General features: G+C 32.4%; 7 protein-coding genes across 10 annotated transcripts; 6 read left to right on the plus strand and 1 right to left on the minus strand.

Annotated features, from left to right (window-relative positions):
- The first annotated feature begins 6,359 nt into the window (after nucleotides 1-6,359).
- LOC146930391 (uncharacterized) lies at nucleotides 6,360-14,677 on the plus strand. Its single transcript, XM_085701940.1, has 7 exons — nucleotides 6,360-7,087; nucleotides 7,220-7,288; nucleotides 10,222-12,553; nucleotides 12,642-12,956; nucleotides 13,038-13,137; nucleotides 13,214-14,041; nucleotides 14,631-14,677. Exons 3-6 carry the CDS (start codon nucleotides 10,257-10,259, stop codon nucleotides 13,991-13,993), a joined length of 3,492 nt encoding a protein of 1,163 aa, XP_085558066.1. The 5' UTR covers nucleotides 6,360-7,087; nucleotides 7,220-7,288; nucleotides 10,222-10,256; the 3' UTR covers nucleotides 13,994-14,041; nucleotides 14,631-14,677.
- An 8,092-nt stretch (nucleotides 14,678-22,769) lies between these two features.
- LOC146930392 (uncharacterized) lies at nucleotides 22,770-23,678 on the plus strand. The gene has a single exon (XM_085707551.1). The coding sequence runs from the start codon at nucleotides 22,770-22,772 to the stop codon at nucleotides 23,676-23,678; it is 909 nt and encodes a 302-aa protein (XP_085563677.1).
- A 2,900-nt stretch (nucleotides 23,679-26,578) lies between these two features.
- Nucleotides 26,579-27,064, plus strand: LOC146930393 (secreted RxLR effector protein 161-like). Its single transcript, XM_085707552.1, has 2 exons — nucleotides 26,579-26,780; nucleotides 26,922-27,064. Exons 1-2 carry the CDS (start codon nucleotides 26,579-26,581, stop codon nucleotides 27,062-27,064), a joined length of 345 nt encoding a protein of 114 aa, XP_085563678.1.
- A 1,616-nt stretch (nucleotides 27,065-28,680) lies between these two features.
- LOC146930394 (uncharacterized) lies at nucleotides 28,681-29,310 on the minus strand. The gene is made up of 3 exons (XM_085707553.1): nucleotides 29,304-29,310; nucleotides 29,008-29,203; nucleotides 28,681-28,888 (listed from the first exon to the last, which is right to left on the minus strand). The coding sequence occupies exons 1-3, from the start codon at nucleotides 29,308-29,310 to the stop codon at nucleotides 28,681-28,683; spliced, it is 411 nt and encodes a 136-aa protein (XP_085563679.1).
- Nucleotides 29,311-36,478: 7,168 nt separating this feature from the next.
- Nucleotides 36,479-39,848, plus strand: LOC146930395 (UDP-xylose transporter 1-like). 4 transcript variants are annotated; one of them, XM_085701941.1, is made up of 8 exons: nucleotides 36,479-36,727; nucleotides 37,065-37,218; nucleotides 37,317-37,501; nucleotides 37,975-38,042; nucleotides 38,148-38,280; nucleotides 38,572-38,733; nucleotides 39,106-39,378; nucleotides 39,459-39,848. In XM_085701941.1, exons 2-8 carry the CDS (start codon nucleotides 37,098-37,100, stop codon nucleotides 39,561-39,563), a joined length of 1,047 nt encoding a protein of 348 aa, XP_085558067.1. In that variant the 5' UTR covers nucleotides 36,479-36,727; nucleotides 37,065-37,097; the 3' UTR covers nucleotides 39,564-39,848. The 4 variants fall into 4 exon arrangements, with proteins under 4 accessions (XP_085558067.1, XP_085558070.1, XP_085558068.1 ...); XM_085701944.1 differs by having other exon boundaries at nucleotides 37,068-37,218; XM_085701942.1 differs by having other exon boundaries at nucleotides 36,479-36,687.
- A 3,299-nt stretch (nucleotides 39,849-43,147) lies between these two features.
- Nucleotides 43,148-49,574, plus strand: TPST (tyrosylprotein sulfotransferase). Its single transcript, XM_085701948.1, has 13 exons — nucleotides 43,148-43,345; nucleotides 43,434-43,501; nucleotides 43,595-43,763; nucleotides 44,350-44,421; nucleotides 45,205-45,493; nucleotides 45,882-46,022; nucleotides 46,467-46,571; nucleotides 46,700-46,841; nucleotides 47,140-47,186; nucleotides 47,274-47,342; nucleotides 47,446-47,562; nucleotides 48,468-48,596; nucleotides 49,067-49,574. Exons 2-13 carry the CDS (start codon nucleotides 43,453-43,455, stop codon nucleotides 49,208-49,210), a joined length of 1,473 nt encoding a protein of 490 aa, XP_085558074.1. The 5' UTR covers nucleotides 43,148-43,345; nucleotides 43,434-43,452; the 3' UTR covers nucleotides 49,211-49,574.
- Nucleotides 49,575-55,154: 5,580 nt separating this feature from the next.
- LOC146930397 (GATA transcription factor 11-like) lies at nucleotides 55,155-58,877 on the plus strand. Its single transcript, XM_085701946.1, has 4 exons — nucleotides 55,155-55,352; nucleotides 56,227-56,484; nucleotides 56,836-56,898; nucleotides 58,101-58,877. The coding sequence occupies exons 1-4, from the start codon at nucleotides 55,170-55,172 to the stop codon at nucleotides 58,752-58,754; spliced, it is 1,158 nt and encodes a 385-aa protein (XP_085558072.1). The 5' UTR covers nucleotides 55,155-55,169; the 3' UTR covers nucleotides 58,755-58,877.
- The last annotated feature ends 13,212 nt before the right edge of the window (nucleotides 58,878-72,089 follow it).

The raw sequence follows: 72,089 nt of genomic DNA on the forward strand, positions 1-72,089 counted from the left end.
GATGTATTCACCTATTAGTAGATCATTAGAATTTGTCACAAAATTCCCCGATAAGATCGTCGACAAAACTCAATTACAAAGATTTTTGGGATGTCTTAATTATGTGTCTGATTTCATACCCAATCTTAGAATTATTTGCGGCCCCTTATTTAAAAGACTTAAGAAAAATCCTCCAGCTTGGGATGATACCATGACCACTAGTATTATTAATCTTAAGAAAATTGTTAAAAGATTACCTTGTCTAGGGATTCCCTGTCCTAATGCTAGTCTAATAGTAGAAACCGATGCTTCAGATTTAGGATTTGGGGGTATATTAAAGCAAGTCTTACCCAGTTCAGAAAAGGAACAAGTTGTTAGATTTTATTCCGGAACTTGGACTGGACCTCAATTGAATTATAGTACTATTAAAAAAGAAATCTTAGCTATTGTTTTATGTATTATGAAATTTCAAGATGATCTATTTTCAAAACCGTTTGTATTAAAAACTGATTGTAAATCAGCAAAAAGTGTTTTGCAAAAGGATGTTAAAAATTTAGTTTCTAAACATATTTTTGCCAGATGGCAAGCATTACTTGCATGTTTTGATTTTGAAATTATGCATATTGAAGGTACTAAAAACGCTTTACCAGATTTTTTAACAAGAGAATTCTTGCAGGGAAAAACATGAGTTCAAAAGATAAAACCTCCAGAAAAGATTCTTATGGCCCTCCATTACCCTCCGCAGATAAACAGATTGTAGTAGGATCATCTCCTACCTACATATCAAAAATTTCTTCTCCTAGTTCCTCCTCCGGAACTGGAGCCCAAACTGTGCTGGTCGCACCATCACAGTTTAATCAGAGAATTACGACTTCACAAAAGTCATCTGGGTCACCATTAGCTTATTATTCTCCTCCTCCTTTGGAGAGGACTAATTTTATTACAAAAGATATTGCTCTGCCAATTATTCCTTTGGAATCTCATTACTGCCCTGAAGGGTCATCATTATTACAAATTACTTCAAAAATTTTTCCACCAGGCTTTTGGTTTCTACCAAAAGATTTATCAAAAACTAGAGAATATTATGAATTCATTTTAGTTGATTCAGACTCTATTATTCTGACTCATCAAAAAGAGAATTCATCTATAAAATTTTCTAAATTCAAAATTAATAAAGTCTTATCTCCATCAGATTGGGGAATGGCTCCTTACACTAAAAAATCCTTTTCTAGGGTTTTTTCTCCACAACATTACAATTACTTTGATTATATGGATGCTTGGAGTTCCTTCTTACACTTGCTACCATTTGAACATACCTGGTTTATTTGGTTTAACAAGAATATCTCATTATCCTTCCCCAATTGGTTCGTACAATGGTTTGAGGTTTATGGTCTTAACAAAACCATATTACCTGATTATGCCCTATCAGCTTATGAGCGATTCTCACAAGCAACTACTTGCCCCAAACATAAAAGTCTTTTGGCTTTTTGTGCTGTTTTTGGAATTACCTGGATTACCGCGTGGTCCTTTGCCACCCAGCAAATTTGGCCCGAATGTACTGGACAAGAGTTAGTAAAGAAAATTAGAATTAAATGGTGGGTTAAGTTCAATCCAGCCCTTTTAAACACCAAGGTATTAGATGAATGGTTTAAAGCTAACCCCAACAAATGTAGAGGAGTATCTGTCCCAGAAGAATCTGCATTTCTAGCTACTAAATCAAAATTAATTGCTTCACTATCATCTACTTCTGATCCTAATAAATTCTTAGAAAAATTACATGAAGCGATGTCTACTGTGTCTGGAAGTGACAGTGAATCAGCCACAGAAGAACAATTACAAGAAAATGAAGACGATTGCTATGGAATTATTGATTAAAGCTGGTCATAATTATTGTTGCGAATATTACTTTTGCTTTATTAAAAGTTAGTTGTCGTTTTGTATTGATTACAGGTCATGTCGACCATTATGTTTTACTATTTAGCCAAATAACTTTGTCGGCCACGTTATTTGTTTTACCAGTGTCGGCCATGTATTATATTTTCAAATCCGGTGTATAATTTTGAAGTCCGGACTTCACTCTAGCCTATATATTAGGAAAGTCTTTCAGTTGCAAAGGCATTCGAAGTTTGCAAGCATAATCCTCTGCAAGCATTCTTAGATCCCTGAGCTCTGAATCTCTTGTAAGTTTAAGTTTTTTAAGTTCCAAGTTTTAAAGTTTGTAAAACTTTCTATTATTGTAAGTTTTAAGTTTATCATAAATGAAATCATGTTTATAAGTTTTAGTATTTATATCATTAATTTTGTACCTAGAAATTATTTCAGTTTCGAAATTGAAACTAACTCTTTAATTACAAGTATAACTCGCATGCATTTAACTGTATTAGTTTTCCCAGAAGAGCAAAGAGCTGTATTAAGAGTTTCCGCATCGTAACTTATATATATATATATATATATATATATATATATATATATATATATATATATATATATATATATATATATATATGATCTAGTTGACAATGTGCATTATTGAACTAATATATTTTGATTATATTTTTCTACTAATTCGTCTTGATGAATATTTTTCAGATATTAAATTTTCATTTTTTTTCTTCTAATAAATAATTAAAGATATTAAATATAAAAAAATATGCATTAATATCACTTAACATGGGACGGAGGGAGTAACATATCAGAATTTTTTTGAACCCTAAAACGAAATGAAATTACCTGTTCGACCTAGTATGAGATTTATTTATTCAAGTGATCCATTTTTAGATATTTTTTTTGTCTTGTAATGGTATAATTGCCACCTACAATGAAAATACTGTCAAAAAAGTGACATGTGGCACCCATTGCCATTGGTCGGTCTCAGTTGCTACTATCGATCGCCATTTGGATTTTTTTTTTGGCTTGTTGTGGTATACCGCCACTGCCACTTGCAGTGGCAGGACTACCAGAAAGTGCCACGTGGCCAAATCACACGATGCCATGTGTCCATATATGCTGGAAAATCTTAAAATTGCATGAAATATCCAAATTACTCCTCCAGGGAATCAAACCACCCCCATGTCACACATAAATCATACTACTTTACCGATGTGCCACCTTTCTTATTATTATTGTTGAAAACAATTTCACACACAATATCTTAATTAGGTTTTTTTTTTGTCTTCCTTTTTATTAATGGGTGTGCAACATGAACCATCCATATTTTTTATTTTTTTAATATTATTTTTATCAAAATAATTAAAATAGGAGATTTGACACAAACTTCCCCTTCCGTTAGAAACATTAAGTTCTCGTAAGTTGAAAAAAAAAACGCATGTGCTTCTCATTCCTTTCACTCTACTTATAAATTGCATACACACCTTTTCAGTTTCTCTTCTCATTGTTGTTGTAACGTGTTCTCATTTTTTCCATCATCGATGCTTTTCCTCTATGGAAGCATTGGACAACAGCTAGATCATTGGGTATAGTTGCTTTCATATTCATCCTTGTTCGTTGCATTGGGTATCGTTTCTTACATCGTCATTCTCATCCTTGCTCGCCATATTTTTCATCTTACCGTCATTTTCTGCAAATTCGCGGTGTTCTGTTCAATATTTTGTTATGCTCGTCGTTGTTTTGGACTCATGTTTTCGTCTCGCTGCTATTTTCGTCTCGCCATTGTTTTCGTCTAGTTCGTTCTCATTGTGAGTGGCGTTACTGATGACAGAGCATCATATGACATTTTGGCTATCTTTTTAGTACTTTTGCATTGCATTTGAAGACAAATAAGATGAGAGTTGGAGGAGTTGTCAATGGTTTGAGGAACATATTGTATTGTTTTTACTCGAGTCTTTGTCATTCAGTTTTATCCTAGATCATGCAACTCCATAGGTGTTTTGAGTGTTTTATAGTGAGGAATCATGTAAATCATCAAATCAAGACATCATGTGAAGGATCAAGAATGAAGAACTGGAGATCAAGGGTTCTTAAAAGGTTGTTGAAATCTCAATTGAGGGGCTATCTCATGCGCCCCTGCGCCTAGGACAAGATTACATGCTTCCTCAGGCGCCCTTGCGCCTGGTACTGGGTAAGAAACCCTTTTTACTTGTTTTCCAAGCTAGATCGGCAAATAAAGCCCAGTTTTCATTAGAAGTTAAGGTTTGAGTTGTCTCCGTCATTACTATGTTCTTTAGAAAAATGTAGTACACTACTCTGGTGGGTCCTATACGAGTTATCTAAAGAACCTAGTGTGGATTTTACCGTCATGACACATTAAATCAATGATTCACCACATAAGTTGTTTTATTTCTTAAAAGATAATTCCAATAAAAATTAAGGGGGGATTCAAGGAAACCCTAATTGTTGTTAATCATCTGAATAAAAACACTTAATCTTACATTGGGCAGGGCAATTTAACCCTACAATTCTAATCGCTTTATTTACTTTTTTCTTTTGAAATAAGTTTTACTAATTATTAAGTTGAACGATAATCCCTGTGCAGAACGATAATCTTACTACTTTACTACTTGTTGCGATTTGGTGCACTTGTCAATTTCGTCCATCAGTTACCTTCAATGTTCATTCTATACATATAGATTATATGTTTGTTTGATTAATTTTAATAGATTATTAAGATCATCCTCTGTTTTAAATTCAGATTGTAATTAGATGACTTTCTCCGACGATGACCGTGACAGCGACTACCTCCCACCCGGCTGCAGCAACAGGTACTCCGACAACACAAACCCCAACAACGACGCTTCAAACGATCCCAACGCAAACCCGTGGGAAGTCATGACTCATGATCCCCACACCGCAAATATTTGTACGCAGGTACTTTTCCATTTTTGTTGCATTTGTTTTTTTTACCGTTTATTTGTTCTTAAAGGCTAATCTTTTATTTACCATTCTTTGTTGCACCTATTGTTATTGACTACATTCTTCTGTTTCAGAACCTATACTGTGCAAACCGTATATTTAGCTTGTTAGGTTAAACAATGAATATATCGAATTTTTAACTAATTTAATGTGCACACTTATTTTGGATGGACCTGCATGTCGATTTACATGGTTAACAGATTAATTGACTTTGTCTTACACAAAATCATTGACCATGTGTATATTTCATTGTTTTAGACGTGAGACAAGAGGATTCTACCCTAAACCAATCAATTATTTCTATACGGTCATCTTACCAAAAAAGGTAACAAATCATTTTTTTAAGCTCTTCTAGTTTTATTCTTATTATTATCTGTAGACTTTTTTGTCAACTAGTTGCTTATTGATTGTTGCATAAGGCAACTGGTCTAAGATTAGACTTTTTTGTAAACTAGTTGCTTATTGATTGTTGCATAAGAAAACTGGTCTAAGATTAATGTAACTTTATAGTCCATTTATAATCTATTTTTCCCCTTACAGAACACAATCAAAGTGCCATTAGATTTTGCCAATAATTGGGCGAAAGAGCTAAGGGTTCAGAACCAATATAGTGTCATCCTCCCTAGGGGGCAAATCCTTGATGTTGAAATGATATGGGATCACACACTTGTGTACATGCAATCCGATAGATGTGTGGCGGAAGAATGTGGTTTTAATGAGCCGACATGGGTGGAACTGAAATATGTGATTGAAGGTAATAGGTTTGTCATGACTGTCTTAACTGATGCCGACAAGGTGTTAGGTTGTTCAAACAAGTATCCATCTCTATTAGAATTTGAAGTCGAAGATGACAAAAATGCCGTAGAACCATATGTTCCTGATGACGATTGTGTTATCCTTAAACATCCTCCTGATGGTTACGGACCTTTGTTGATTGAACTACAGGATGCTGATTATGACAATGAGGATTTGAGTGAAGACTACGAAAACCAACATGGTGATGGAGATGTTGGAACTGAAGGTGGTATTCTGATGACTGAAATGGAAGATGCTGATTATGATAATGAGAATGAGGATGAGGAATTGGTTGATTACTATGCTTTTGCTGAAGATCATGGCCAAGGTGGTGGTAATGATGTAGATGGCCAAGGTGATGGTAATGATGTTGAGAATGTGTTTGGAAATCATCGTGGTGATGGTGGCACTGAAGAATGTGGTGGTCATTATGTTACTCGTGAAGATGATGGTGGTAATTATGCTGATGGTGATGAAGACTCTGACCAGGAAGATGAAGAAGATTGATGAGTCTTCATCACCATCAGCATAATTACCACCATCATCTTCACGAGTAACATAATGACCACCACATTCTTCAGTGCCACCATCACCACGATGATTTCCAAACACATTCTCAACATCATTACCATCACCTTGGCCATCTACATCATTACCACCACCTTGGTCATGATCTTCAGCAAAAGCATAGTAATCAACCAATCACTACTAAAAAAACGCGAATTAGAGACGGATTTTAGGGAGGGACAAAATTCCCTAACTAATTGTGACGGAATTAGGGACGGATTTTAGTATTAAATACAAATATTTAATTGCCAATTATTAGTGAGGGAATGGTTTAAACATCCCTCACAAAATATCCCTCACAAAACATCCGTCACTAAATCCCTTGCAAAATTGATGAGTTAAATGTTTGTTAAGGAATTTGTCATGGAACTGAGCCCTCTCTAACGATTCCCTCACTAAAATCGTCACTAATGTCAATTATATAGTTGGTGAGGCAATTAATCCCTCACAAACAATTAATGAGAAAAGTGAATTATTCCCCCCAATTGTTTCACGTTTTGGCTTTCCCTCTCTTATACTAAAATATTCCCCCTCTTTTTTTTTTCACAAACCCTAAAATAACATTTTTCCCCAAAATTTGGCTCCAAGTTTTGAACCCAAAATTAGAATGTTCTCTCAAATTCATTGAACCCACAAAGATGAAATCAGTACCAAAATCACTTAATACTCCCTCTCGTTCCAAAATTTTCCCCCAAATTCATTGAATCTTCACTTAATCTCAGAATCCTTCCTTCGTTTGTTCTCCCAGAATCGTAATCTTCACCAAAAATCTCTCAAATCTTCACTTAATCTCGCTGAATCTCTCCGAATCTCACCGAATCTCTCAGAATTTCTTTCTCTGAAATCTTTCCTTCTCATCGATGAACTCACACTCATGGTAACATCTCTCTCTCTCTCTCTCTCTCTCTCTCTCTCTCTCTCTCTCTCTCTCTATCAATCAAAGAATTTAATTTATTTTTTTATTTTTTATATTTTATTGCAATTTGTTTTGGGTTTTGTGGTGTAACAGTGAACTCACTCTCCTTTCTGAATCCAAAAGTGAATCAGTGAACTTGCTCACACACATTCTCTGAAACAGGTGAATCCAAACCCTTACCTATGTTTGTTATTAATTTTGATTTTTAATTTTGTATTTTGAATGATTGTTGTTGAAGACTGAGATTATTTAACTTTTGATTTTGTTGAAGATTGGTAGTATAAGACTTGTTTTTCAATGAATTCGTGTTGGACTTTCTGTTTTTCAGCTATCCTTCAGTTCCTAGGCTTGTGCTAGAATTGGTTTTGTAAGCTGTTAGGTTGCAATTTAAAAAAATAACGGTTTTGCAGCTAAACTGCTACTTCAATTTTACATGGTATATATTGCAAGGTTAGAACATTAAAAAAGGATGATATTGTAAAACAAATGCAAACAGAAATGAAAAAAATTGTAAACAAAGTTAGTTAGCAAGATTTTCAATCAATCGAGTTTTGGCTAGAAGAATTTACATTGATGAAATATGTGTCCTTAAACTACCACACAATAGAAAGTTTTAAATAATTTTTAGAAATGTTAACTTAACTACATCATATATGGTTTTAAATAATTTTCCTAGGCTGCACTATGGTTTTTTTTGAAACAGCACGTATATTAATTGTCTTGCACAAGAAGTACGACAGGCTGAGAATGATACAAAAGAGAAGGCATGGCATAACTTCACTACTCAACCGTAGGAAGTTAGTGCACATCCTGAAGGCCAAAAACAAAGGCTGAGATGCCACAACCTAAACCAAACTGATAACAGCCAAACAAACACGAAACAGCCGGCCAGAACCTCTCAGCAACCAAAACTGTCACGCCACAGCCTGCACACAGACTCCTAGTGCTAACAACCTATGTCAAGTTATTGAAGTATTATTAAATGAATAACCAAAAAATATATTAATACATGAACGGTCTTAAAATATAATTTCAGGTGTCTAAAACAATTATTAACATATGTACATGAAGTAAACATGTCATCAGAAATTGAAAGAGGATAAGTGATAATCACAGATTCAGCCCAACGTATAACCTTTATCGCCAGTCAGTTTTGTGTCTCAACCATTATAATTTGGAAATTATATTTAAATGCCAAACAAGGCGGTTGAACGCAACTGAGTTTGAATGGATCAAACTCAATCCACTGAAGAACCTTCACCAAAGGAAATCAGCCAATTTTACCTGCTACTGTCCAGAGTTTCCCAAAAGTCGCTCAACCGCTGCATGATCATTCCCTGATGTAGCAATAAGAGTCGGCTGCACTATGGTTGTATGACAGTTAGCAGGTTTTTTTGAGTTTGTTTAGCTTTCCCTGATTTGTATTGTTGCGTTTTGATGTTGGTGAATGTTGTGTCTTTATGGTTACTGTTACGTGTCTTGTTGGAGTTTTGCCTCTGCTAGTATGTTGGTGAATTTAACTTTTTGTTTTGTTCTTATAATACTTTACAAAACATAAAGTTAAATTCAAGCTCTGTCAAGTTATTATATGAACATGACCGACAGTCCAATATATTGTCTATTTGTGATAGATTAAACCCATTTTCAGTTATAAATAATAATGTGATCCAAATGTTCTTCATATTTCACCAAAAATTATAACAAGACATGTAGGCTTGTAGCAAAAAAATATATAGATGTAAGCAGGTCTAGTAAATGAAAATTGAGTAGGTTTTGCTTCCTGCTTGTTTACATGCTCTGTTGCAGTCCTATTTTATTCATTTATTGGTTTTCCCATAATACATTTGTATTGCATAAGCTAATGGACATTATAGAGCATGTAAACAAGTGAGGGTGTTTGGGACTGTTGTAACAGTGCTGCTGTTGTGGCTGTTTTGGTACTGTCTTTTCTTGAATTAGACAGCTTGGTGCCTGTAGAAACTGTTAATGGGGTGCTGTTTTGATTGCCTGGGCATTAGGGGCTGTTTTTACTTTATGCAGCTAGCGTTTTTGTGCTGCTATTTTTTCTGTTTGCTCCTGCCCTGTATGCTTATGCGTTGGGGTGTATTTTGTTTGTTTTTCGTACCGACTCTTGTCTTGAGAGTTTTGGTGCCTATTAATAATATTGGCTTTTCAACAAAAAAAAAAGTACTTTCTAGTTGTGTGCAGGGATGTCTTTTTAGCATTACCTCCCAACTAGTTATGTGACGGATCTTCACTTTCAAACATAATGTTTAGCAAGATAGCCAGCTGACATATCATATATTGCACCGTCAAATCGAAATTAATATGTATGCCTATCTCTCTTATTTGCACTGTGCATACTTCATGCATTTGAGTGGAGCTAATACTGATGTTGCATTAGTTCTTTCTTGTGACACTCAACCAAGCTTAGTAGTTACTTCTTCAAAAGTTGTTAGGTATATTATACAGGTTTTAAAAAAAGAAGAAAAAACATGTTAAATTGAATTTGGACTAAACTTTGTGTTGGTATATTATACAGGTAACTTTATAAGATTAACTAATGTCTCTCTGTAATTAAATACTAGCAAAAGGATGGTAGTTAATATTAAAGGTACCTCTCTATATGAGCCTTAATAGTATTTACCTGTTTAGCTGCCGCAGCTGCAAAATGTGCTGCTGTTGTCGTTGTTTTTTTGTTGCGTGATCAGCGCCTGGTGTTTTTTGTTGTGTTTGATATAATTTTTGAAAGAAATTAAAAGTTTTTTTACCTACTGTAGTAATAATGCAAAATGAGCCTACTGGTAGTATAATGTTCCACTTATATACTTCATAATCTTCTACTTTTTCAGGTAAACAAATGCTTCTTCTAGATGTTTTTAAAAATAATTTGGTGTTGTTTACATGCTCTGTTGATGTGCTATTCCATGTTGTTTACATGCTCTGTTGTTGTGTTTGGAACAAGATTTGGTGTTGTTTACATGTTTTTAATGTTATATTTGATTATTAATAATTTGGTGATGTTTACATGTTTTTAATGTTATATTTGATTATTAATTTGGATTTTGATTGAATGGATGTTTTCTCACTCGCAGTTCTTGAACCATTCGTTTTAAATAATACATCACCAATGGAAGTACCTGAAAATAGAAAGTGGATGTATAACAGAGTTGATTGTTACAAGAACATTACTGCAGAATTTAATACTGGAGTTCTGGAGTTTATTAAGTTTGCTTTGGAACAAGATAAAGATAACATTGGAGGAGGGGATATCAGATGCCCATGTAATACATGCAAGTGTTTGAAACATGAAAGTCCAGCAACTGTGAGGGCACATCTATGTTTGAAGGGATTCATGAGTAATTATTATCATTGGACGAACCATGGTGAGGAAATTCCCCCGATTCCGCAAGTGGCTGTTAATCACTCTTATTATGCAAGTAGAGGTCAAAGGGAAATGTTTGACAATTATGAGCAATTAGTAATGGATGCCGCGGGACCAGACATTGGCAACTATCTGGATCAACAAGGTGAAGACGAAGGAGACCTAATGGAAGAATCTCCTAACGTAGAAGCTCAAGGATTCTTTGAATTGTTGAAGGCCGCACAATCTCCTTTATGGGATGGTTGTGATAGATATTCCGTGTTGTCAGCTTCTTTAACAGCATTAAATTTGAAAGCAGACTATGGTTTTTCCGAGGGTTGTTTTAATTCATTGATGCAATTTATGGGAAATGCATTGCCAGATAATAACCGCATGCCAAAAAAATTTTATCAAGCAAAGAAGACGGTTGCTGAACTAGGGTTGTCAAGTATGAAGATTGAATGTTGCCCGAAAGGATGTATGTTGTATTATAAGGAGAATGCTGCGCTCCAAAGTTGTAAAATCTGTGGAGAGGAGCGGTATAGGCATATTAAAAAGCAGGGAAAGGATAAATTAGTACAAAAAAAACATATGTGGTACTTTCCGCTTGTTCCGCGACTACAAAGATTGTATTCCTCCATACAAACAGCTGGTGAAATGACATGGCATCGTGATAAACCTCGGGAGAACGGTTCTTTGTCTCATCCTTCAGATGCAGAGGCCTGGAAACACTTTGATGAAAAATGGCCTGACTTTGCTCGAGATCCTCGAAATGTTAGATTAAGTTTGTGTTCAGATGGCTTTGCTCCATTTGACATATCGGGCCGAAAGTATTCTTGTTGGCCCGTGATTGTTACCCCTTATAATTTGCCCCCATGGATGTGTATGAGAAGGGAATTTATGTACTTGACCATTATAATTCCTGGCCCGGACGACCCAAAGAGAAACATTGATGTGTATTTGCGTCCCTTAATAGATGAATTGAAAATGTTATGGGAGGATGGGGTTATGACTTATGACGTGTCCTTGAAGCAAAACTTTTTGATGAAGGCTGCTGTAATGTGGACAATTAATGACTTCCCAGCCTATGGGATGTTAAGTGGTTGGATGACAAAGGGAAAACTAGCTTGCCCAATTTGCATGAAGCAGCACTCTAAGGCATTTACCCTAGATACTAGTAAAAAGACCTCGTGGTTTGATTGTAGTAGACAATTCTTAGCACAAAATCATCCATTTAGAAGGAATAAGACTGCATTTACAAAAGATAAAGTTGAGACGTCAATTCCTCCGCGAAGGCTGGGTGGTGAAGAAGTTTGGGAAAGTGTTAGAAATATACCAAGTGCAGAGGAATCCCAAGAATGTAAACCACCAGGCTATGGGAAAGAGCATCATTGGACAAAACGGAGTATATTTTGGGAACTTCCATATTGGAAAACTCATCTTCTCCCACATAATCTTGATGTAATGCACATCGAGAGAAATGTATTTCTTAATATTTTGTTCACAGTAATGGATACCAAAGGCAAGACAAAAGATACTTACAAATCTAGGAAGGACTTAGAAGCACATTGTAAGCGTAAGGGCCTGGAGCTTAAACCTGGTAGGAATGGTAACTTTGTAAAACCAAAGGCACAATATACATTAACCAAACAACAAAGAACAACTGTATGTGAATGGGTTACAAAACTTAGACTTCCAGATGGTTATGTTTCGAATTTGAGTCGATGTGTTGACTTCAAGGAAGCAAAGTTGTCTGGCATGAAGAGTCATGACTGCCATGTATTCATGCAGCGTTTGATACCATTAGCATTTAAAGCCTTACCCAAACCTATTTTGAACACACTTACCGAATTCAGCCAATTCTTTAGAGAAATCACATCATCAGTGTTGAGTGAAGATAAATTGCGTAGTTTGGAGGAAAACATTGCAATCATTATGTGCAAATTAGAACAAATATTTCCTCCAAGCTTTTTCGACTCAATGGAACATCTTCCTATTCATTTACCTTACGAAGCAAGAGTTGGTGGTCCCGTGCAGTATAGATGGATGTATCCATTTGAAAGGTAAATTTTTCTACCTTATATACTCTCTTGGTTAGTTATCTTAGTTATTTCTTCATTTATCTAAGCTTAATCTTAATTTTGTCTGTAGGTTCATACGAACTTTAAAACAAAAGGTAACAAATCAAGCTTATGTGGAAGGTTCGATTGCCAAAGAATATTTACTAGAGGAGATGTCTACATTAGGTTCCTATTATCATCCCGCTGATGTTCCGTCGAGGAGAACACGAGTGCCTCGGAACGATGATGGAGGAGAAGATTTTTCAGTTAATCCTACATTGTCAATCTTTAACTATCCGGGTCGTCCTTTTGGAAAACGTACGAATTCTAATTTTACTGATAGGGAAATGAAAGCTGCACATCTTTATGTGCTTTTAAATTGTCCTGAGGTGGTGCCTTACCTGAAGTAAGTATTCCAAAGTTTAAATTTGCACACATGTATTGATTGTTTATGAAGTCAAATTTAATGGATATTTTACATGTGCAGCATGTACTCCGGTTTGTTACGAGAACTAGACCCCGAGTTGAGTGAACCAGATTTGGACAAACAAATTTCTGCAACATTTCCAACTTGGTTCAAAACACATGTACGTGAATCTCCATAGTTTCAAATTATAGTACTTAATTTATTAGGTTGAATTTACAATATTTTGCCTAATATAGGTGCTTGATTCAAGGAATGAGATAAATGATGTGCTGTTAACAAGTTTGGCATGGGGCCCTCTTAGAAATGTTATCAAGTGGCATAGTTATGTTATTAATGGCTACAAGTTTGTGACAAAATCTCGAAATGAAGGGATGAGTACAACCAATTGCAATTTATGTGTTCGGGGAGGGCAATTAGATTCTTTAGAAAATGATTACTATGGTGTTTTGACTGACATTGTCGAATTAGAGTACACCGGTCACCCTACAAAGAAGGTGGTTTTGTTTCAATGTGATTGGTTTGATCCGAGCTCTCAAGGGACCAAGACGGATAACTATGGCAATGTTGAAATAAAAAAATCTAGGAAATATCAAAATTATGATCCTTTTATATTAGCCCAACAAGCAGATCAAGTTTACTTTACATCTTTTCCTGAAGGGCAACAAGGTTGGCTAGGTGTCATAAAAACCAAGGCCCGCAGTAACATTCAAACTGTGGAAAAAAAACAGCAAACAACAGATGCATATCAAGATGATGATGCTAATACACTACCTATAGTTGTTTCAAATGATGATTTTCAGCAATGTCTTGTTGACGTTAATGGTGTAGCCGAAGAAGTGCCAAACTCTTTGTTGAGGAGAAGTGCCAAACCCATTGTTGAGGATGATGATGATGATGAGGAGGAGGAGGAGGAGGAGGAGGAGGAGGAGGAAGATGAATATGAAGGGGAGGAGGAGGAAGATGAATATGAGAGGGAGGAAGATGAAGATATGTATGAAGATATAGATTCAAACTAAGTCATTGATCCAAGCAAGTGGGTTTCCTCAAAATCAAAGGATATTGCTGTAAGTTACTACTTCATGACCTTATTGAACTTGATGAATATTTAGTCTATTTTTAAAGTAGTTGAACTATGATATGGAGGTTCTGCACTGATGCTAATTGTTAAGAACTGATGCTATTTTTAATTGTTTTAATAGTTCTGCACTGAAATAATTGTTCACTGATGATATTTTATGGAGGTTATGCACTGATGCTAATTGTTAAGCACATATTAAGAAATAATATAAATGTACCTATGACGTAGATTGAGCACTACCATTTCAATTTTCTTTTTTTTTTCTTCCATACCAATCCTAACTCCACTTGATTATTTTTTTGACATAAAGAACTCCATATGAAACTATGTCCATATTTAAGAAGCAGATTGAGAAAAATAATGAATTGTCTTGATAGGACGATATATTAGAATGTTAGTTTGTTTGATGCTTCTGGAAAACTGATATAGGCAAGCAGTGAACACATCATAAGTTTTTAGGACAACATACCGGGTAAAAATCAACAACATTGTTTTTAGATAAGGTTTTAGGCGGTGGATTTTGTTTGTTTGTTTGTTGCTGTTATTCATCTGTTATTCACTCTGCTATTTTGCAGCTTGTTTTTCTGTCATGGGGTTTGCTGTTCTGCTTTTTCCCTCCCTCTCCTTTCTGTTGAGCGGCTGTTGGTGTGTTTAGTTTGGTGTTTTATGGCCTGTTCATAGGTGAGGCAGGGGTATGCTTGGTACTCGTAGGTATTCTACTACCTCAGCGATTGATGCCACCTTATTTTTGGTTTTTTGGGTTGTTGGTAGTTCCATATATTTGCGGCTACAATTGTATTTTTCCCTTGTATCCGCGAGTTTTTTTGCTTCTTGCAATGGCTCGACGTGAATAAATTTCCTTGTGACTCTTTATGTATTTTTGAGAGTTTCCTTGTGTCTCTTTATGTATTTTGAGAGTTGAACAATGGTTGTAAACTTATTGAGAGTTTCCTTATGACTTTTATGGTGACAAATGTATGTGTTGGCTATGAAGACAATTTATGAAGTGGTTTTTGTTGTATATTTATAATTTCCAACAAGTTCAATATGGTTTAATATAGTAAATGCATATACAATATTAATATAATCAATTAATGAAATCTGGTTTGAAATGGAACATTAATCCGCTGATGCAAATTTCTGTTTGAATTAGTGAGGGAAATAAATTTCTCACTAAACTTGTAGTTTGTGAGGGAATTCAATTTCATCACAATTTATGCCTTCAAAATTTGAGAGGGAAAACCAATCCGTCACTAATTACTGACGGAAATATTGGTAAAAATTGATGGAATAGTCCCTCACTATTAGAGAGGGAACAAGAATCCCTCACTAATTACTGACGGATTTGTCCAAGGTTTAGCACATTTCTGGTTCATATTTAGTGACGGATTTATATGATTAGGGACGGAATGTATCCGTGTCAATTAGGGACGGAAACCAAAATCCCTCACAAAAATTTAGCAAGGCCAATATTCTTAAGGGATTACCGGTCGTCACTAAATCCCTCACTAAATTCGTTAGTGAGGGAATTATGGTAGTTTAGTGACGGATTTCTACCCTCTCTAAAATTGATTTTTCTAGTAGTGAATTCCTTATCCTCATTCTCATTGTCATAATCAGCATCTTCCATTTCAGTCATCAGAATACCACCTTCAGTTCCAACATCTCTATCACCATGTTGGTTTTCGTAGTCTTCACTCAAATCCTCATTGTCATAATCAGCAACATGTAGTTCAATCAACAAAGGTTCGTAACCATCAGGAGGATGTTCAAGGACAACACAATCGTCATCAGGAACATATGGTTCTACGACATTTTTGTCATCTTCAACTTCAAATTCTAATAGAGATGGATACTTGTTTGAACAACCTAACACCTTGTCGGCATCGGTTAAGACAGTCATGACAAACCTATTACCTTCAGTCACATATTTCAGTTCACCCATGTCGGCTCATTAAAACCACATTCTTCTGCCACACATCTATCGGATTGCAAGTACACAAGTGTGTGATCCCATATCATTTCAACATCAAGGATTTGCCCCCTAGGGAGGATGACACTAAAATGGTTATGAACCCTTAGCTCTTTCGCCTAATTATGGGCAAAATCTAATGGCACTTTGATTGTGTTCTATAAGGGAAAAAATAGATTATAAATAGACTATAAAGTTACATTAATCTTAGACCAGTTTCCTTATGCAACAATCAATAAGCAACTAGTCTACAAAAAAGTCTAATCTTAGACCAGTTGCCTTATGCAACAATCAATAAGCAACTAGTTGACAAAAAAATCTACAGATAATAATAAGAATAAAACTAGAAGAGCTTAAAAAATGATTTGTTACCTTTTTTGGTAAGATGACCGTATAGAAATAATTGATTGGTTTAGGGTAGAATCCTCTTGTCTCACGTCTAAAACAATGAAATATGCACATGGTCAATGATTTTGTGTAAGACAAAGTCAATTAATCTGTTAACCATGTAAATCGACATGCAGGTCCATCAAAAATAAGTGTGCACATTAAATTAGTTAAAAATTCGATATATTCATTGTTTAACCTAACAAGCTAAATATACGGTTTGCACAGTATAGATTCTGAAACAAAGAAAAATGTAGTCAATAACAACAGGTGCAACAAAGAATGGTAAATAAAAGATTAGCCTTTAAGAACAAATAAACGGTAAAAAACAACAAATGCAACAAAAATGGCAAAGTACCTGCGTACAAATATTTGTGGTGTGGGGATCATGACTTCCCATGGGTTTGCGTTGGGATCGTTTGGAGTGTCGTTGTTGGGGTTTGTGTTGTCGGAGTAACTGTTGTTGTAGCCGAGTGGGAGGTAGTCGTTGTCGCTGTCACGATCATCCTCCGTTTCAACTTTATCGTGCAAGAAAAAAGGTTATACAAGACATTAAAGGGGTTCACGCACTTTCATTTAATGACTTTTCAATTTAGGTCGGTCTTGCTTTAGAGGCAAATCCTGGATTTGAAGTAAGAGTTGGAACTAAAAATCACCAAAAATCAACTCTAGATCAATATAATCAAGGTAAGAGTGTTGATAAGGATCAATATTCGAAATTGGTATACTCACTTCTCCATAAAAGTGTACCAGTAAATGCACAAATCCTGAGTTAGGTTTATCACCAAAACCTAAAACATCGTGTAAATAGAAAAGGTGAGTAAATAAGAGGCATCAACCTAGTCATGACAAGTGACAACAAAATAAACACACCAGATGAGTATTGCATTGATTTAGGAAGAGATACATAATATGATATAGTTAGTGAAAGAATCTCTATAATCTAAATTACAATAGAAACTTATTACTACAACTAATAACAATAAGAATTTATTAGGTCATCTAATTACAATCTGAATTTGAAACGAAGGATGACCGTAATAATCTATTAAAATTAATCAAACAAACATATAATCTATATGTATAGAATGAAGATCGAAGGTAACCTAAATCACAAAGAGAACGAATTGGATGAAAACAACAGTGAGACAAAAATAGCGGCGAGGCAAAAACGTGAGTCCAAAACAACGACGAGCAGAACATAATATTGAACAGGACAACCACGACTTTGCAGAAAATGACGGTAAGATGAAAACGGCGGCGAGCAAGGATGACAACGATGATGGAAGAAACGATACCCAATGCAACGAACAGGGATAAGTATGAAAGCAACTATACCCAATGATTTAGTTGTTGTCCAATGCTTCCATAGAGGAAAAACATCGATGATGAAAAAAATGAGAACACGTTACAACAACAATGAGAAGACAAACTGAAAAGGTATGTATGCAGTTTATAACCAGAAAGAAAGGAATGAAAAGCGTGTGCGTTTCTATTTTTCAACTGACGCCAACTTAACTTTTCTAACAGGAAGGGAGGTTTGTATCATGTGATAAAATAGAGGGTGAGTCTCTATCATTTAAAGAAACCTAAGGGGAGGTGAGTTTATTTTTCCCTTTTATCTATTTACGTTTTTTATATAGGATATTTAATATTACTCTTTCTATATATTAATATATTTTATCGTTTAGCTCATTTATTCTAATGAATTTTTGGAACAGGTGCAATTTATGAATCAGACAAATATAGCTAATTACAGCAATTTAACACTTTGTAGTACTTTTGATAATCTATGACATTGACTACTCTAAGTTTTTCATACTTAGCCTTACTATTCATGAAAACTTTCTGTTCAAAAGATGAGATTTTGGCTTGTGGTTCTGATTGAGAGGTATGAGGTGGTGTAGGGTTTAGGGTTAAATAAGTAAATGGTCTCCCTAAAAATATCAACATTTGATTTTAGTCCCCCTAAAATATTTCTTAGGCTACATTTGATTTTAGTCCCCCTAAAATATTTCTTAGGCTTTTGGTCCTTCCAAATTTTCCATCCATGAAATTAGTCCCTACTTTTTAGTCAACTTATGTCTAACCTTTATATTATTTAATGAAATTTTCCAGAAGTAGGTAGAATATTATGAAAATATTTTCCAAAAAAAATTAGAACTTTTTAACAAAACATGAATTAAATATGAATTTTTATGTTTTTGGTGCTAAAAAATTCATATTAAATTCATGTTTTGTTAAAAAAAACATAATTTTTTCTTTGGAAAATATTTTCATAACATTCTACCCATTTCCGAAAAATTTCATTAAAAAATATAAAGGTTAGACATGAGTTGACTAAAAAGTAGGAATTAATTTCATAAATTGAAAATTATGAAGGGACCAAAAGCATAAAAAAAAATTAGGGAGACTAAAATCAATGGTTGGTATATTTAGATGAAATATTTACTTATTTAATCCTATATATAATTATAGTAATTATAAAAATTAAAAGTTGGGAAAATTACACTAACCTTTGCTAAGATCTTCTCAAATTGACAAACACTTTCTTTCCACTTTAACTTTAACGCCATTTAATCTCCAATAACTCTCACAAAGCATTTTTCTTCCACTACTTTACACCAAATTAAAAAAAATTAAAAAAAACTGCAATTCCATTATATTTTTTTTCAAATCTCTTATTTTCCTCTCTTATTTTCCAAGATGATTTGATGCTATGTACATTTTGAAATTCCAATCAGCCATGAAATTAAACTTTATATATTTATTTCATATCATAGTTTACTCTTTACCTCCAGTCATTTTCTGGCTCTACCACAGGCTAGTTATTGACTCTTTATATGATGATCATCTGCCATGGAAAAAGTCTTTAAAGAAATAAATTTGTATATATGAACAAAAATGATATTTTGTCTCGTAAGAATGACTTAGTTGACAGTTACAAGGACAATATTATATGTACAGAATGAGAAAAAGTTTCATGATTTATTTTCCACATATAATGAGAAATTATAACCACTGAAACTTTTCTTTTATTAATTCCTTAACCATAGCAAAATTCATTTTCAATAACTATTAATAATTTAATGATCATATTTAAGAGAAACACAACGCAAATCAATTTATATGTTACTTAAAAATAAATTAATGATGGAGATTTATCTTTTTATTATAATTTAACGATCATATTTATGAAAAACACAACGCATATCATTTTAAAGAGATTCCTTACAAATTAGAAGAATTGATCGAGTGTCTTGATTTGAATATAACCATACTTCTTTTATGGGTTAATAGGCTTTTACCCCCTGCCAAATATGCTTTTGGTTTACCCCCTGTAAAAAAAAGTTTGGAGATCCCCCCTTGTAATTTAAAGATTCTTTGGTTTTAGACCCTCGATGCATATGACTGTGCATTTTAGCTTATGTGGCAGGGGGTAAACCAAATTTTGCCTATATGGCAGGGGGTAAAAGCCTATTAACCCATTAATTTATGCACAATCATATGCACTGAGGCTCGAAAACCAAACAATTTTTAAATTACAAGGGGGTCTCCAATCTTTTTTTTATACGGGGATAAACCAAATTTCGCCTATATGGCAGGGGGTAAAAGCCTATTAACCCTTCTTTTATTTAGTAATAAAAATCATCATGTAACTTTTCTAAAAAAAAAAAAAATCAAAAATCATCATGTAACTCTCTTATACAAGTACAAAACCTAATTAAAGGCTCAAGCTTTTTCTAAATTGCAAGCATCAACAATGTCATAGACAAATTGATAAATACCCTTTTCAGAAGAACCACCTTTCCTCTAATGTTTCTTTTCAACCTCTTTCACTTTTGTTGCCTTCTTCTTATCTCTTTTGGTTTTTGCCCCTCCATTACTTCCTTAATACACCTCTCAATCTCTTCAATGCTAGCTAGGCACCTCATTTACCTCATATTTAATATCACCCCATTTTGGTAATTGACCCAATTTTTAGTTTTTAATTTGTTGCAATAATAAAAGTAGTTAAAACAGTTAGTTGATTAGTTAGTTAGCTACTTTGTTGGAAGTTAGTTTTGGTTGATTACGTGTATAGCAAGTAACTCATATATGTAAATGTATATAAACTTGTAACCTCACAACTTTCATTGCTAATGAGAATACATAGTTACAATTGCATAGAACTCTCTCACTCTCAATTCTCCTTAATTCTCTCTCAAAATTTGATTGCTTGCAAAGCAAGCTCTCTCTGTTGTGCTAGCACAAACAATCAATAACTTGCACACCAGTAGTCACACTTACAACCATTGAATTCCAACACAATGTGTCAAAAAACAAGCCGATGCGGGTTGACTTAAAACCTTCTCTTGATCACATCATGTTACAATCAAGCTCCTCCCTTTTGTTTCTTCCAAAACCCTTTTGGAAATTCAATAGTATCATTTCTAGAACCTTTTTTGTTGCTATTTTTCAAAGCATTAGCTATATTATCCCCTTCTTTTTGTGTCAACACAATTATGCTACCAAAAGCAAAATATAACTGGAGAATTTTACTTACTGTCAAGACAATCTCATACATGAATCTTCAACAATACACATATTAAAGATATTATTGTTATTATTAACACTAGTGTTCAGACACACACTCTCATGCTCGTCTGTGCGCTTTTTCTACTGTGCTAAAGTATTCATATACTTGACTGTGTTTTTTTATTTTTATAAATAATAATAATAATAATAATAATAATAATAATAATAATTGTTATAATAAATTATATAAACATAATGATTATAGTTTTTACTATTTAGGTTGAAATATCTATCCAAATTGTCAACTTACAATAGTAAGTGATAATTACCTATTACCTAGGTAAATGCCAAATTAGAATAGTAAAACAAATAATTTCACACATGTAATAGTGGTAAATTTAGTAGTATAAATACCACACTTTGATTCATGTAAAAACACACAATTTTGAGAGATCAAAATATATCATCCTAGTGTTATATATTATTTGAAGCATTATAAATAAAGTAGTATTTTATATCATCTTATTAGTTCACTAATATCATAAAATAAGTATTTAAATATCTAAATCTTTAACACGTTATCAGCACGATCGTTTCTATCGGAAGTTCATACTACTACTAAGGTATGTTATCTATACTTATCATTTTAATATCATTACTTAATATTGCTATGTATATATTTTATCTTTATCATTTTTTTAATAAAATTTCTTTGAGTTTGGCGGCAGAGGATGGTGGTGTCTCGGGGTGCCAACCTAATTGGGATGTCGACGATGTCTCCTGATGCCTGTCCTTTCTCCTTGCTTATCAAAAAAAAATCTTTATATTATTATTATCTGCCCTGGTTATAGAAAACTAGCAATCCGTCAAGTGATTTATAACTAAGAGTGGCTATTATTGTTATTATTACTTTACCACTTATTATAGAAAACTGACAACCCGTCAAGTGATCTATAATAAGTATGGATATTATTATATTAATTTTAAGTGGTGGTCTAAAACCCCATATATACTATATTATCACGAAAGATAATTTCGAGTAGTGATACTAACTTTTATACTTAATGGAGGTTTAAAACCCCATCTAACTTTTACAATTAATGGAGGTCTAAAACTCCATTTATAATATTGATTCATGAGATATTATTAAAAATAAATAAAATTTAATGTTATTATCATATGTATTCATTCACCATACATATTATCTTATAATTTTCTCTACTGTTTGTGTGTCCTAACAGTTAGATGATATTAACACTTAAAATATTTTTCTCATTATCCAATGTTAAAGAATAGTAAAATCAACGGTAACAGTAACGGTCATTTTTACAAAATGCACTCTATAAATACCTCACCTTCATTCATAATTTTCACATCTCAAAATATTTACGCATACTTTCAAAATGACTAAAATCTTTCTTCTATGCATCACTCTACTTGTCGTTATTTTGTTCTTTATCAGTTTCACCCATATTGAAGAATTAGGAAAAGATTTTGTAGGATTAATTATAATTAGCGTTTTACCATTACTACGCTTAGCTTGTATGGTTACTTTTTGTTTTGGTAGAGACTTAGATTAAAATATTATCATATTTTTGTAATCGTTGCTATTAAATAAAATGATATTTTTATTATATATATATATATATATATATATATATATATTAAATGTTGATTATGCTCTTCTGTATTCTAGATATAATCATGTCGAATGTTAAGCACCAATTTAAAATTTTAAACATAACTGGCGACAACTACATAACTTGGAACAACAACTTAATTGAGTATCTTGCATGTGAGCGACTCGACAAAATTCTTGAAGGAGACGATTTGGGAGATGTCCCAGAGGAATTGGCAAAGAAAAAGTCGAAAAGTAAATCGAATAATCAAGCACCACCTTGATGATGGATTACAAACAGAGTACTCGAATGCAAAGGATCCTAAGATCTTGTGGGACAAGCTTAAGGCAAGATTTGCCCATCATAGGAAAGTCTTACTACCCTCGTTGATGGATCAATGGAACAAATTAAGGTTCCAAGATTATAAAAGTGTTGTTACATATAACTCTGCCATGCACCAAATTATAGCACAATTAGAATTTTGTGGCATAATTATAACCGAAGAGGAAAAGTTGGAGAAAACATTCTCAACTTTCCATGCATCTCAGGTATTGTTGCAACAACAATATAGACTGAGGGGATTTACTGAGTACTCTGATTTGGTTGCAGCCCTTCTAGTGGCAGAACAAAATAACAAGCTTCTCATAAAAAAAAACCATCAGTTGCGTCCTACAGGAACAATGGCGTATCCTAAAATAAATGCCACAACTTTTAATCAAGGGCAGGGTGGTTATAGTCGCCAAAAAGGACGTGGTGGTCATGCTCGTTTTGGTGATCGTGATCGAGGCAGAAATCATGGTCGAAACCATTTTCGTGGTGGAGGTCGTGGACAAGGTTATATGAATTATAGGCCTTTCCAAAATGACCAAACCAACAAGAATCATCAAGGTAAGGGTAAATACATCCAAGAAGGCCCCTCTAGAAATAATGATGATCTTTGTTATAGATGCCGAAAGAAAGGTCATTGGTCTAAAGCATGTGGGACACCGGAGTATCTGTGTAAAAGATACAAGGCATCTGTAGATGGAAAGGAAAAGGAAGTAAATTTTAATGAAATTGAACCCAAGAATGATACTACCTGCCTTGAGGCTGCTGATTTCGTTGGAGGAGAAATTAATATAGATTAAATAATTACTTAAAAATATATATGTATTTGAATAATGTGTGTTGTTCTTGAATTACTTTTATATTTCTAATATGTACTTAATTAAGAATTTGTATGTTGCGTGACTTGTGTAATACGTAATGTTTTCGTTGTCTATATAAAATAACATTGTTAAATATGTTGTGTTGATTTACTCTATCTTTCTTTAAACTTATTTTTATTTTATGAAGGTTAGAAATGGATCATGTCAAAGACATTTGCATTCCAGACAGTGGAACTACCCATACGATCCTCAAAAGTAAGAAATATTTCACCAAAATATTTCTTACTAAAGGTTTAATAAACACAATCTCATGTCCTGCAAATTTAATTGAAGGAACAAGTAATGTTATGTTCATGTTACCAAATGGGACAAAGTTTGTCATTAAAAATGCTATATACTATCCAAAATCAAAGAGAAATTTATTGAGTTTTAATGACATATATATTCAAGGATCTGATACTGAGACTACAACCGAAGGTAATATGAAATAAATTAATATTACTACTAATATTTTGGGAAAGAAGAAAATTTTAGAAAAACTAGCAAAATTGCCTTCTGGGTTACACTATACATATATACATGAAATTGAATGTAATTTAGTAGTAAAAAAAGATCCCAAAACTATGACTTTATGGCATGACCGTTTAGGTCACCTTGGTTCAACAATGATGCGTAAAATAGTTGAAGGTACCCATGGTCATCCATTGAAAGGTTTAAAGCTTACAAGAGAAGATAGACCATGTGAAGCTTGTTCTCTTGGCAAATTAATAACAAAATATTCACCAGGCAAGATTCAGACAGAATCACCTGCATTTCTTGAAAGAATCCAAGGAGATATATGTGGACCTATCCATCCACCTTCAGGACCATTCAGATACTTTATGGTATTAATTGATGCATCTAGTAGATGGTCATATGTCTGTTTACTGTCAAGTCGTGATATGACATTTGCAACATTTCTTGCACAAATAATAAAACTAAGGGCGCAATTTCCTGATTATACTATAAAGAAAATTAGACTTGACAATGCCGGTGAATTTTCATCTGAATCACTTAATAATTATTGCATGTCAATTGGAATTACTGTTGAACATCTTGTTCCTCATGTACATACACAAAATGGTTTAGCTGAGTCATTAATCAAACGTCTTCAATATATTGCTAGACCTTTAATACTGATAACTAAGCTACCAGTTACAGATTGGGGTCATGCAATTTTACTTGCTGCAGCACTCATACGTCTAAGGCCAAGTGTTGATCATAAACATACCCCTTATTAACCTGCAATTGGTAAGGAACCAAATATCTCTCATTTAAGAATTTTTGGTTGTGCAGTATATGTACCAATAGACCCACCACAAAGAACAAAAATGGGACCACAAAGAAGGTTAGAAATATATGTGGGGTATGAATCACCATCAATTATTAGATATCTTGAACCTTTAACAAGTGATGTTTTTCAGGCAAGATTTGCTGATTGTCATTTTGACGAAACAAAATTTCCAACACTAGGGGGAGAAAATAAACCATTGGAAAATGAAATAACATGGCATGTACCACATTTATTACATTTGAACCCATATAATAAATCATGGGAAGAAAATGTAAACAAAATAGTACACTTACAAGATTTAGCAAATCAACTGCCAGATTCATTTTCTGATTTGAAAAAGGTGACAAAGTCACATGTACCAGCTATAAATGTCCCAGCTCGGATTGAGATTTTGAAAATAAATGATGTAGCAAGTACATCTAAGGCACGCTTAAAGCGTGACCGACCTATAGGTTCCAAAGACAAAAATCCCCGAAAAAGAAAAGGAACAGAAAAGGTGAATATGATTGAAAGTGATCTTGAAAAGACACTAGATAATGATAAATCTGAAAATAAAAAGTGTGCTCTCGAAAAAGCACAAGATGATGATAATGAGATCATTGACAATGAAACTGAAAACAAGAATGATCTCGAGATTTCAATTAATTATGTTAATGCAGGAAATTTGTGGAGCCGAAAAGACATAAATATTGATGAAATATTTTCATTCTTCATTGCATGTGAAATTACAAATGAAAATGATGATCCTGAACCAAGAACTGTTAATGAATGTCAAAATAGACATGATTGGAAAAATTGGAAAGACGCAATAGATACTGAATTAAATTCTCTTAAAAATCGAAAAGTATTTGGACCTATTGTGGTTATACCTGAAGGTGTGAAACATGTTGGTTATAAGTGGGTTTTTGTAAGAAAACAAAATGAGAAAAATGAAATTGTAAGATACAAGGCCCGTCTTGTTGCACAAGGTTTTTCCCAACGACCAGGAATTGATTATGAGGAAACATATTCTCCTGTTATGGATACCATTACTTTTCGTTATTTAATTGGTTTATCAATATGTAATAATCTTGATATGTATCTTATGGATGTTGTTACTGCTTATTTTTATGGATCACTTGATAATGATATATACATGAAAATACCGGAGGGACTTAAGATGCATGATACATCAAAACCAAGAGAAATGTATGCAATTAAGTTGCAAAGATCATTATATGGATTAAAATAATCCGGACGCATGTGGTACAATAGGCTAAATGAATATTTGCTTAAAGAAGGCTACGAGAATAATCCAATTTGCCCTTGTGTTTTTATAAGAAAAACAATATCCGGTTTTGTAATAATTGTTGTTTATGTTGATGATTTAAATATCATTGGAACTACTAAAGAAATTAAAGAAGCAAGAGAGTACTTAAAGAAAGAATTTGAAATGAAAGATATGGGGAAAACTAGGTTCTGCCTTAGTTTACAAATTGAGTATACTAAAAATGGTATATTGGTACATCAATCAAATTATACAGAGAGAGTGTTAAAAATGTTTAACATGGACAAGGCAAACCCTTTGAGTACTCCAATGATGGGAAGAACACTTAACGTTGAAAAGGATCCCTTTAGACCTAAGGAAGATAATGAAAAGGATCTTGGCTCTGTAATGCCATATCTAAGTGCCATTGGGACACTCATGTACCTTGCTAACTGTACAAGACCTGATATAGCTTTTGCAGTGAATTTACTAGCAAGATTCAGTTTATGTCCTACAAATAGACATTGAAAAGGAATAAAACATATATTTCGATATATACGAGGCACATCTGATCTTGGTTTGTTTTATTCTAACAATACAAAACCAGTTTTGCTTGGCTATGCAGATGCATGATATTTGTCAGATCCACATAATGCTAAATCACAAACTGGATATGTATTTACATATGGTGGCACTGCAATATCATGGAGATCTCAAAAGCAAACGCTTGTAGCAACTTCTTCAAATCATGCTGAAGTAATAGCCCTTTATGAAGCAAGCAAATAGTGTAGATGGTTACGTTCGGTTTTTCGACATATCCAAGGAGCGTCTGATTTAACAGTTGATAAGAATCCAACAATCTTGTATGAAGACAATGTTGCATGTGTTACTCAAATGAAAGAAGGTTACATCAAAAGTGATAGAACCAAACATATCCCCCCTAAGTTTTTCTCATTCACACAAGAACTTGAAAGAAACAAAGAAGTGGATATTCAATATATTCGTTCGAATGATAATGTGGCAGACCTCTTCACAAAGGCACTCCCTACATCAATTTTCAAGAAGCACATACAAAACATTGGAATGCGTCAGCTTCGAGATCTTTAAAGAAGAACAAGTGTTTGGTTGAGTGGGAGCATAATGTTGTACTCTTTTTCCCTTATTAAGGTTTTTATCCCAATGAGTTTTTCCTAATAAGGTTTTTAACGAGGCAACATATGTTCCAATCAAATTATCCTCAACAAAACTTCAATGGAGCACCATGATAGATATTTCAAAGGGGGAGTGTTATAATAAATTATATAAACATTTTTTCGATCCACATAAATTATATATACATAATGATTATAGTTTTTACTATTTAGGTTGAAATATCTATCCAAATTGCCAACTTACAATAATAAGTGATAATTACCTATTACCTAGATAAATGCCAAATTAGAATAGTAAAACAAATAATTTCACACATGTAATAGTGGTAAATTTAGTAGTATAAATACCACATTTTGGTTCATGTAAAAACACACCATTTTGAGAGATCAAAATATATCATCCCACTTCCTTCTCTCTTAATTTCCTTAGTTTGATAAATCCTGGTGTTATATATTATTTGAAGCATTATAAAATAAAGTAGTATTTTATATCATCTTATTAGTTCACTAATATCATAAAATAAGTATTTAAATATCTAAATCTTTAACAACAACAACAATATCATCTTGGCCTTATCCCTCATATATAAACATATATATAAACATGGTTACTTTTATTTCAAAACAAAAAACAGTTACTTTTGACATTGTTCCCATATTACTTGATCATTCATATCATTATCCTATGACTTCTAGGCCTTTATCCCCGGACATGTATTTTTTCTCCTTTTTTTGAGAATGTTTGTTTTCATGTTATATGCACCTTATCTTAAATTTTTAATTACCTAATGTCTCCTTTATTAAATTTGTGACACTAACATCACAAAGAGAAATGATAATCTACAATTCTTTCGACAACTTTTGACTACTCTCTCATACTCATATTATATTTTTGTTCTCTCTCTTACTTTTTCTCTATCTATTGTTTTTTACAATAAAAAAAATGTCATAAAAGTTGCCACAAATGATTGTGCAAATATCAATACTCCATCACAAATATCACTACTTGGGTGTCTATTGATTATTTTCCTTGAAGAAATTATAAACATACGACGAATACCATAAAGTTGTACTCTGCAACCAAGCATTGTATCTCTGTCTTGTCACCTCTTATAGACTTTCGCCATCTAGCACGTGCATTGTACATTTGTTTTATATTCGTCAAGCTTTCTTGATTTTTTTCTTCAAATCCATGAGAATATTCCTAGGCAACGCCAAACTCTTTGTCATGCCAACAACTTTTTTCTTCTCCTACTCTCTTAGTCTACCCGTAAGAAGATGACCGTCTAACCTTGGCTCCAACTCATTGTTGTGAACTCTATTAAGAATGGTCAACCGCCATTCATTTGTCTTCTTCTCAAAGTAACCACGCATCCTAAACGGACAATCATATTTCCTTGAGCACGTGTCTTCAAACTTCAATTTCTTTTTCATCTTTGGTGGTTTGTATACACCACTCCTTTCACATTGCAACATCAACATTGAATTTTTTATATTGGATTTATCTATATATATATAGTAAATCTCGCCTTTGCCGTTTGTCGACGAGCCCAGCCAAGCAAATCATCTCGCTCTTGCCATCTATCCTTTTTGAAGATAAAAAATGACGCGATGTTTACTTCATTATCACGAAGCTTGGAAACACCGGTAGGTTTCGCTTCATTTGAAGGTTTGACATCAACCGAAGCTTCAATGGAAGATTTGACATCAGCAGAAGCTTCAATGATGGCCGGTCTCTGCTTAACATCATCATCCCCCACATTTTCAACAATCACTATATATACCGAATAATAAATAACAAGAAAAAATTATAAATAAATTATGTAACAAGCCTAAGGAAACAACAAAATTGCTGCCGAAACTCAAACACTGACCCCCCATGCAAGTTAAGTCACGCTGGACACTCAGCGTGAGTTAACTCGCGTTGGCACCTCAGCGGGAGTAAACTCACGTTACGTCTAGGGCTCTAGAAATGTTGAACCACACAACAAAACCCACAAAAAGTAAAGGGGTTAGATGATACATTACATGATTTTTGATGTTTGATGAGCATAGAAATTTGCTTCCTGACGTTTTCCAATGATGTGAGTTCAAGCTTTTTCACCAAAAAATCACACTTTTGGGTGTTTTGGAGGTGAAGAGGGAAAAAAAGTGTATTTGAAGTGTGAAGCTGGTAGTGTTGGCCTAAAAATAGGAATGGATCGCGACGTCAGTTAACTCACGCTAGAGTTATTTTTGGAAGTTTGGGGTTGGGATGAGCAAAATTGTTTGGAAGAAGAGCAATTTTCTTTGGTTTTGGTAGAATTACACTTAACTACGGACAGTTCATGTCCACCATATGCTTTTGGCCCGAATCTTTAAAACGTCCCAATTCGCTGGAATAAGTTTGTTGGCGCACCTCCACACACCCAAGCAAATCTCAGTTTGTTACTTGTCTTTACTTTCAAACCATTGCTTGTTCATTCTTTAAAATGAGTTTACATGTGTATTGTTTAGTGTCTGTTTTGTTCAACAAAACAGATGAGATAGGAGAAATTTTAAAGGAGGGGAGGGGAGGGAAAGGAAGGGAAACATATATATTTTTGGAATAAGAAAGATAAAGGGAGGAGGCATTTTAATTAAAAGTATGTTTGGGTCAAGGGAGGTGGGAGGATTTTAAGTTGTTTTTATCTCCACCTAAACCCTCCAAATCGCCCCAAAATGGACGGAGAGTAAAATGATAGGTACTCAATTCTATTTTAGGGCAATAAATAACTTAGAGCAAGAGAAATTTTAATGGTTTCCAATAAATATTTTTCCTGCATCTATATAGATCCCGTTGGCTTTTCATCAAGATTCTAGAAAGCGCGTTGTTTTATATGCATTAAGAATTGGATTGCGGTTCTACGATATATCGATTTGAAGAAATTTCAGTTGTAAGTCATCCAATTCTTATAATTAGCCTGGAGTGTAGCTAAGACGCCCCCTTCCCATTCATTTTCGCTTAGGATGGTAAAATGAATCTTTCTTCTATTTTAAAGCACTTTTATCTTATCTGACACTCACAACTAACTACTCCCCTATACATATAGTGAAGACCACTATCGAGGTTGGAACTCAAAGGGTTAGGAGTGATTTTGCTCTCATCCCTTCCTAAAAAATTAATCAAACACATAAAACTAAAAGTATCCCCTTTATTCCCCTCCCCTTCATCTACTTCCAACCAAATAGACCCTATAAACTAGGAGTGTTCGCAAGGCGGTTTGATTAGATTTTGAGGTTAAAAGTAATCTAAACCACAAGATAAAAAAAAAACATGTGGTATGGTTTGGTTCAACTGACTTTTAAAATATAAACCAAACTAATGTGGTTCGGGTTGGTTCGGCTGTTGCGGTTTTTTGCGAGGCAATGCAATTTTTTGTTACAACACTAAAATCAAGTTAAAGGCAACTTATTTCAACAATGTTTTCTACAATGTTAGAAATTTCATCCAACATTACAATTTTCCAACCAAAATTGAACCAACTATAATATAGTGATGATTCGTTCAATAAATGATAAGATTGGAGCAATGACACACCATTCAATAAAAAAAAAAACCTAGAAAAGAAGCACTGAAATAGAAAATCTCCAATTCAAATGATTTCGGAAACCCTAGAAACAAAAGCATTATAGTTTTCTTCAACAAAGCAAATATGGAAATCAAATTAAATAAACACATAATTGAATCACACAACCGGCATAATCAATTGAAATGAACGGCCGAATCGAAAGAAGCAAGCAGATTGGAAGGGCATGATATATATACTTATAGTTTTAATCAAATCAAAATTTTATAAAACTACTTTTCATAATTTATACATATTAACATAATAAAGAGAGTGGACAGACGACACAGAGCTCCGTCATGATTGGTGGAAACACCCGCTCCTTTGTATGGGTGTTCACTTGTAATTTTGCTTTTGGTTTTGGCGGTGCTCTCTGTGTGTATTGCACCCTGAGTTTGTAAATACTTTTGTGTGGTTTTCTTTTGCACTCCTTGTGCGGGGTAAATCACAGTTGTTTATATATCATTTTAGTTTGTTCAAAAAAATTTTTTTTTTAAAGAATCAGTTTTAAATAATTTAATAACAAATTATTTGTTCAAATGTCAACTCTACTCAAGTTTTCATTAATTAATAAGTATGTGAGTCAAAAAATTAAATATTTTGATTTTCCGTTTTGTTGCGGTGCTCTTTTTTTTTCCTATTGAAATATTAGTTATTCAATCAATGATTTGGGCTTCAACGTTGTGGATCCGGAGACTTGAGTATTTTGATCACTTTAATTTTATAATATTATTTGTAAGCATTTTGTTGTGGTAAGTTACTAACTTGGATGATTTGAGTTTGTTTACATATTCATCCTTTATAATTTTAACAATTTTGATTTTTTTTAAGGAGCAATGTAATATGAATGAATGAATATCATTTTGTTTTTATAAAAAAAACATACTACCTCCGTTTCAAAATACATGTCCATTTTGAAGAAATTGCAGTAACCAAGAAACTAAATAAATTTTGTTACTTTTGATGAAATTATATATGTATTTTCTATAATACCCTTAACCATTTATTATTTCATTATATTTTTTCTCTCTCTGCAATAAATATGCAAGGGTATTATTGAAAATACACTAATTAATGTTGCATTGAAACTTGAAAGAGACAAGTATTGTGAAACAAAATTATTCTTCAAAATGGACAAGTATTATGAAACGGAGGGAGTATATTTTATACTATCATTTTTTTTAGGTTAAATTGCAAAAATCTCCCTTGAGGTTTGCTAAAATGTCACTTACATCCCTTCTATTTTTTAATGAGACATAAACCTCCCCTACTTAATTTTCAATGTGATAAACACCTTTATAAGTTAACACTGTTGGCCTCAGTTACATTTCAATTGTGGCTGGTTCCTCCATTTTTTAAGTGGCTGGTTCCTCCATTTCTGCAATTATTCTTAGATTTCTTCCATTCAAAGTTTCCTTCCATTTCCTATTTATTTCTCCTTTTTTTTCAAGTATTTCAAATTAATAAATGGCAATATTCAATCAGAAATTGGTATTTTATCTATACAGGCGGTGATGCATTTTAATCCGATGTGACAGAACCACACGATGTAGCCCTAAAACTATATTAATGTATTCCAATATGATATGATATGATGGTTCTTATTCCCTCAAATTTGATGGTTTGATTCTTAAATTACCATCAAGTTACACAAACTAAGATAACTTGTTATTAAAATGACCGATGAGATTGAGTTGAAAGGTTTCATTTGTGCCATTAATTTTAGAGGCAAAATGGTTAAAGTAATTTTAGAGGCAAAATGGTTCAAAGAATTGAAAGGAAAATAATAGAACCTCTTTCAAAGAATTTATGAAAATGTGCAAAAAGATAGGCCCGAGTTACAAGAACTTGAGAGCTAAAGTGTATAACTGCGTTTTTCTTACTAACGATGTTAACTCAAGGAAGGTCAATGTAATTTTCCCTTTTTTTAAAAGAGATATTTTATATATCCTTATTTATTAATTTTGTTACGTCTGCAGCAATTTAACCTAATTTTTTTCCCGCTCATTTGCTTTATTAGGTTTTCAATTATTTAACCTAACCAATTCCATCTAAAAAAATGCATCGCACCAATTTCATTCTATCCTCTTGCCTTTTTTTTTCCTACACTTATCCTTATTTATTAATTTTGTTACGTCTGCAGCAATTTAACCTAATTTTCCCTTATTTATTAATTTTGTCAGGTCTGCAGCTATTTAACCTAATTTTTTCCCGCTCATTTGTTTTATTAGGTTTGCAATTATTTAACCTAACAAATTCCCTCTAAAAAAATGCATCCTTATTTATTAATTTTGTTACGTCTGCATCAACTTAACCTAATTTTTTCCCGCTCATTTGCTTTATTAGGTTTGCAATTATTTAACCTAACAAATTCCATCTAAAAATCCTTATTTATTAATTTTGTTACGTCTGCAGCAATTTAACCTAATTTTTTCCCGCTCATTTGCTTTATTAGGTTTGCAATTATTTAACCTATCAAATTCCATCTAAAAAATGCATCGCACCAATTTCATTCTATCATCTTGCCTTTTTTTCTACACTTATCTTTATTTATTAATTTTGTTACGTCTGCAGCAATTTAACCTAATTTTTCCTTATTTATTAATTTTGTTAAGTCTGCAGCAATTTAACCTAATTTTCCCGCTCATTTGCTTTATTAGGTTTGCAATTATTTAACCTATCAAATTCCATCTAAAAAAATGCATCGCACCAATTTCATTCTATCCTCTTGCCTTTTTTTCTACACTTATCTTTATTTATTAATTTTGTTACGTCTGCAACAATTTAACCTAATTTTTCCTTATTTATTAATTTTGTTACGTCTGCAGCAATTTAACCTAATTTTTCCTTATTTATTAATTTTGTTAGGTCTGCAACAATTTAACCTAATTTTTTCCCGCTCATTTTCTTTATTAGGTTTGCAATTATTTAACCTAGCAAATTCCATCTAAAAAAATGCATCGCACCAATTTCATTCGTATCCTCTTGCCTTTTTATTTTATTTTATTAGGTCTGCAGCAACTTAACCTAATAATTTCCCTCTAAAATGCTGTATTAGGTTAGCAGCAATTTAACCTAACAAATTCCATCTAAAATGCAGTGCATCAATTTAACCTAACAAATTCCCTCTAAAATGCAGCAATCCCTAATATTTCTGCTCGCTTTTCATTCCTATCATGTTTTGTCATCGTTTGTATATATCTATTGTTTCTGTAGACTTTTTTTTTACAATAATTAATGTTAATATTCCTGAAATCCAATAACTTTAAACCAAATATTCTCATACTTCTTTATTTTCACACGTCTTTAAAATTTTATTTTATGGCAAAGTATTATACCTTTTTAACATATTATTTTATTTATGATGCAGACTATGAATATTATTTTCTACCACTATAAGCCAAGTATTGATAGCTTATTTAGGTGCGAAACTAAAGTCAATGTTTGTTGGTTAAAGGATTTTAACCATTAATATGTTATGTTGTTTAATGAATTTTATTTATGAATTTAAATTATTTCAACCTAATATATTTATGTTTGCCCGAACACAAAAATTTGCTTATAATAATTAACCCGGGCAACGCCGGGTGTTTAGACTAGTTGTCATTAATTTCGTTAACAATTACATAATAAAAGTCTTTTTTTTTTGGAATAAAATATAAAAGGTTTTTTATTTACATGACCAACTAATTTTTTCGTAAAAAAAAAATAATTTTTCGGTTTCTAATTATAGTATTAGATGTAAAAAAAAAAACTAACGAAATCCTTATTTATTAATTTTGTTAAGTCTGCAGCAACTTAACCTAATTTTTTCCCTCCACTAATCCGGTTTGCAACAACTCAATCCTAAAATTTTGTTCTAAATTTGCACTAATCCTCAACCCTAAAATTTTGGCTCTAAATTTGCATAATTAGTTTGTGATTATCCATGCTACCTCAACAAAAACCCTAATGTTTTCCTCTTTTTGCATAATTAGTTTGTGATTATCCATGCTACCTCAACAAAAACCCTAATGTTTTCCTCTTTTTTCTTTACCTATCCATGATTTTTTTCGAGGTTCGTTCCCATTAAACCTTTCTCTCTTCATGATTTTTTCTTTACCTATCCATGATTTTTTTTTTTGTACAAGTTGTATTCATGATTTTATTCTTAATGAAATGATAAGTTTGCTTGCCTAGAAAAACAATTCAATTTCTCCAAGTAGCATAAATCTCTATTCTTTTTTCTTTTTTTACATAAACCATAAATCTCTATTCCGACTTCATATTCAATACTTTTTTTACATTCATGAACAAATCTTATAGCATTCAGATAGAATTTATAGAAGAAATTGAATATATCCAAAACATTAGTGTTTATTACATTTGTTATTTTTGCTGTTTTTTTTGTCTTCACTGGCATAAAGATAGGCTATGGTAAAGAAATATTATTTTGATTGGAACAAATTTAAAGAAACAAAAGTAATATTTATACCACGGCATACCAATTATTTCATCTCTTATACTTTACTTTTATATATTACAGTCTATTCGACCCCTGCAACGCACGGGTCATCAATCTAGTTAAAATTAATAACTCAATATTTACCGAGTTATTCAAAATAAAAATAAATAACTCATAATATTCAATAACACTACACTGATAATTGTATTAAATATTAAGTACACAATTTTATATTAATCCAAAATAAATAACACATTAAATTATTCACCAAAAAGAAAATATAACACATTAAATTAAAAAGCTTTGACTCCTCCAGTTATATCTGAAATCAACAATATAAGAGAAACTTATTGACAATGTAAGATATATTTTAAGCTTTTCAAGGTGAGCTACCAATATCTACATGTATGTGTTCAAGTATTATTAGTTTATATTTTCTACATATATATATATATATATATAAGGTTTTGCTATAAGACACCTTTTATGAAGGTGTCTTTTAGCAGAGTTATAACTAAAAAGTGGAAATCACACCTTGAGGTGTGGTTTGCTAAAAGACATCTTCATAAAAGGTGGCTTCTAGCAAAACCTATATATATATATATATATATATATATATATATATATATATATATATATATATATATATATATATATATATAAGAGCGGCTTGAACAAAACGTTTTTTGTTTTGCTTTTTCTAATGAAAGTCTCATTCATGAATTAGGAGTAGGATTGAAGTTTATGCTGAATTGGGTTGAGAAGTCTTACTTGAAGTGGCAGACACCTTGTTTAAAAAACAAATGTTAGTTTCATTCTCACCTTCCAAACTTATGAGTTAAGACTCGATTACTATACAATTTTTGAAAGCAACATGTTACAAAAAAGTGTTTGGTAGAAAAATCTGAATAGACTATAATGCATCTAATTGGACTAAAACAACCTCATGATTTTAACATCTCATCTATCAATTTGTTTGCTGCATGCTTTATACATTAAAAAATAACCATGAAATCTTAATGTCCATGTGTTAATTTTATGTTATGTTCTTCTTCTTTTTTGCTTCAAATGGTCGTTAACTCAACCAAACCAACAAACATAAACTCAATGAATTGAGCTTCTTCTACATCAAAAATAAAAAGGCCACACCAAAAATTGCATTCCCCAATAAGATAGTCACTACTACTCTTCTCTCTTTCTCTCTCTTGGACTTGAGAAGAATTTCAGGTGTGAAATCTTTTGCAATTTTAATTCTCCTTTGTATAAGGTATGTGTTGTGATAATAACAATTTAGTCCTGCATGCAGCATGTCTTTATGTTCCACTTGGTTAGTACTAGTAGCATTTATTCCTTATAAATAGGAATTAATAAATCAATTCCTTAATTTGACTTTGGTAGCAACCATACTTATTTTATGCATATCCTATAAACCATGAGTAATTAGTTTACTTGTTATGATCAACTATACTCTATATGATGTTCTTGATATTTTAAGTCTCAATTTTTTTTCTCTTTTCCTTTCAATTTTTTTTGTGTTCATGAAAAGTGATTAGTAATCTTTGTACATTTTGTATTTATCACTTATATATTATGTATGTCTATAGAAGAATCTTGAAAAAAATATATTGGTGGCAAAGATGGGAGAGATGTCAAAAACTCAATTGGGGGTTATTGGTGCACTATTCCTTTCTGTGGCTTCTTCTGTCTCCATTGTCATATGCAACAAAGCCTTAATGAGCAATCTTGGTTTTCCATTCGGTAATTATCATTTTTGTTACTTCTTAAATATGATGTACTTTTCATGATAAAAAATGGTATTTATTTAACTTTATTTTTGTCACATTAATTTGGACCAGCCACAACACTTACAAGTTGGCATTTGATGGTTACTTTTTGCACCCTTCATGTGGCTCTACGTTTCAATCTGTTTGAGGCCAAACCTGTTGACATGAAGACTGTCATGCTTTTTGGCATTCTAAATGGTGTCTCCATTGGATTTCTCAACTTGAGCCTTGGCTTCAATTCCATTGGATTCTATCAGGTTTACTTCAACTTTTTTTTACCACTAGTAATAAATATATTAATTATGGAAAAAAAATGTTAAAAATATTTGGTCCTTTGATGCATGTATCAATATTTTAAAAATCGAACCGAACCATCCAATTTAGCCAATTGAACCGAGAATCGGTTAGTTGGTCAGTTGGTTTGATCCCAATTATTTTGCAGCCTGCTTGAAACGGATTGAATTGGGGTTAAATCGGTTTGGTTGCGGTAGATTCAACTGGTTTTTTTTTTCTTTCATTTTTATACTATTTATTTGTCCTATTTTAAATATATCTTTTTACTTTTATTTGTTGATCATCCTGTTCAACGGTGGTTAAACTGATTGAACAAATAAAATCTTGACCCAAAGGTTTCACCAATTCGATCTTCGGTCCGATTGAAACATTGGTATGCATAATGCATTGAACTACTCATTTGATGTATATATTGATTTTAATGTTTATTTTGTAGATGACAAAACTTGCAATCATACCATTCACAGTTATGCTAGAAACTCTTTTCCTAAAGAAGCAGTTCAGGTAACAATTTAGTTACAAGACACCTAGTGATATTGAAAATAAGTGTGACCATGGTCATGCTAAATTGCTTAATCTGATTGTGAATTATTTTACTACTATGTGCAGCCGGAATATTAAACTCTCTCTATTCTTCTTACTTGTTGGAGTTGGCATTGCTTCTATCACAGACCTTCAACTCAATTTTGTTGGAACCATTCTTTCACTTCTAGCTATCATAACAACATGTGTTGGCCAAATTGTATCCTTTAATGTTCTGTCTTCCTATTGTTAGCATGTTAATATTTTGATGATTTAACTACTCGTGGATTGCTTTATTTGAGCTTATCTACTAGAGAAGCACTTGTGAAACTGTTTGCGAGAGCTTATGGAAACAGCTTATGACAAGTCCATAAGCTCTCTCGGATAACTTATGAAAACTGTTTTAACTTTTATCTTATCTTTCATTATAGAAATTATTTATACATAAACACTTAATTTAGGGCTTGAAAGTTAAAAAGGTTGTTGATTCTTAACTTATTGAACAATTCAGCTCACTAACACAATACAGAAGAAGCTTAATGTCACTTCCACACAACTTCTCTACCAGTCTGCTCCATTCCAAGCAGCAATTCTCTTTGTTTCAGGCCCTCTTGTGGATCGGATGCTAACCAAGCAAAATGTCTTTGCATACAAATATTCTCCTCTTGTCTTGGTAAGTAATGTCAAATTTCAAATTACCCTAATTAATACTAATGTAATGGATAACTAGAAGGATGAGATAAAATTATGTAATATCAACACTTCGATTGAAGACATCTAGTCCAGTGTCTGAAACTAACACGACCCGATACATATTTTTTTTTTAACAAGCCACCAATACATAAAGTTAAATTCAATCGCTTTTATTTTCTTAAGTATTAGCGTTAGTGTTATGTCTAGTGTCTGTGTATCATATAAAATTGTAGATTTGAAACTAAGAATGAAAGCAGCAATATATTTGAAAAACATATATAATTGCTTATACTTATCATATAGAATATGATTATATGACTATATAACTCATATTGTCACCTTTGTATTTCAGACTTTCATCATCATGTCATGTGTGATAGCTGTTTCTGTGAACTTTAGCACCTTTCTAGTAATAGGAAAAACATCTCCAGTAACATATCAAGTGTTGGGCCACCTCAAGACTTGTCTTGTTCTAGGATTTGGCTACACATTGCTCCATGACCCTTTCACTGAAAGGAACATTATTGGAATACTAGTAGCAGTTTTTGGAATGGGTTTGTATTCCTATTTCTGCACTCAAGAGAACAAAAAGAAACTCGTAGTCGATCCTCCTTTGTCGTCTCAGGTAATTTTTTCACCATTTTTCTCACATAGTTTCTCATGTTCATGAGAATTTTGTTGTTTATCTTTGATTATATTTTTCAGGTTAAAGATAAAGATATAAATTCACCACTTTTGAATGGTAAAAACATGGATGAGGAAAAGGAGACTCATGAGTCTAAGAAATCAAACAAGGACTCTCTTGTTTAATAGAACATTTGCTTTGTGTTTTTTTTTAAAGATCTTTCATAATATTTGTGGTTATTTTAATGTTCACTCAGGGAAACCTTGTTTAGTGTAAATCAAATTTTGTTTATAGATTCATTTTGATGCACTCTTTCAATGTAAAAGAAGTTGTATACCCTTGTCCAGTTATATTTTGTCATATCATATGATTACTTTGACAATTCATGTGTTACCAAACAACATCATGTGTCAATGTACCTTTGAATGATGATGTAAAACTATTATATGCTACTATAGTAGTTCGTACAATTTTTTTTTTTTTTCGATTGCTTCTTTTTATGTATTTTAGTACCACCTACTCATAGCATGCATCAATGTGACATATAAAAATATTAATATCGTGGGTTTTCCAAATTCTCCATTATAGCTAAGAGATATAAAAAAAACAAACAATAGTAAAAAAAAACATGTTGTAACTTCGCCATCTAATGTGAGACTTCTTTTATGCAATACCTTAGATTGATATATTCTTTTCAAAATATTCATTCACAAGATTATTCAAATATTAATTCTTTAGGTAGATGGCTCTCAATTCCTAATTTAACTTCTTAAGTAAATCAAAGAGGATTAAAACATCTACATCAAAGAGGAATAACTATTCATAACCTAAAGATTCACATGGTTTATAATCTCTCAAATGGTAAAAACAATAACCATTTAAAGGATGGCCAAAGTATAAAAGATATGAAGAATAGAGCAATAAAAACAAAAGAGTAGAAACCAATAACACTAACAAACCTTAAATCAAGTATGAAAGAAATCAATCAACATCCACACAATTCCATCAAAAGAATTGTTGATGTATCATCTGTGAGTAAGAGTCTCGCATGAAAAAATTGATGTTGAACAACATATATAAGTGTGAAGATCATATATTTAACATCTTAAAGTTTTGGGTCAAAATGTGATGTCCAAGTCACATGTGTGGTTATTTTAGCCCAAATTTAATAATACATTATCTTTTAGACTCTCCTCAAGATCAAACAGTGATATCAGAATTGATGGTCTGACCGATTCCTTATATCTAAAGTCCTCATGACAATTGTGGTCAGATGATATGTCTCGTTGATATATGTGAGTCAACGTTGTTGCAAATGCATGTGGATGAAAAAACTTTCGTTTAACAGAGAGCAATCTCATTTAATAGATGAACTCACATTTGAGAGTAGCTTGTTAATTGGCATGACAAGTGTGAGTTGGAGTCTTAAATTAGATGAAAAAATGGAAGTTGAACGATATATAAATCAAGTGTGAATAAGAGTTTTACATTAGATAGAAAAGTGGAAGTTGAAGAACATATAAGTAGGTGGACTGATATACATAATGTTATGGTTGAGTGAAGATGTAGTGTTTAATTCATTTATGATTTTTCGACACATTAGACTCTCCTCAAAATCCATCAAAAAGTTCATCTAAGCATAAGGTAAGAGATGACAACAAGTTCATGGAGGCCAAGGGAAAATTAGATGACGAAAAATTATCAAAAAAATAGTGCAAACGTCCCAAGTCATATGGATAACTGCACGAAAAGTCTTGTGTTGTTTTACATTAATTGGTAACTATTGCTTCTCTTGTTTTACATTTTTACACATCTTGTTACTGATGTTCGTCGATTTGTTGTTATAAAAGTTGTCATGAAATGATTATACAAATATCATTTTTTTTCACAAAAAGTGATTGAAGCACCACAATTGTACTGAAAAGTGGAATCAACAACAATGGGAGAAGAGAAACCGCACCACGTGCATGATGTTAAACATCCACATGCCCGCCATACACAAACTTGACCCGTTGTGTCGCACTTTCTAATTTTTCCTTTTAAAATAGGATAGATAGATTGTACAATTAGGCAAGACATTGCAATATGCCTTAGTCGTGGGGGTTTGAATTTGGGATTTACCATTTATTTATTCTAATGGTGAAATTTTGTCCAACAAATTACTTGACAAGATAGAATACTCTTTTGATTTTCCATAGGTATCACCAGTCACCACCACTTCGATTTTGTGCAAGGTTGGACCAGTCATTCTAATATTTGAAAGACCACCTTCCATGATACACATTGTATAAATTAATTTAATAAATAAATTAAATGATAGTTGAGTGATTGAAATTTTTTATCCCTGGGAATCGAATTTATCTTTTTCTTTTGGAGGGAATCGAACTTATCAATCGCTTACACTTCCACGTCGATTTCTTTATTATTTTTTTAGAATGACAGATGAAAAGAGAGGAGGAAAAACCTTAAAAACATGGATCGGTCTTGGACATCAAGTCTCAACACGACTTCAACTTCGACGGAGAAGTTTGTCAAAAGATCACACCTAACCTCAAAAAGCGTTCAAGTTTGGTAAAAAAATCCTTACATGAGTTGTAATCTCTAGGCACACATGTTGGAAATAAATGTTAGGGATAGACTCCTTTAAACCAAAAATCTTCACCAACAAAGAAGCATATACATGCATATGCGAGTGATCGGTTACAACTATTTTCGCCATGACTAGGTTTTTTTCGTTTCATTTTGCAAATTCAACTCCATCTAATTCTCGTAAATGCAAGTCAATTTGCTCAATCACATAAGGTAACACGAATTTTCATTTTTATTTATTTAATCGTGTAATCATATGTTGATTTTGTGTGTGTTTTAGTGATTTATTTGATTTGAGATTTTGGTGAAACAGGCGGAAGAGATCCGAAACGGCTTGCAATCGGTGATAAAGTTTGACAAATTTTCGTCAATGTATTCTTATTTATTTACTCTTTTGGTGTTAATTGGAATGTTTATGAACTTGATTTAGTTCTCTTTTTTTTTTTTTTTATGTTGTGTAGGTTAATATTTTGTAGTGGAATATCACTATTTTGGTGTTAATTTTTAGTGATATAATTAGGTTGGTGTATGAAGAGGAAGAAAAGGGAGGTGGTGGTGTGGTTTCGGAAAAATGGAGAGGAAGTGGGAACAATTGGAGAAAGAGCTCATGTGCTTATTTTTTTATCTTTCCTTTTTTTAAATATTTTTAATTCAACAAATACATTCATGATCTTTTTTTAATTTTTAATTAAAATACATAAAAGGCATTCGGTTACTTAAATTACATGTCATGTAAATGTCAACCGAGTCAAAATCGCAACTTTCATAAAGTTAGAACATAAAAAATGCATTTAAGCATAATTATAAATGAATGAAATAATTTTTTTAGTAGTAGTTTGTTTTTTTCGTTTTTACCGTTCTTTTTAAGTAATTTTATAGCTGGACTTTCATTATGAATAAGTGAAAAAATTTGTATTCCAACTTTTATATATTGAAATTTTTTAGAGGTGCGTTTCATATGCTAAAATGTATTCCAACTTTAGATATTTTAAGAAGAAAATGATTAATTACGTTGCCATTAATAATAAAATTAGCATGCTATATCTACCAAAAAAAATTAGCAGGATTATTTTTGACTAAAAAAAACTTGAAAGTGTGAAAAGATATCTACGCACGGAAACAAAAAAAAAAAAAAAAAAAAATTCTGCACTCTTTACCATTTTCAGCAAAAACCTTTTTCATTTCAAAACCTTTCAAGCGTTTCATTTCAATTTCACCTTCAACTTCATTACGTTAATTTTCCCGGGAAAGTTTTTCTGTATTTTCTCGAGAAAACAAAACAGAAAAACAAAGGGTTTTGGAATCGCGGTTTCTGTCCCATCGAATCCCAACACTGTTGTACAAATTTACGAACACGAGATCCCGAATTTCAATACAGGTAGGTCCCACTCTCTTCATTCTGGTTTTGTTTCTCTTTACTTCATCACTCTCTTCATCAATTCACTCACGCTTTTTTTTTTTGTTAGGGATTTCGTGTTTGTAACTATGGATCATATTTTCAAGCTTTTCGCGTTTCTCATTCTCTTTGGATTAGGTAAAATCAATCAACTATGCTTTGTTTTTTGTTTTGTTTTTTTGTTGTTTTGTTTTGTTGTTTTTGGATTAAGCGTTTTTTTTTTTGCGATAGTGAATGCTTGTTTTGCGGAAAATGGTTTTGGACATTGTGAGAGAGTTGTGAAGAGTTGGGCAAGTTCTTCACTTGATAGAGAAATTGGACAAGAAGATAAACATACCCTTAAGGATTTGTTGTTTTTCTTGCATGTTCCTAGAACCGGAGGACGCGCTTATTTTCATTGGTAAGTTTTTTTATTTGGGTTTTTGAGATTTTTCTATTAATCAAATTCATTAACCGGGCCGCAAGAGCGTTTGGATGAGATGTTTCGGGTGTCTTTCAGCTTAATCAGAGGTTTTGGGTTCAAATCCAACCTTGGGAATACATCAGTGGTAAGCGTGTGTTTGGTTCTGCGGTGGGGATAATTGATTTTGATTGAATTGATATAGATTGGATTTTGGTTAAAAGTGATTTGTGTTTGGATATATTCATGTAAAAGTGCGTTGAACTATAAATTTGTTTGTAAAAATCAATTCTACAACCAAAAGCTACAAATCATGGCTTCAAGCATAATCAATTCTTCTGTCAAAAAAGTAGAATCAATAATACTCGACAACAACCAAACATGTCAGAATCAACTCTACACCTCCAGAATCAATTCTGGTCCCTCTAGAAGTGGAACCAAACATGCACTAAGTCTATTAAGTTTTGTGGCCCATTATGGTCTTATCTGGCTCGAGGGATGAGTCTCTGCAGTTGTATACCATGTTCAAACAAAAATAATTCATTGACATGTTTGTTTGATGCGGTTGGTTTGTTTTTTTATGCAGCTTTTTGAGGAAATTGTATCCGAATTATTTGGAATGTCCTCGATCTTATGATAAGTTGCGATTTGATCCAAGGTGATGCCTGAATTCTTGCTCATTACGATTGCATGCTGCCCTTTTTGTTGCAATTTTTTTTTAAATGATCTTGCATGATTGTTTTGGTTGTTCGTTAGAGTAAAGTTGGTAGCAATTTGAATGAGTAGCTCTAACTGGTACAGACGTGGGCTTGTGGCTTTTGTTGCTGTTGTTTTTTGACAATATTAGTCAAAATAGTTTTTGAGGAGTGCTTTAGATAACTCTTTGTTAAGCAGATGTAATTGTTAAGAAATCTTTAGCATCTAAAAAGTCCTTTAACATTTGTTATGTTGTCTGATGTTTACTTTTCTGGGTTTAGATTCTTGTACGTCGGGGTTTATCATTACAATCTTCTTCTCTTCAAATGTAGATGTTTTTCTGTAGCTTTGCCTATTCGTCTTTTGATAGACTGACTCGCATAAAACCACAAATGCTTTTATGTTATTTGTACCCAACAAACTAATGGCGGATCATTGCAGTTGTTTTTTGTTTGATTGTAAAGCGTAAAAACTTGTATTAGGTCATACTTACTCTTAGCATGTGTTTGGATACATGTTTGGCCACTGTTTTTTGCGTCCCTATGCTGTTCCACCGTGAATTTTCAGAAACGACAAAACTAATCTTATGTGTTAAAAGTAGTTTTTTGTCATGATTTTTGTTGCTACATGACCAAACCTTTTATTAGTCCATTATTGAAATGTCATTTCTCCATTTAAAAATCTACTGTGAAATCCATCATATATTGCTTATTTTCCGTTTTCTGTTGTTTACATGTGTTTGCAGCCAACAAAAATGTAGACTGTTAAGTACACATGATGACTATAGCATGACATCTAAATTTCCAAAGGAGAGAACTTCTGTGGTTACCATACTTAGGGATCCGATTAACCGAGTCTTTAGTACTTACGAATTTTCAATGGAGGTTGCGGCTAGATTTTTGGTGCATCCAAACTTGACATCTGCAACACAGATGGCTTTACGCTTGCGCTCTAAGGCTAAAGGAGTAAGCACATTGGATATCTGGCCTTGGAAGTATCTTGTTCCATGGATGAGAGAAGACCTATTTGCTAGGGTATGTCTTACTTTATTTGTTGTTCGACGTTTGTCTATTTGTGTTTTTTTTTCAATGCTTCTAAATTCATACAAGGTTGTAAAAGGATCATTGTGCTAATACCATGTAACCTAAACAAAGAGCATGAAGCCCAATTCTTATATGAAGATTAATCTTAGACATAATTTGCTTTTTTTGATATGTTTATGGATCTAGATACGTTAAATATGCAAGTGCAGCCATTCATGTCTTGTTTATGATATCTTACTTCATAATGCAGTTTTGTTTGCTAATGTGTTTTAGCATTACCACATGATGGGTGATACTATTTGGCCTTCATACTTTTAAAATATGTTCTTCCATATTTCCATTTGATGTACATGTGATTGATATAGACTTTAATTTACAGAGGGAAGCTAGGTATAGTAAGGGAATGAATATTGTTGAGGGCAGTGATCCTTATGATATGAAAGATTTTGCAATGCCTTTACAAGAATACATCAATCATCCTGTGGCTTGGGATATTGTACATAATGGAGCCACATTCCAGGTACTTCAGCACATGTAATGCGTTTCTTTAGTGGTGTTGAGGTTCTTATGCTTCATCAATTTCTATGAATTCCATCAATGTTTAACTGTTTTCTGAAATCATGATTCAATTATAATATTTTGCCTGCAATCTGTTTACTGTTCTGATGCCTCCGATTATCGCCTCAAAAATATGGATGCATTTTTTTAAGCTGCAATATCCATTAATATCATCCTTTTTTTTTTTTGGATAATTCAACCTTGACCTATGTCTCAATGCCGAATTCCATAGCTATCATTTGAATATTACTTTGCAAGAAAGATGGCCGTGTTTGTTCTAGTTGTTTATCCTGCAAATTAAAATCCCCAATTGCAATCGAAAAACTTATATCTTGTATTTTCAGAGTTTTTTTGGTAATGATGTTTGATATATGTAATGAAGTATGGTGGATTGTTCAATCATCAGGTTGCAGGTTTGACAAACAATTCTTATATAGCAGAAGCACATGAAGTGCGTCATTGTGTACAGAAATATAAGGTTCTTGGTAAATATGTGCTACAAGTTGCAAAGGTAATTTTGAAGTTTAAATAGTTGCATCTCATGGTTGTTTAATCACCCCCCCCCCCCCCCCCTCTCTCTTCTTCCCAGCTGCTCCTTTCCTCAATCCTTTTTAAGGTATGTACTTGTACATCTTGCAGAAGAGACTTGACGGTATGTTATATGTTGGTCTTACTGAGGAACACAGAGAATCTGCAACAATGTTTGCAAATGTGGTTGGTTCTCAGGTTATATCACAGCTTAATGCACCAAACACCAGCCTAGATACTATTGAAAATACAGGTTAGTGTGGTTTAAACACTTATTTGTTTCTCTCAAACTTTTTTCTCAAGTTAGAAGAAGGGCTGAAAAGTTGTCGGGAATGGTACAGAATTTGGAGCATGAAGCTAGCGCTCATATTCTTGCATTCACCTGGACATGTAATATTTTCAGAATATATGGGTGGGTGTGTCAAATTGAGTCAAATATCATGTTTTGAAATGATCTTTGGGTGTGCTTTGGTGTTGACATTTGTTGTCTCTGATATTGATTGTGTTGCATTTTAATTAACATATGGCATTTGTCATGTACTTGTCAACAGAACAGAGTTCATTTTCAGATGCTGATCCTGATAGCAGTGAACATCAGGTAAGAAGCATCTCTTGGATGAGTGAACTTTGTTATTGAGGTTTGAATATGGAAAGCACTCTTAGAACGTTTCTGATTGCAATACAGAATAGCACCTCGGACAGGGGAGCAAGCGAGGCTACTTCAACTGAAAATGGAGAAGCAGCAGAATCAACTGTAAGCCTGTTTCCTTGGCAAATATGGTGATTTTATTTTATGGACTCGCCAGATATTATCCATTTCTCATTTTTTCAGCTTACTGATCTTTCATTGATTTCAGATGACTGTTGGGAAACTCATGGACTCTTATGAAACCTGTATTTCTAATTTACGGAGCTCCCAATCAGGCCGACGCATCTCCTCTTTGAAGAGGATTCCGGTGAACTTTACAAAGGAGGTAAGCTTAACAGCTTTAGTACTAACATAATATCATTCCATAATTCTTTCACTATCATTATGTGGCGTGTATATCTATCCTTTCTTCACTCATTCTTTTTGTGTATACATTTATTACTGCTTGGGATATCTATTGCTTAATTGTGCCTCTATTTCAAGTTACCTAGGGTGTATTTGAATGAGGAGGGTTTAGGAGGGAGGGCTTACTTTTCTTTTCTAAATTACGGACACTATAAAATGGTTTTTAATAAATTGAAATGACAAAATGCTAATGATCATATAATACTTCAATCACACTTAATTTATTTTGAAAAAAAAAAAAAACATTTTATATTGTCCATAATTTAAAATAGAAAAGTAAATCCTCCCCTTCCTTCCCCTCATAAACCCTCAATCCAAACACACCCTTAATCTTCGGTTTCGAATTTATAGTTTACAACCTGATAACTTTTGTATTACTAAACTTATTTCACAGGCTTTCAAATCAACTTGAACAATTTAACATGGATTTATGCTTTCATGATTCTGTTATAATAGTTTCTTCACAAGATTAAAACATATCCGTGTTGAAAAAAACATTCTATTTCAGAAGATTTTGCAAGCTAATATAATTTATTATCTGAAACACGTCTATTACATATCCTTTTTTACTGGCTTTTCGGTGGTGCAGAATATCATATATGCAAATCAAATTGCATCTATACATATTGGAATATTGATGGCATGAATGATGAACATGTTTTCATTTACTTAATGTTTCAACGTCTATTATTTTGTTTTTATATGTATCTCTTATCAATGACATTGAGTTAATGTTACTACTTGATAAGTGTTGGGTAGTTCTATAGCCTTCTCTTAGCTTGTACTTATGTGTTATCCCTTTCTAAATATTTTGTGATTTTACAGTCACGACTTCAAGTTCCCGAGGAGGTTCTCCAGCAGCTACGGTCTCTTAACGATCTTGACTTGGAGCTCTATGAATATGCGAGAGCCATTTTCAATAAGCAACATAAAACCTCATCGCTGATCACTGAGGTATAACTGTTAGGTTTGATGCATTCTTTCTTTGCACAAAAATGGTAAGATATAGATAATCTTATCCATGGCTGCAAAAGATTGGTAGTCTAAATTTTAAACGGCTTAAAATGGATAAAAAAAAATATGGTCACGGTATAGAGTTAATTATCTATTATATGCATATTTATATAAAGTTTATCTTAATACAAATTACAAAATAACAAATTGGTGTAGTATTTTTAAAACTTGATATTTTTTATTATGGAGTGTGTGTAGTATTTATATTCATCTGTTAACAATGAGCTAGAGTTCATATTCATAAAAAAACAAAAAATGAAAGAGATACTACTCTGTAAACTTGGCTACACAACCAAAAACGGTAACATTTAGATCTCTACTTGTTGATTCAGGGAGATACTATCATGACTTTTACTGAAATCTTCTTTCTTGAATTTTGATTACCTTTACTGTGTTAAATTAAATTGCAGGAGAGATGGGATAACATATCAAACAATGAATATGTCATCATCCTGTGGAAGGTTCTTACATTAGCACTAACTCTGTTCTTCCTTCTTTTCTTATTCGTACAAATTGTAAATGCAAGAAGAAGAACGTCGAAGGTAAAGAGGTAAAGTAGTTAGGTCATAATTTGTGGTAACTAACACAGATTTTAGAGAACAAAATATATGAAGACAGAATTACGTTCAGATTTGGATCGAGTTATCCATATTTCCATCACCGGTCCTATAACGCAAATTGATGTTGTTCGATGTTTTGTCCACTGATGGGTAGGGTTTTGTGAGGCGTTTCCTTTTTACTTTAATTTTCATTTTTGTTGGCAGGAGTTGTCGAGTTAATCACCATTAGAGTGAATCAGCAGCATTTTGGTTCTCAAAATTAGTCAATTTGTTGTCCAAAGTTTATAAAATGAGAATATACAAATGGAGAAACTCATATTTCTCAAATAATTAAATGATATGTATTTTTATGCGAGTGTATCCAAATCTTGTGACCACACAAGTATTTTTCACACAGATGAAGGTTGTTAATCAATTCGATTTCAACTTTTAAACTTTATTAAATTACATCTAATTATTTTCTCTTTTTCTACAAGCAATAAAATAATAAATACAATGTTTAAAAGGACAAATTGATCCCATCTCTTGAATGACTAATGAAGAAAAACAGTACCAATTCTTAGCATTATTTTCTAATTATCTTGATTTAGCAAACAAAGTTCATATAATGAGTCTAACATCGTTTGATACATTTCCTTAAAAAAAAAAAAAAACTTGGTTTGATATATAACTGATATAATATCTATTCAGAATTTTTAAATGACTGCAACTTTCAAGTTGAATTTTGAATTGATAAACTCATCTATTCTAAGCATTCGAGAATAAGTTTAGAAGAGCATGACTCTTGAGGTAGTTAAATTATTTTTTATTTATTTTCGAGATGAAGAATTTACTGGTTCTAATCTGATTTCACAACAACTTTTTTATTTTAATTACTATTTTATTGTATAAGAAAATCGAACACCACAAAAGTGATATGCGCAAAGTATCACAAACAATGTGAAAGCAAATATGCCAATTCTTTTAGAAGAACAAGAATCATGTGGAAAAAAATGTGGAAGTATTTCTTGTTAGGGTTAATTATGTTTCTAGTCCCTATAAAATAGAGACCTTGTAAGTTTAGTCCCTACTTAATTTTAATAGCATTTTTAGTCCCTATAAAAAAAAATTTACTTATAATTTTAGTCCCTGCTAAAACAAAGTTTGATTAATTATCCTTAAACTCTTAAATTTTTGAACGATTTTTTTGAGACAAGATTAGAACACTATGAAAGGTTCGTTTACTAAAATTTAGAATTTTCTGACATGAAATGAATTAAATATGAATTTTTTAAAACGACAAAAGTTAAAGATAAAAAGTAATAAAATCTGGATGTAGAAATCAAATTTTGCAATAATTTTTTGCGGACGAACTTTTAGTAATGTTCTAAACATGTCTGCAAAAAATTGTTCAAAAATTTAAGAGTTTAAGCATAAATTAAACAAATTTGAATTGAGTAGGGACTAATACTCAGTGCAGAAAAACAAAATTAGGGACTAAAGATGCTATTAAAATTAAGTAGGAACTAAACTTACAAGGTCGCTATTTTATAGGGACTAGAAACATAATTAACCCTTCTTGTTATACGCATGATGTTTTATAATGGGTATTTATAAAAAAAAAAAAAAATGTTAAACGCCTGCAAGTTATTTAAGCACCCTTAACATATGAAATGATCAACAAGACATAAATTTTGACCAGAGAATAAATTTGTATCTGAACAGGACAACAACATGATGATGAAACTCAAAGGTGGTAAATTTTCAATTAAAGATCGAAATCTCATTATCATGGAAATAAAGTCTAGAGTCAATAAATTATGTCACAAACGAGCAGTGGCGGATCTTGAAAAAAAGTACGGGGGTGCCAAAAATAAAAATTCATCAGTGTAATTAATTTACCTTAGGGGGTCCCGAATGGTTTGAACAATTTGTTTATGGTTTAAGTGTTTATTATTTAATCTATCACAAGAAAAAAGAAAAAAAATGGATAAACAAAAGTACAAGTTAGTGGGGATCGAACCCACCACCATGTGGTTTGAACAATTTGTTTATGGTTTACGTGTTTATTATTTAATCTAGCACAAGAAAAAAGAAAAAAAAAATGGATAAACAAAAGTACAAGTTAGTGGGGATCGAACCCACCACCATGTGGTTTGAACAATTTGTTTATGGTTTACGTGTTTATTATTTAATCTAGCACAAGAAAAAAGAAAAAAAAAATGGATAAACAAAAGTACAAGTTAGTGGGGATCGAACCCACCACCATGTGGTTTGAACAATTTGTTTATGGTTTAATTTACGTGTTTATTATTTAATCTAGCACAAGAAAAAAGAAAAAAAATGGATAAACAAAGTACAAAAATGGATAAACAAAAGTACAAGTTAGTGGGGATCGAACCCACCACCAACCACCATGTTGTTGACTGGACGGACATGTTGACTGGACAATGTTTACCACTATGTGGTGAAGCAAACTAATATATGTTGGTCGCATATTTAGTATAAATATCAAAGTATAGGGGGAGCCGTGGCCCACATGGGCTACTGAAGAGATCCGCCACTGCAAACGAGTATAGAACACAAGTAATATTATGAACAAGTAAGAACCAAATTATCTCATATTATTAGAGAGTTTCGTGTTGAAAATGTGTTATAAAATGAATTATAAAGAGCAAGATAATGAAGGCGAATGTTAGAGCTTGCGCATTATTCTCTTTTTTTCAGAGAATAATTGGATGGAATGAGGAAGATCTTATTCAAGTATGCTTAGATAGAGTCATGCTGCCAAAGTCAGCATTGGTTAATAAACCTATGATTTTGATGTGTAGCAATGAGGATCCAGGGTTTCCTCGATATAGAGTTTTACAGCTTTTGAAATCACAAAATCTATGTAAGAAGGTTTCAAGCTTTGTCCGTGTATTATGTTTATCATAAGACATGTTCTTGGACAAGTTTATATCAAGTTTAAAGACAATGCATATGCATTTTTTATGGCTTACAAGGGGCATCATCTAGAAGCGTAACGATCTCTTGATGCCCTATTTTGCATCCTTCTTTTCCAGAAGCTTTATGCAATTTTTGTATCACAATTTTGTCTGATCCGTGATCTATTATGTTGTGTTATTATGTTTTTTTTTTAAGGATGTGTATTATTATGTTGTTGGATTTAAGTTTAACTCATGAAAGTTTATGAAAATATTAGCATTGAAGTGTCTTACTTAGTATAAGGATTTACTAATCTCATTGAGAAAACACAAAATGGAGAGAACATGTTTTGTATTCTACCTTTTTACATCAAATTCCTTCATATAAGAAGAGCGGTGACGAAATGGAATGTGTTTCAAGATGTTGTTTTGAACTTGATCGTGTTTCTATGTCAATTGAAACATGTCAAATGGTATAAATTAGTAACATTTACCAAAACATGCTCATTATTTGCAGTTATTGAAGTAATTAAATGAAGTTAGAATCAATAAATAAGAGTATTTGATCAAAAAGTAATAATAAATATTACATTGATATTTTGAAGTGACAATTATTTTGAAATAGACAAAAAATACAAAAGTTACAATTATTTTAAGACAGTGGAAGTATCATTTAAAAATTATTCTGAAGTGATGTGTACAAGATTTAATGATTTTTTTACATTACCCCTTAATGAATTGAGGTAATTTACCCCTCTCAGAGAAAAATAATTTTTCTTCATCTTTATTCTTACAATTTAATATCATTTTTATCTGAAGAATATCAAACTTCTTTATCTACTTTAATCAGTATGTGATTTCTCTCTTTGTTTCAGAATCAAATTGTACTCGAAAATTGTTGTTGACACATTTGGTTTGGCTGATAAACACGAGTAATTTACCCAAATGCCCCTCGACAGTTAACTGCCAAAGTTTACTGGATCCGGCTGCAATTAACTGCCGAGGAAAACCTCGGTAGTTAACTGCCGAAGTTTTGTTATAAGAACAGAACTGGCATAGGAGTTTCCAAAACTCCATTACGTTTTTGGTTGTGCAAGGTGCGATTTTCAGCCTTTTAAAGCCATTCCAAGCTAATTTCAATCACAAAAACAAGTACGTTGTTTGAATCTTATTGCATTGCTGTTTTGTTTTTGAATTGTTTTTTTTTAATTTCGATTATATAGGTTTTATTGATTTTATGATATGTTAGATTTATGTTTAGGTTTTATTGTTTTGACGATTTGTTGTAGAATTGTTAAAATTGTTAGAGTTGTTAGGTTTATGATTTTAGGATAGTTTAGGTTAGAATTGTTAGGTTTAGGTTTTGATGAATTGTTGTAGAATTGTTAGAATTGTTTAGGTTTAGGTGTAGGTTTTGATGATAGTTTAGGTGTAGGTTTAGTTTTTGATTTTACGATTTTATGGCATTGTTGTTTAGTTTAGGTTTTGATCGCCATTTTTTTTAATGTAGATATGTCTCAGAATCAGAATCAGGGTAACGTTCAGGGTGATGAGAAGAACAAAGAAAAATCGCCTATGACATGGCATGAAATTGTTTGTGATGGTTCCCAAAAAAAAGAAGGGTTCGATTCCTTTAGATGATGGTATTCAAGTGCCAACAGAATGAGGTCCATTCCTTGACACTTAATACCTTCATCTAAACCAGCCTAACAAAAATTTAATCTTTTCAAAGGAAAAACATGAATGCCGAGCGAAATGCTTGAGTCCTCGCCGTTTGGCAAGTTTGAATTACCCCATTTCAGAGGTAAAACAATTGTTGTAGTTGGAATGCACATTACCCTAACTAATGACGATCTTCTGGCGGAATCAGACTCTTGATAATATCTTCAGTTGATCTTAGCAACGTCACCCGCATATCAATCCACTGGAACATGTTGTGCTCCCAAAACATGCTCGTCACGTTTTCGTCGTTCTTTAACTCCACCCAAGTGAATGATACCCTCCCCTCGTCGAGCGTTGGAAGTTTATACCGGACGTATTCCACCCTCCTTGTGTCTCTGGGATTGACTCCTTGGTTGAATTCATTCAGTTGATCCTTGAGACCTCTTAACGTTACATCAAGGCACCGAACCTTCAACCTCTGAGGTTCTCCGCCATTGAATTCTGCATGAATGTCGATCCACCCGGCCATTGCTTCAAATCTACACAATAAGAAATTGAAAACAATCAATGAAATACTCATTCAAACATTTCATCAAATACTTGAAGTGTAAATTTTACATAAACCCTAAAAATCATAAAAATAACCCTAAAATGTTTTACCCTAAAAAAAAACACAAAAATAATGTAAAATATAACAAAATTATTCAACTTATATCTAATCTTAAAATTAATCATATACTCTTACATGTAAATATACTTAAAAACTAAAATAAAAAAATAAATATAAAACACCAAAATTAAAAATAACCCTAAAATTCTAAATTATAACATAAACATCATGCAAACATTTTAACAACATTAATCAACTAACATTTACTCTAAAAATGAATTATAACATGTAAATCTACTCAAAAACTAAAATAAAATAAATCTACTCAAAACCTAAATAATAAAAACATTTATAACAACTAAAATATAAGTTAATACCATTATAATTAGTTACTTGTGATTTTGTTGAATTAATTTGGTTGAATTTTTTAGAGAGATTTGGAAAAAAATTTGTAAGATGAGATGAATAATGGATGAGAGCTTCTGCCAGATTTGTAGCAGAAAATCATTGACTGTTAACTGCCGAGGTTTTCCTCGGTAATTAACTGCAGCCGATTTTGAAGAAACTCGACAGTTAACTGCCGTGGGATATTTAGGTAAATTACTCGTGTTTCTCCGCCTTTGCATATGTGTCAACAACAATTTTCATTGTACTCATCATTATGGTAAATTATCTCCGATTCATCACAGGGTAAAATAGACTCGTCTATTTAACGAGTGGAATAAAGTAGTACTAAAAAAGAGTAGTACACGTGGAATAAGAGTAGAAAAGAGACATGTCACATGGGGGAATAAGAAAAAAGTGGGAAAGATACATTTATGTTAGAGTTAGGACAGCGCAGAGAGTAGACAGCATCCATCAACTGCGTTCACTGCAGATAGATAAGGGCTTCCTCCCTCATCTCATCATCATCATTCATGCGCCACCACCGCCGTTAATTTCTCTTTTTTCAGTTCCGGTGAGTCTCTTCAAATGTCCAATATTCTTTCTTTTTCATTTTCACCTCAATTTTGTTTCGCTTATTTTTCCATTATTCATAATGTACAATCTTATTATGCTTCTTGTTCTTCAATTTTAATATGACCATATTATGTCTTTAAGACTTTGTTTGCCACTTGGGTTTTGGAGGGGAGAGGTTTACTATACGCCTCCGTTACTGTTAGGTTGAACACCTTCACCCGCTTTGAACCTAAGACCTCGCAGGTGTGTGCGAGTTTTAAGTGATACTTATTATTTCGTCTACAGACAAAAAATAAAGACATTGTTAAATGTTTTTTTTAAATTGAATCAATATTATACGATCATTTATCATGTTTTTCTTTTCAAAAATCAAATATATATTAAAATAGAGATTTAATTTAACCCAAAAATCAAATCAACTAGCAAACAAAGCTTGACTGGTTATCTTATCAGAATGGTGCACATGCAGTAGGTAGTATTGTTGGATTTTTATCATTAACATTGATTTTTACATAGTGACTATGTAATTGCTTAATGTTCCCATGGTAGAGGAAGAATAAACCGTCAATTTAGTCTCTGAAGTATCAATATCTCTTCAATTTAGTCTCTAAAGTTTAGTCTATGCTGTTGAAATGTAAGAGACTAACGTGACGGATTTTCTTATACTTCAGTAACTAGTGACGAGTGACGGATTTCATATACTTTAGAGGCTACTTGTTATATTTATATACTTTAAGGGTTAAATTGTATACAAAGTGATACTTTAAGAAGTAAATTGATGGTTTATTCGCAGAAAAGTGAGTGTGAAGTAGCATATGTTGGGGTTGGATTCTCAATTACTAATGGATGGTTTCCCCCTAATCTTTTTGCAGGATACTGCTAATATGAAGAACAGCTGGTTTTTTGACAAGAATTTTAATGGTGTGTCGGATGAGATTCTTGGTGACGTCGTTGAGTTTTTTGATTTTCCACTTGAAGATGTGGAAACTGATGGTGTGGAACAGGATTGGAATGATCAATTCAAACACCTTGAAGAACCATCTCTTGGTGTTTTCTCAGTACCGGCATTTGAGCTACGCGGCAAAACTCAAGACGAGAAACCAAATCTTGTGAACAATTTCTCTGCTGCTGTGAGTTTTCTGCTCCTGTCTTTGCTGTTTGGATGGACGTATTTTTCTACTTAATAATTATATTAATTTGATGAATTAATTATGTGCATGGTTTGAATATGTGAAAAACTAAAATTACATAAATATATCAACATCGAACCACACATTTTTTATTATCAGAGTCCTGTTGTGTATGTTTGGTTGCTTGCAAAGGCTAATTCGTTTGATAGGGTTTATCCTTTTCAACGGGTGTAACTTTCTTCTTAGACGTTTTTAATTGGAGAAGTTTGTATGCTTGCTTTGATGACTATGGCATTTTGTTGGTCAGGATTTTTAGCGGGAATTGAGAATTACTACAATGATGTTGTGCAGGAACTTTCTCATATTGACAGAAGAAATGTTGTGAATTCAAGCTTAAAAGATCGACGAGGACTAGTAAGTGAAAGGGGAGAATGTAATGATTTTAATGTTTAAGTATCTTTTTGACTCGGTTCTTTTTGAAATGTTTTCTAGGCTGTTAGAGATAGATGTGTTATAAAACTTTTTTGGGGATAAGAGAGAAGATTTGTTGAATGACTTAAAGTCGAGTTTAGAAGAACATGAGCAAAATCAAATGCTAAAGTTTCAATTTTCATGCAATTAGTTGATAAACATGATTATAAAATATGCTGATGATATCTTTACTTTTATGATACATTTTGGTTCTGAACACAAATCATGATAATGGTAACACTTAATGAGTAAAAAACTAAAAGCTACGCTCAAAATATGTTCAAAAAAGGACTAACTAGTAATCACACAAATTGTTCGTGTATGATTAATTTTCAGGTATTAGTTTTACAATATGATACTTTGACACTGAAAATCTGTCTCAAATTCTCTTGGTAAATAGTACTCATACCTTAACGTGGAGGGGTATTGCGCTCAGAAAGTGAGAAAGTTCTGGTAACCATGTTTTGAAGTTGTAAGTATTTTAGTTGTGATGAATAGATGGTATTCATGTGTGTGCTTGAAGATGGTTTATGGCTAGGTAACATGGTAATGAATGACATTCCTTTGGCTGACAACCAGGATAAGATCGATCGATGATCACAAATGACAAAATAAGTAGAAACTGTCATGCCGCCAATGACTAGGTTGATTGAGTTGCAACATAAAGTCTATGTAGGCAAGTTTGTGCAGAATCACAAGCTGAAGTTGCAAAAAGATACAAGTAATTTTACTCGCATGCTTTTGGCTCAATATATGATTGATGTTACAGAAACTGATAATATTTTTTTTTAAATAAGGGAGGGGAAAAATTATTATATGTTTAGAGACGGGAGAGGCATTTGACCATCATACAGTCTTCAACGGTGATTGAACTCTGTATCACTGGATTACAAAGCTAGGCATTCGCCAAAGCGCACCCGTAGGATGGCATCTGATAATTGAAAAGTATTTATTATAAATTTCCTTTCAAGTGATTTTCTCTGTGGACTGTGGCGTGTATACATGTAAAGTATGGAAGAATTTTAGTGGATTCCTTGAGTTTAATTAAAACATTATGTACTATTGAAAGTTTAATCTTTTCATTTCTGTTGCCAGAAATTAGCATCTGATTGTTTTATATTTTGCGTGTTTTTCAAATAAAACAGCTTGGAAAGACTGCTGGACCTGCATATGGCAAAACTATTCCCATCCAAAATGTCTCCTTCAATGGAACAAATTTACGCGGATGCCGAACCTACAGCCCAGTTTCAGTTTTTGAAAGCAGTAGTTATTCCTCGGTTGAGAATTACAACTTTGAATTACCAGTGATCCCGACAAAGCGTCCTCGTGGTAAACGCCGGCGCCTCTCAAGCTTCGACAGGCTCTTCTCAATTCCATTCATACCTCCTTTTCAAAAGCAGCAATCGGATAAACAGCGTGCTGGTAAATCATTATGCAGAGCCCAAAAAAGGCCAAGGAAAGACAATATATCCCAGCTCTCTAATAGCATTGAGATGAAGAGATCATCGTTACATGAATCAATTGCTCGTAGAAAATGTACGCATTGCGAGGTAACTGAAACGCCACAATGGAGAGAGGGGCCTAAGGGTCCTAAGACCCTATGCAATGCTTGTGGAGTTCGATACAGGTCTGGTCGCCTATTTCCTGAATATCGGCCTGCAGCTAGCCCAACCTTTGAAGCATCAGTGCACTCAAATTCTCACAAGAAGGTCTTGGAAATCAGGAAAAAGGTTAATCAGGAGACTGTTAAAGGTTCTTCCATGTTGTATTTATCATCAAACCTTTCAGGAATTCTCTAGGATAATATTATGTTAGATATTATTGAGAAAGAACAAATGTTAGTACTAGACATTATTCTATTTGTTCATTGTTAATCTTTTCTATAAGTAGGAATCGAACTCGGTATCCGAGGGTTTACAACACTCACACTGTGCAAGTATTTGTTTGTTGTTTTTTTAGTACAAAGGACATGACAGATTGAACTGTAGAACGACAATGATATTCCGTGCCTGGTAACATGAATGTGAATAAGACATCTATAGCGAAAAAACATGCACGGTTTGACCGGTAAGCCTGAATAGTTTCCGAAACCATGAAGCAGACATAGTCATACTCGGTTATTTTCTTGGACATTTCAGGCATACTATGTTCATGACTTGGATAAACTATATCGGGTCTGCAAATTGTTTATCCAAAGCCATGGATATTCAGAGACAGGTCATAGTCTCACCCTGTTATTTTTAAAAGACCATGTCTTTATGTGCTTGTTCATGGTATATATGAATTAAGTTACCAAAGAAACCAATGATTTCATAGTAAAATCAAGCTGAATTCATTCAAAAGGCAAACATTACAATAAAGTGCATGCTTATACTTGCAATTAAGAACAATTAGTTGAGCATCATTGACATGTGCTCTTTTTACATGGGCAAGCCCTACCCACAATGTGCTGGTTCAAGACCTATGAAAATTCAAGAAGCAAACCGTGACCATGGCCAATATATAGATTGAGAGATTAACTAGGAGGAGAATTCTTTCATTTTTGACTGAAACAAAACGATATTAATTTATTCAGATTGATAGAGTACATCAGATTCAACCACATGCTCAACATGCCAAAAACGTAAATGGTAAATCTGTGAACAAACTCACTTAAGTTGATAACATACAACGGTAAAATATCTACTAATAATACGATAAGTTAATCCTAAACAGACCATAAGTATCCATAAAACCTGCAGGTACCGGCACCCATAAGATAAAGTTAATCCTAAATTTAAAATTCACCCATAAACTTATGAGAGCGTTTATTTTAATTTTCTACATTAGCTTTGAACTTGGGATACCACAATAAATATACAACCTAACAATGTCGGTATTGTTGGTTTTCTTCAACAAAAAAAAATATTGGCATTGTCGGTTGAACCGTGCCTTACAAATATATCGTTATGAATATTAAAATAGGCAGTGTCATTGAATGTGTGTGCATAAAAGTCTTATATTGACGATCATGATGCATGCTGTTGTAAATTCGAACTCAAAATCACACTAATAAACTTATATGTGTGGAGCAAAAGGAAAGTAGTGTTACCAATATCAAAGTAACCTCAAGCAACAACAACAATAACAAACCTAGATCTAATCTAGGAACCAAGTGTAAAACACAAAACCACAAGCAAAAAATAAAGAGATAAGATAAACAAACACACCAAGAAATGTTTAACCAGTTCGGTCTAACAATGACCACCTGCTCTGGGGGAGAGATTGATCTCTCCAATCCACTCAATGAGTTCTTTAGAAAGAAATACAAAAGGGTTACAAGAAATTATCTTCAACAAGCTCTCTAAGAACAAAACTTAATTTCTATCATGTTCTCAATCTTTTCCCAAGAACACTAGACTCAATGATTTCACTCAACCAAGATGTTTACAAATGTTTCTCAACCCAAGAGAACCCTCACCAAAGACTTTCAACCCTAAAGTTACCTCCTTTGATTTCTCAAGTTTCTCTCTCTTGAAACCCCTACACAAAACATAAAGAATGAGTTCTTAAATAGTGCACTGCACAAGTTCTATCAAAATTGTGTCCCGATATTCAATTGTGTCACGATTTCATGTTAGTACATGGTGCAGTACTAACGTTATCCACAAAAATCGTTTCCCTGATTTCTTCAAATCGTACCCCAATTCTTGTCAAAATAAAACTCGCAAAACTGACCTAAAATCGTGTCCCGATCTCACCAAATCTTACTATGGCTTTTGTCCTATTTCAGCCATTAATTTGGACGTCAATTCTCAACAAATACAAATTAAAGTCGTTGATTAATCTCACACACAAAACATGTGGGAGTTGCTATTCTCATCTACTAACTAATTTTGAAGTTTTAAAATAATGATTGATTGAAGAATCTAAAATAAATTAGTGGACCCGACTCCATCCAACAGAAAATGGGTTGGGACTTGGGAGCATGAAGTTACACTTACAGCTTTAGGCCCTTAATTATGTCGACAAGAAATAAAAGAGAAAAACCCTCATTTTTAAATAAAAATATAAGATTTGTTTACTCTGCGAAAATATTTTTTATTTTTACTTTTTAAATTTGTGTTAATTAGGGCATTTTTACTGGTTTGAGCTAAGAGTTAGAAGTCGTCACTACAAAAAAAAAAGGAGTTAGAAGTCGTCTTCTTCAAAAAAATAAAACGGAAGTCTTGTGTTCAAATCCGGGAAAATGAATAAATATAAGTCTAACAACCAATTACTAATATTTTTCAATAAAAAATAAATGCTCTTAAAATAAACGAGGGTTAAATATGTTTTTGGTCCCTATAAAATTGGAACCTTTTAAATTTAGTCCTTACTTAATTTTAATAGTTCTTTTAGTCCCTAAAAATAATTTATGCACTCAATATTAGTTCCTACTCAATTCAAATATGTTTAATTTATGCTTAAACTCTTAAGTTTTTGAATGATTTTTTGCATACGTGTTAAGAACGTCACTAAAAGTTCCTCCGCAAAAAATTATCGCAAAATTTGATTTCTACGTCCACATTTTGTTACTTTTATCTTTAACTTTTGTCGTTTTAAAAAATTCATATTAAATTTGTTTCACGTTGAAAAATTCTAAATTTTAGTAAATGAATTTTTCATATTGTTCTAAACTTGTCTCAAAACAATGGTTCAAAAATTCAAGAGTTTAAGAATAATTAAACAAACTTTGTCTTAGCAAGGACTAAAATTATAAGTAATTTTTTTTTGTAAGGACTAAAAAAACTATTAAAATTAAGTAAGGACTAAATTTAGAAGTTCTCAATTTTATAGGGACCAAAAACATATTTAACCTAATAAACAATTGTATGTATTTTTTGAAAGCAATCAAAATGCAAAAGAATTCTTTTCATTATTTCCAAAAAATACATCGCCACTAAGTGACATTTCACCTTTTCTCCATCATAAAAATTCAATTCAAAGGTCTCACATCTTATTAACAAGTTAAAATGAAAATTTGTCAAGAAAAATTAAAACGAACACATAATTGGAGGAATGAAAATAAAAATAAAAAATAAGAAATGGAATGTGATGTGGGGTGAACTCATACTTAATTTGGAAAGATTGAAAATGAGAGTAAACAATAAAAATGTTAAATGTTAAGATAAAGGGCAATATTGACATTTTCAATGGTTTGTAGGGGTGATGGTAAAAATATAAAGGTATGGGGTAAAATGTCCAAACCAAACATGTCTCTTCTTCCAACTTTCAACCCTCTTAAACAGTATGCAATGATAATAGGGTTTTTTGGAAAAATATTGATAGAAATCCAAAACTAAGATGTGATATATGTACGGGTATTTTTTTAAAAAATAGAGTATGGAGAAGGGCATTGTAGTACCCTACCCATAGAGTATCCACTGCCATCTCATACAACTTTTCAAAAAAGAAAAAAAATTATATGAAATATAAAGAGTGTTAAAATATAAAAGTTGGGTTTTTTTTTTATAATGTGTGCACTTAGAGAAGTATCTAATGTTTAAAAGATCCTCATTTTATTATGTGATAATACTCTATGTTTTGATAAAAAAAAAAAAAAATTCTCAAGTCTCACATTGAGTTTAAAAGAATATCCGGTGTTTAAAAGATCCTCATTTTACGAGTCGTTTTGTGACATTGAGTTTAACCCAAAACCTAAGATTTTATATTAATTGAAGGACCATAATTTTAACAAAAATACTTCACTGCAAAAACGATGATAACAATTTACCAACATGGTGTAGCATAAAAGTGGTATGTTTTTTATTTAAAAAAAGGTGGTAGATGTTTAGGCCATTTAACTATTTGGTTAATTATTTCAACGAAAAAAAAAAAACTATTTGATTCATAGTTCGATCCCGTGATCAGTGTTTATGAAAAAACATACATTGTATTTGAGAGAGATCAACTGTTTAAATGAATTTAAATTACCCCAAAGAATTATTTTTTTACTGTTGCACACAAGATAAATATATATGATGATAACAACTTTTATAATTTTGGAAGGAGTGGTTATGGTGAGACACTGCTCATGGGCAAGCAGCATTAAAGAAAGGGTTAAACAATTGGAATGAAAGTCAACTATATTACTGACTACTTGATGCTTAGTGTATACAATGTTCCTACTTACTCATAATTAATTAAGGAACGCTCGTGTTGTGTTGGTTTTCCTTCCTCAACCTATATGCATCTAATTCCTCAACCTATATGCATCTAACCCCACCCTCCTAATGCTACATAGAAGAATATAGATGCCAACTTTAATTAGATGAATGACCGTGTATCTCTTTTTGCCTCTAAAAGTCTAAAAGACTACACATAATGCCCAATACCTAAGGTTTGTCAAAAAAGAAATATGGTTTAGCTAAATTTACATTGAAATTAATGAAATTGAAATGAAAGAACATGCATTAATCCTAAGTCTATAAATATGCTTCTTAATTACATAAATATGCTTCTTAATTACATGGTCCATACCATAACTTTCTGTTTTCTGACAGCAACATTCCCCCAATTCCTTTAATTTTCATAATAGCCCGGTCCATTTTGGGTCATAATTATTTTGTTTATAACACATTTTTGTTAGTGAATTCAACTCCATAATTAATTATGCTACTCTATAGTTACGTATTGGTTGATGAGTTCCATCTTGCTCATGCTAATAATGTCGCTTTCTAGTTGGCTTGTGGTCAACAAACATAACTCCATTCCTTTTTTCTAGTTGGCTTGTAGTACTAGAAAAATTCCTAACAATGAAATTATGGTTTTCATTTTGTGTAAAAATTAACACACACGTATCACATTATTAATGATTTAGAATTTTTCCACAATTTTCACCTTTCATTTCACTAGAATTGAAAATGAGTCTATGTCCTATGATTTTGAGTGTCACGGACAAACAAAGTATTTTGCCCTTATCATGATTTAAATTTTTTCCACTTCTCTCTGCTCCCTCCGTCCTATAATAAATGAGTCTTTTGTAAAAAAATATTGTCTTAAAATAACTGATCAATCTCACTTTTTAATACAATATTAATTAATTTTTTCTAATTATAACTCTAATTAATACTACTTTCATCACACTCAATTCAATATATTTCACTTTGCATTTATGATAATGGTGAATGCACCATTACTTGACAAAAACACTTAAAACAATTTTCTCTCTCTCTCTTTCACTTATACATTTTTTTAATACGTGTGAAATGAGCAGCTGACTCACTTAATCAGGGATGGAGGAAGTACTTCTTTATTTATTGGATAGGAGATTGTTGCGGATTCGATGAAAAAACTCACACCAATAACAACTTGATGTGTGGAGCAAGGGATAATAAAGCAACCAATAATCAAAGTGAATAGAACAGTTATAATCACAAGCCAAAAGTAGAAAACAACACAGCAAGAGAAAAGAAGAAGAGAGAACACAAAGAATCTGTTTACCCAGTTCGGTCCAAATTGACCTAGTCTGGGGGAGAGAGCAGCCCTCCGTTCCACTATATGATGAGTAACGTTACAAAAGAGATGGATTACAAGAATAAGTCTCCCGCCTAATTCTACCCAAATCCCAGCCTCTTCCCGTAACCAAGAGACTCAATCCTAATAGTGTTTCCCAAGGTGAATCAACCCTCAAAACCTAGTGTTTGTTCCAAAGAGACAAACTCTATACAAACCCTAGTTTTGTTGTTGCCTTTCTAAACCCTTGTTTCAGCCCCCTCTATCTCCAGGTTTACACTGATACAATGCCTATATTTATAGTAAAAGAAACTCCCATAAAATTGTACCAAATCTGGCCCAAAAATACGTTTCTGAAAAATAACAGCACGCAAAATCGGGCCCCGATTTTTACCATTCGGGCGCCGATTTTTCCAGTACCAAACTGCTTCCAAAGACAGCCAAAATCGGGCCCCGATTTTTGCCATTCGGGCCCCGATTTGTACTTTCAGCAAACATCAATTTTTGGCCTCCAAACTCCAATTTTGAGTCACTTTCACAACAGAGATGGTTATTTGGAGGCACTTTTGTTTTTAAGATTCACATTTTTGCATCATCTTTTTTTCTTCTTTTAAAACAAAAAAAAGTGGTTTTCACTTAGATATGATTTTTCTTTCGTGATTTTGCCATTTGAGTGTGATGTAAATTGTTTTGTTCTATGTCTTGGTGGACGTTGTTTGATTTGTCGTCGTGTTGTTTGATTTAGATTGAGAGAACAACTTTGATCAATCACATATTTAAGCTATTTTATACGAGATTTATGATATTTTCAACATAGTTTCAAGTTCGTATTATAGATTGACGTTCCAAAACTTTAAATACTAAATAAATCAAAAATATTTTTACTTGTTTCATTCTCTTTTTTGTGTGTGTGAACCGAGTATCATCTACACACAACTGCAAAGACTAATCTTTCGAGCCGGGTAGTACTACAATGAGTGGCTAAACTCTCCCTCAAGAGATTTAACATTGATAGATTCTCACACCTGTATTTGAACCAAAACTTTTGGTTAAATTGAAAGACATTGACCTGCTCAAAACTTTTATTAAGGGATCAAATGCTTGACCAATAATACATAAAAAAAATAATGAATTGCGAAAGTGTCTTTAACATACTCAAAGTTTTATTAACTATATAAACATATTTTAAGTACATGTTTAGTATCACAATGAATTTGATAAAACCACGATGACACGATTATAGTTCTAAAATATACTTTTTACAAAAATTACAACGGCTCAGGATGATTTTGTCAAATTCAAATGCTAAGTGGAACATGTACTAAATTCTATGTCTAATTTTTATGTTTAAGGGGGAAATGATGATTTTAAACGTGACTTGTTTGACTAAGTTACAACTTCTGTTAAAAGGAATAGTACAAAAATGTATCCTTTCAGCCAAGAACAAAATGAGATTTGGCTGTTATGTATAGAAGGCTAAAAGAACAGAGAAGCAATCAAAGTAGAACACGATTGTGACCCGACATTGCAACTCTATAGAGAAATGACACCAACATGAAAAGGGAAAGACACACTCTAGTGTGTCTAGCATGAAAAGACACATATGAAGTTGTAGCTAGCTATAGTATGCTCTTGGATCAATCGTTGCCATCAAACATTCACTCACTCACTACATAATTAACACTAACACACACTTTCACCCTTTTAGCATGTTTTGATTTGATGTCTCTCCTAACACGTCCCACTAATCCACATAAAACCTCTTCAACAAAAAAGATTATTCAACTTAATTTTATTACTCCCTCCGTCCCGGAATAACTGACCTATTTTTTAAAAAAAAGTGTCCCAAAATAACTGACTCATTTCAATTTTCAATACAACTTTCATCATTCCCAATACAATATAACACTAAATAATACTACTTTTATCATTCTCAATACAATATATTCCACTTTCCCCTTTATTTATACACTTTTCTTAATCTGTGTGAAAAACCAAAGTAGGTCAATTAAACCGGGACGGAGGGAGTAGTGAATACTACCTCCGTCCCAATTTAATTGACACAATTTTGTTTTTCACACATATTAAGAAAAATGTATACATAAAGGAGAAAGTGGAATATATTGTATTGGGAATGATAAAAGTAGTATTATTTAGTGTTATATTGTATTGGGAATGATGAAAGTTGTATTAAAAATTGAAATGGGTCAGTTATTTTGAGACACTTTTTTTTAGAAAATGAGTCAGTTATTCCGGGACGGAGGGAGTAGTCTAGTATTTTAATTTAGTTTACTTTCCTTATCATATAAAAATGCAGATTAAGTTTTTGTGTGCAAGAATTATTTGATACATCTTATTTCAAGGTATAAGGCTCTTGGAATCTAATTTGGAAGTTCAAGATTCTTCTAAAGGTGTGAATTTGTAGGAATTATTTACCAACTCATGTACGTCTAAAAGATAAAGGCGTTACATGTCCTATGAATTGTACACTGTGTACGGTGGATAGTGATGATACACTTCATTTATTTTTTCAATGTCCAAGTAGCTTAAATACTTGGAGTATGCTTCCTTTATTTTCTTCTATTTCTATTTTGTTGTAACAAGATATGGATAATAAAAATATTATCTTCAAAGTATTACATGATTTATCTAAGGAAGATGTGGCTTTATTTTGTTGTGTTTTATGGGTATCTTGAAACAAAGAAGCAACAAAGTGTGGAATGAGGTAATTGATGCTTAAGTTTGTTGTAGAGAGAGAAAAACTATGATTCATGATTGACAAGATGCATGTAGGATTTGTAATACATCTTGTGCACATCCGCGACTAGAAGGAAATGTGAAGCAACAAAGTGTGGAATGAGGTAATTGATGCTTAAGTTTGTTGTAGAGAGAGAAAAACTATGATTCATGATTGACAAGATGCATGTAGGATTTGTAATACATCTTGTGCACATCCGCGACTAGAAGGAAATGTGACATGCATCAAACCATAGTTGAAGGAAGATTTAAGTGCAATATTGATGCTTCTTTCTCCCAACTTTCTAATAGAGTGGGAAATGGAAATAGGTGTTTGTATAAGGGATGATACATACACTTTTGTTTTAGAAAAAAACTGAATGGTTTACTCCAGTCTGTGAGGTACGTAGAAAAAAAACTGAATGGTTTACTCCAGTCTGTGAGGTACATGTTAGGTTCATCAATTGCACTTGGGACTTATCAATTTTGAACTTGATGCCAAAAAGGTGGTGGATAGTTTTTCATCTGCACATCAGGATGTTACAAATTCGGAATGATTATCCATAATTGTAAAACTATCTTTGAACAACAGGGCCGTTTTTTGGGGAGTGCAAAGAGCTCAATCGAGCCGGGCCTCCCAAAGTGATGGGCCTCAAGAAAAAAATTATTGCTCAATATCCCCACCCCCACTCAAAAAACAAAAATTAACATGTTTCATGTTTCAATTTCTAAGTAAAAATTCATGTTTCATGTTTCTATTTCTAAGTTAAAAACATGTCTTTAGTAAAAATAATTGCTAATTTTGATTTCGGTGACTAATAATCATTATACGAGCGTTATTTTCAATTAAATAGAAGATTAATCTTTTAAAAAAATTGAGCGCTTTTTTGATTAGGGGCATATTTACTATGAGAGTCGAGCCTCCAGTTTCAAAGGAACGGCCCTGTTGAACAATATTATGTCAACTACGTTTAGGGTGTGTTTGGTAAAATTAAGCTATAAGCTAGCTTATAGCTGATAAGCTAGCTGATAGCTGAAAAACTAGCTTATAGCTGAAAAGCTTGCTGATTTAAATTAAAGTGTTTGGCAAAATTAGCTTTTGAAGTTACTAATAAATATAAAATGACTTAAAAGTACATATATGTTTAATATATTATAAATTTAATTTATAAAAAATTTAACTTTTTTTTTACCCAAAAATATTTTAGCTAAGAGTTTATCTTAATAATTTTAATTTATTTCAAAATATTTTTATGGAAAATTATTTCTTTTGATTTTATTCGTAAATATGTTCAAAGAAAATAATAATGATAAATATTTATATAATTTTTTTGAAGGAATAAATAAATATTTAAATATGAATTTAATAGAAAGAGACCGTATAAAACAATTAAATTTACAACAATATTTCAACCAACAGGAACAAAGTAACCAAAAAGAACCAACAGGAACAAAAAAAAAAAAATCAAATAGAAACTAGCGTAAGGCAAACTGTACAAAAAAATGAAGCACTACGTGGGGGAAGTTTCTTTCTTTTACGTGGGTAGTTTTTTTAATAAAAAATAATACTAAAGGTTAAAAATAGAATAAAATATGAAAAGCTACAAGTTATAAGCTCAAAAGCTACTTGGATTAGCTTCTTAAAAAACGCTATAAGCTAGTGAAAAAAGCTTTTTACCAAACGCATCTCATTCTATCAAAACAAGCTTATAAACTAACTCAACAAGCTATAAGCTAGCTTATTTACGTTACCAAACACAGCCTTAAGCAAACATGCACTAAAATGTCTATTACATTTTTAACCTAGGAGATCAAAATAAAACAAAAATAAATGAAAATAAAATTTAAAAATTATTTAAAGAACTTCAAGTGTAATTTAACCCAAATAAAATTAGTAAAAAGACTCGCAAACTCATAAATATGAATGTCTCAATCTCTCACCCGTGACTGAGAAGAGAGAACACATCACAACGACAGAGATTTCATACTCCTAAGAGCATCCACAATGGTAGTTCTCTATTAAGGATTCCTTAAATGGATCCCACGTGACACATCACTTATTTATAATTTTTTTAATAAAAGTACCTATTAAGGACTCAATAACTCCAATGACAATACACTAATAAGGACTCCAATGAAAAATACTTAAATATGTCCCACTATCTTTCCATATTAAACAAAAATAATTTATCTATTACTCATTTTTACAAGTGGGACCAAGTAGTACACATTTTATTACTTCTTTATGCAAGTGAGACTAAATAGTACACATTTTATTACTTATTTATACAAGTGGGACCAAGTAGTACACATTTTATTACTTTTTTAAACGTGGGACCCGTTAGTTACTCAGGAGAGAGAGAGAGTCCTTATATAGTTGCCCGTTCCTTAACGGGGACTCAATTTTTCTTCCTCCAATGGAGGGTCCTTAACGGGGAGTGGTCCTTGTTAAGTAAGGACCCCCCATTGGAGATGCTCTAAGAGAGGGAAGATAAAGTGTGTATGTTTCCTCCATCAACATTTAGTGGGACCCACACGTTACGTATGCCTATACCATGCCACTACTACACTTTATCTATAGCATGGGGTTATTTAGTTGGCATATACCATAAGTTTTGTATTTATATCTTCATATACAAATAATTAAATATATATGAACTTTAGTAAAATTACATTTCAACCAAAAAAATGGGGTTATTTAGTTGGCATATACCATAAGTTTTGTATTTATATCTTCATATACAAATAATTAAATATATGAACTTTAGTAAAATTACATTTCAACCAAAAAAAATTAGTAAAATTACAGTTTAATTTTATTATACATTTACAAAATACAGTGATATGATAAATTAATAATTTTTTTTTTGTACATATCCTTTAAATATGTGGATTAATAATATGAATGCTGAAAACTTTATCATAGGACATCAATTATTCTTGTGAGCAGAGTGGGACTGATCAGACAAAAGCAAGCAGAGAGGAAAGCAACGTTCCTTTTTGGTTTTACCGGCATGTGTCTTTACTCTGTAGGGTTCCCTTTCTTCTCAGTTTTCAATTGTCCATGGTGGCCAGTTGTTTTGGGCACCAAGTCTTAAACATGGGCAAATGGCCAAACTTCAGTTAACTTGTCAATTTTAAGGGACCCAAATTTCAGAAAACTGTTGCTTAGTTTAGGGGCAAAGTGGTCCATATGTAATAAATAAATAACTATCACATTAAATATATTAATAATGAGCCATTAAAAGAAAACCTCTCAAAAAAAGTAATTAATTTAAAATTTTTGTCAAAAAAAATATGAATTTGATTACTAATTTTTTAAAATATAAATGGTTGATATAAAATACTTTTTTAGAGACACAGTATTATACAAACAATTGGGTTATGAGATCATAGATTTATAAACGGTATGATGCAAAGTCGAGATGTTATTAGGTCGAGTGTTAATGTGTTTGGACCGGCGTTTTCGGGTCCAAATAAAAAGAATTTTGGGTTTTTGAGAAAGAAATATGGCAAAATTATTTTGAAATTTGTGTAGTCATCCTCTTAAGATTGTAAAAAAAATGATCTTTTTAATACAAAATTTACCTTTTTATTCTTAACAAGTATCTCATAGGCACTAGTTAGCATTACCGTAAAAGGCAGAACTACTCTAGGGCTAAGGTGGGTCATGGTCCACCCAAGAAAAAAATTCATGTGTGTACCCTAGAAAGAAATGTTTCATTTAGCTGCGATTTCTTTTCCATTTTGCGGGGTTTATAAACCTCCGCAAACCGAAAATAGGAAATTTTGGGAAAGACCGGTAATTTTGGAGGGGTAATTTTGTAATTAACCTCCATTAAAAGAAAATTACAAGATAATTTTTCTCTCAAAAAACAAGTCATTTAGCTATGACTCTTTCTAGTTTCACCCCATATAATCATAGTTACACCCAAATTTTTTAAAAATTTTACAATAATACCAAAATTACCCTCTTCATCTAAATTTCTAAAAACCCTTCTTTTACTATCATTATGAACCCTCGCCCCTTTTTCACCCACAAACCACCATGGATATGCAATCAATACCTACTAAAATCGTCAATTGAATCAACGTCTCTTCCATTGATACGTACTCGATTAATACAAGTAAGTGAATTTCATAAATTTCTTCGAATTTCTATTTATCGTTTGCTCTATAATTTATGGATGTTTATAGTTGTTGTTAATTTCACGTTTGTCTATCTACATCGATTTGTTTGATTTAAGTTTACGTAGAAAGGTAACGTAATTTAAGTTTACATTTAGGTCTCGCGTGAATTTAGTTTACATACATATTCTAAAAAGGAATAACATACATCTAAACTCAGTTTACTTGGTGTATGTAAATTCAGTTTACATAAACTACGCAAACTCAGTTTACGTGGTGTATGTAAACTCAGTTTACATAAACTACGTAAACTCAGTTTACATGTACTAAAACTCAGTCTTAACTTACTTATGTAAATTCACTTTACATAATGTATGTAAATTCAGTTTACATAGTGTATGTAAACTCAGTGTACGTAATGTATGTAAACTTAGTTTACTTAACTCATGTAAACTGAGTTTACATACACCATGTAAACTGAATTTACTTATACATAATTAATGTACAGTGAACATGAATAAAGGGTATATTAGTAACTTTGGGGTGTAACTTGGATTATTTGAGGTGTGGGTTGTATCTCTCTTTAGCTATTAATTAAAAGAAATGCTGTACCGATGCACTCGAGTTTTTGAGTGTACCATACAACTTGTCAATTTCAAAACTCAGATATTATTATTTGTAATTAACTAGCTTTTTTACCTCAACTAATTACGATGACTTTATTACTAATATTTATGTATTTTTTAAATTTATAACAATTGTAAAATATATTATTCCATGAAATTTCAATGAGT

The sequence above is a fragment of the Medicago sativa genome, chromosome 4 (genome assembly GCF_051527215.1).
Source record: "Medicago sativa cultivar Bolivia chromosome 4, Bolivia_mono, whole genome shotgun sequence".
Lineage (NCBI taxonomy): Eukaryota > Viridiplantae > Streptophyta > Magnoliopsida > Fabales > Fabaceae > Medicago > Medicago sativa.

Bases quoted from the DNA above. Each gene is read 5' to 3' on its own strand.
- LOC146930397 (XM_085701946.1), top strand. From the start codon at position 55,170: ATGTCACATGGGGGAATAAGAAAAAAGTGGGAAAGATACATTTATGTT. The intron at 55,353-56,226 runs GTGAGTCTCTTC...ATCTTTTTGCAG, and splicing joins TTTCTCTTTTTTCAGTTCCG to GATACTGCTAATATGAAGAA. The intron at 56,485-56,835 runs GTGAGTTTTCTG...GATGTTGTGCAG, and splicing joins TGAACAATTTCTCTGCTGCT to GAACTTTCTCATATTGACAG.
- LOC146930395 (XM_085701941.1), top strand. From the start codon at position 37,098: ATGGGAGAGATGTCAAAAACTCAATTGGGGGTTATTGGTGCACTATTC. The intron at 37,219-37,316 runs GTAATTATCATT...AATTTGGACCAG, and splicing joins CAATCTTGGTTTTCCATTCG to CCACAACACTTACAAGTTGG. The intron at 38,734-39,105 runs GTAAGTAATGTC...TTTGTATTTCAG, and splicing joins AATATTCTCCTCTTGTCTTG to ACTTTCATCATCATGTCATG.
- LOC146930391 (XM_085701940.1), top strand. From the start codon at position 10,257: ATGGAAGTACCTGAAAATAGAAAGTGGATGTATAACAGAGTTGATTGT. The intron at 12,554-12,641 runs GTAAATTTTTCT...TTTTGTCTGTAG, and splicing joins TGGATGTATCCATTTGAAAG to GTTCATACGAACTTTAAAAC. The intron at 12,957-13,037 runs GTAAGTATTCCA...TTACATGTGCAG, and splicing joins GAGGTGGTGCCTTACCTGAA to CATGTACTCCGGTTTGTTAC.
- LOC146930394 (XM_085707553.1), bottom strand. The intron at 28,889-29,007 runs GCAAGAGCGAGA...GCAATGTGAAAG, and splicing joins ATCTTCAAAAAGGATAGATG to GAGTGGTGTATACAAACCAC.
- LOC146930393 (XM_085707552.1), top strand. From the start codon at position 26,579: ATGGACAAGGCAAACCCTTTGAGTACTCCAATGATGGGAAGAACACTT. The intron at 26,781-26,921 runs GTTTATGTCCTA...GATATTTGTCAG, and splicing joins GAATTTACTAGCAAGATTCA to ATCCACATAATGCTAAATCA.
- LOC146930392 (XM_085707551.1), top strand. From the start codon at position 22,770: ATGTCCCAGAGGAATTGGCAAAGAAAAAGTCGAAAAGTAAATCGAATA.
- TPST (XM_085701948.1), top strand. From the start codon at position 43,453: ATGGATCATATTTTCAAGCTTTTCGCGTTTCTCATTCTCTTTGGATTA. The intron at 45,494-45,881 runs GTATGTCTTACT...TTTAATTTACAG, and splicing joins GAGAAGACCTATTTGCTAGG to AGGGAAGCTAGGTATAGTAA. The intron at 47,563-48,467 runs GTAAGCTTAACA...GTGATTTTACAG, and splicing joins CGGTGAACTTTACAAAGGAG to TCACGACTTCAAGTTCCCGA.